The sequence below is a fragment of the Hyaena hyaena genome, unplaced genomic scaffold (genome assembly GCF_003009895.1).
Source record: "Hyaena hyaena isolate Hyena2069 unplaced genomic scaffold, ASM300989v1 scaffold_1563, whole genome shotgun sequence".
Classification (NCBI taxonomy): Eukaryota; Metazoa; Chordata; class Mammalia; order Carnivora; family Hyaenidae; genus Hyaena; species Hyaena hyaena.
Genome location: NW_024082196.1, coordinates 89,764 through 161,852, shown reverse-complemented (window position 1 = coordinate 161,852; position 72,089 = coordinate 89,764). Strand labels below are relative to the sequence as shown.

Sequence of the window (72,089 nt, the reverse complement as noted above, 5' to 3'; positions counted from 1 at the left end):
GTTTCTCTAATAGCGAGCTCACACATTAGACAAGAGATTATAGGGAAAGGAAGGAGAAATACAGTGAGAATGTTGCCCCAAGAAGGATGATGGAGCTTTTTACAGGAGTAAAGGCTTCCAGGAGCCCCAGGTTATGCTCTGGAATAAAGTACTCTGTCCAGAACACAGCCAGTGTCTGGGGCAGGGGACAATAATTGGTTGGTTGAGGGGAAGGGGAGACTAAGTTTTGGGATGAAAGTCATTCCAGAGACCCAGACTATCTTTTCTTGAGTCTCTCCTATTGTAACTTGTGACTAATGCATTAGTCATACCGAGCACGTGGAAACTGCACAATATATACTAGAAAAACATTTTAGTTCTCAAGAATAGCCTCAAAATCAGACAATGCTTGAAGTAATTGAGAGTGGGAAGCACATTGTGATTACTGCTCTCTGACATTTTAAACCACCAATAACTCAATTGTTTCCTGAATTCCCATGGAGTCAGGAATACCAAATACCCTCTTTGTCACTCAACTAAGTAAATGTTAAACTCCTGCTTAAACTTTTTTTCCCCAAAAAAGCATTCTTGGTATGATGCCCAGAAAGAAGCTTAGGCATAGCACCCTTCATATTGTTCATTTTTCGTTCACATATCATGTTTATCTAAAAATTACTTATTCCACACTCATTCTTTTTTTTTTTTTTTTAATGTTTATTTATTTTTGAGAGAGAGACAGAGTGTGCAGGGGAGGGCAGAGAGATAGGGAGACACAGAATCGGAAGCAGGCTCCAGGCTCTGAGCTAGCTGTCAGCACAGAGCCTGATGCAGGGCTCCAACCCACGAACTGTGAGATCATGACCTGAGCCGAAGTCAGACACTCAACCAACTGAGCCACCCAGGCGCCCCTATTCCATACTCATTCTTAAAAGTAGTTTTGCAGCACATGCAATTCTTGGTTATTTTCTCTTATCACGTTGAAGATATTATTTTACCGTTTTCTGGTTTCTGTTTCTGTTGACACCTTTATAGGTGTCTGCTGACAACCTAATTGTTTCTTTGTAGGTGATCTGCCTTTTTTCTGCTTGGTGCCTTCAAGATCTTCTTTTTTGAGTCTAGTATTCTGCAGTTTTATGACAATGTGTCTGAGTATAGGTTTAAAAAAAATTTTTTTAATCCTGCATCCCTATGTTGTGCTCCTCTATCTCTTCATTTTGGACATTCTAATTCATTATCTTTGAATAATGCCTTTCACCTATTCTCTCTAGTCTTTCTGGGACTCTTCTGATCAGCATATTAAATTTCTTATTCCATCTTCTTTCATATTTTCTATCTTCCTGTGTCTCTGTGCTGTATTCTGGGTAATTTCTCCAGGCACATTAGTTAAATCTCTTTTCAACTCTGTCTTATTTACTGTTTATCCAGCCACTGTGTTGTTAATTACGACAATGACATTTTTTACTCATAAATGTTTTACTTGTCTTTTTCTCAACACTGCCTGGTCATTGTCTTACTCTCTTGGTGCTTTTACAACTATGATTCCATCTTGGAATATTTCATATATAGTTTTAAAAACTTCGCATTTGATAATTCCAGTACTAAAGCCCTGGAAGTATAAATGTATTATCTGTTCTTCCTGGTTTCTCTTACATCTTGTGGCTTATTTTCTTGCTGTTTGGTAATGTTTCATTCTGAACTCATTTTGCTTCATCTTGGGAATGCTGAGGGCCTAAATTAGAGTTATTTACTCTAAAACAGGTTTTCATTTGCTTCCTCCAGGACTAGCGGGCTGATCTAGCTCCCATCAAGGGTTAGAGTTTAAAGCAGGACTTGAATTTGGCTTTTGCGCCTCGCAGTGGGCCCAGGACTCAGGGTTCAATTTGGTCCTGTACTTACCACCCTTACTTGGATTTTATCTCACTGCTTATTTCTTTGGACTCTGGAAGATGCCTTTTCTATCTGCAAGCCCAGTATTGTACATTAAAAATGACCCTGTCTTGGGGCAACCTGGGTGGCTCAGTCTGTTGGGCGTCTGACTTCAGTTCAGGTCATGATCTTGTTGTTTTTTGGGTTCAAGTCCCACATTGGGCTCTGTGCTGATGGCTTGGAGCCTGGGGCCTGCGTTGAATTCTGTAGCTCCCTCTCTCTTTACCCTACCCCACTCACACTCTGTCTCCCTCTCTCTCTAAAAAAATATTAAAAATTTTTTTTAAATGACACTGTGTTTGGGACCTAATAGGATTGTAGCAGGAGAGCCTTCAGATGATCGGCTCTGCCATGATACTGGGAATGGATATTATGTGTTCATAATATTCAGGGCGTATGGACACAGCAGCAAGATATACACATGCAGAAGCAAACACAGCCTGTATGTCAACATTTTAAGATGAAATAAATATATGAGAAAGAAAATTTCAAGGCTCTCTGTCACTCTTCATATATATGTGTGTGTGTATACATACATTATATATATATAATACGGTTAGAGAGGAGTGAAGAGCTGATACCCGGAGTAGGTATAATGTTTCCTGTAAGGGACTGAAGCTGGTATTCAGGGTGGAGTAAACAGCATTATCAGAGGCACCAAGAGGGAATAAATAAGGGCTTATCTTTGAGTCTGTTTATAAACCAGGCTTCACCTCACTGTGATTTTATTCCTCTGGCTTCATAATTATAAGACTTAGCTAGTAATTTTTCATATGAATATCCTTTTAAAAGTCCCCTGTAATTTCCTTATTTACAAGAAGGGCATTCATTAGAGTCCTCCTGAGCTTATCAGGTGGCTTACATACGTGTACACCGAATGAATGAACCATGTCATTTACCCTCCTTGATGACTTTGCATTAAGGGTGCTGAAATCAAACAACAGTACCTCAAAGACACACACCTTGTTTCCTACTTCTGTGTGCAAAATGAATGCTTTTTCCTTGCAATAGCCACTTACTGAGGAGAGTTTCTAGAATACTGGTTTCTGTTTTTTAACACTAAAATTCCCTCTGACACAAATATGCCTCCCCCTTGGTATGGAAAGTCTGTTTGGCTCAGCTCCATCCAGATCTTTGGTGCCGTCCTAAACTTTGTCGTTTTCTCTAGTCTTCAAAACAAGACGATCCAAAACAGGACCTACTTCTGGGTTGGAAATTAGTTGTAGAAAATCTGGGCTCTGAACAAAAACCACATTTGAAAGACTGTCTTTTCTTTTATTGGCTTTTGCTCTAAAAAGCAAATGCTGAAAAACAGCTGTTAGCTGTTTATACAGTATTTTTTATTTAAGTGTTAGACAATAGCTGTTTTCTTCTCCACTTAGAATGGCACATTTTTTCTTGGGCCATTTAAGTCCTCTCTCCGTGTGGCCACAAGTATTGGTATGCACCCCCTCCCTCTCCCTAGGTTTCTGGAGGAGATTAAGGAGTATTTCTTTCCTTCTTTCCTTTTCTTTCTTTTTTTCTTTTTCTTTTTCTTTTTCATTTCTTTCCTTCCTTCCTTCCTTCCTTCCTTCCTTCCTTCCTTCCTTCCTTCCTTCCTTCCTTCCGTTTCTGCTTTTTTGGTCTTGAAGTCAAACTTTGGTTTTTCAGAATAGATGGCTGAGTTCCTTACTAGGTCAGAGCTCTGCAGATGACCTTTGGGGCCAATTTGACACAGGTACTCACACAAGACACTCTAGAGGAGGTTTCTATAGGTGCAAAGTGTCTATAGGTTTGTGGCTAGATAATATAAGCCCAATTAGATATGGACTGAGTTATTGTCATTTACTCTCGAGCCCTGAACACTGATGGTTGGTTTCTTCCATTTGGAATTCAGAAGATAATTCTTGGCAATCCTTCCTTCCTCAGACATGCTGTAAGGACACCATCCATTATCATCACCCTCATGGTGCAGCCCAAAGCAGGATCACGGGACTTCTGGAAGCCTCGCAGATGAGTAGAGAGTACTCTCTAACCTGCAAAAGGACCCAGCCAAATCATTTTCTTGGATCCTCATTGTCTGTAAGACAATGGTTACAACACCAAGTTCTATGTTATTTCAGGTTTTCCTGGGATTTTATTTGCCTGCGATCTGCTTCCTTTTAATAAATGTAGCTTCATTCAGGTCATCAACTTGCATTGATTTATATATGGGGGAATAGGCTAGTCTATGACTTTTAGCAAGGGCAGCGTCTTGTACCTCGCTAAGAATAGACAGTTGCTGGGTGTCTCTCTCTGAGATATTAGCCATTTAGATTCTACCCAAAGAACATTGAGCCTCTTCATTTGTCACTTTTTCACATTATGAGCCAGGCTACCTCTAAATCCCTTTTTAGAACTTGGAGATTTCTTACCAGGTGGCATCTGAGAAGCCTTGTTGAAATAAAGATGCAGCTGGGTGAAAAACAATTTTTGTACCTTTCACTAGGACTGTAGGTATTTGCAAATCTGCAATGATAATGTCACCTCCAACTCCTTAGTAACACTCTAGAGGTATTCTTCAATCTTATTTCTTTTTTGTCACACATGAAAAACCATTTTTTGCTGTTATTGAATAAGGAAAAACACATTATCAGTTTTAAATTAAATTAGTTTATTTTTATTGTAATTTCAATATAATTAACATACAGTGTTATATTAGTTTCAGTACAATAGAAGGATCTAACAATTCTGTAGATTACTCAGTACTCATCATGATAAATACACTTTTAATCCCTCTCACCTACTTATTTCATCCATTCCTGTACCCACCTCCTCTCTGGTAACCATCAGTTTATTCTCTGTATTCTCTGGTTTTTTGATTGTCTTTTTTCATTTGTCTTGTAAATTCCACATATGAGTGAAATCATACAGTATTTGTTTTTCTCTGACTTAATTTCACTTAGCATATTACCCTCTAGATCCATCTGTGTCACTGCAAATGGCATGATTCATTGTTTTTCTATGGCTGAAAAATATTCCATTTCATATATATATATATATACCACATCTTCTTTATTCATTCATCTAACATTGGACACTTGGGCTGTTTCCGTAATTTGGCTATTGTAAATAATGCTGCAATAAACATAGGGGTGCATATATCTTTTTGAATTAGTATTTTCATAGTCTTTGAGTAAATGCCCAGTAGTGGAATTACTGGATCATATGGTAATTCCTTTTTCAACTTTTTGAGGAAGCTCCACACTGTTTTCCACAGTGGCTGGGCCAGTTTGCATTCCTACCAGCAGTGCACGAGGTTTTCTTTTTCTCCACATCCTTGCCAACACTGTTGTTTCTTGTGTTTTTGATATTAGGCATTCTGACAGGTGTGAGGTGACATTGTGGTTTTGATTTGCATTTCCCTGATGATGAGTGATGTTGAGCATCTTTTCACTTGTCTGTTGGGTTGGGGCCATCTGTGTGTCTTCTTTGGAGAAATGTCTATTCATGTCTTCTCCCCATTCTTAATTGGATGATTTGCCTTTTTGGTATTGAATTGTAGAAGTTCCTTACAGATTTTGGATACGAGTCCTTTATCGGATATATCATCTGCAGATATCTTTTCCTATTCATTAGGTTGTCTTTTCATTTTCATTGTTGATAGTGGACAACCAAGTAGACAGGGACTTGGGTCACTGTACCACACCACCTGGATGCCAGCTTCCTGAGTGCAGAAGCATCCATCTCAGTCCAGAGATCAGTAATTTACCTTTGAGATCAAATATTTACTTTTGTAAAATACCGTGCCTAGGTTCTGCCTTCTCTCCCTCTGGCATCTGGGTGCAGGGTAGGGGGTGCAGAGGGAAAAGGACATGTCAGACATTACTGACATCTGGCCAGTAATTCTCTTGAGCAGAGAGAGGCCAGTCAGACTTTTCAAAGGAGGGTGATTTCCACTTGCCAATGAAATCCATCTGTGTGTGCATAACTTCTGCCATGCATGCCATAGATTGCACACGGGCCACAGGTTTATTTGGTTACATTCATGCCCATGTCCACTGTACCTTCACACCCTATGCAAGGATTAAATAAAGTTAAGAATGGTTGCATAACAATTACTAGTTTCATAGCTGAGAAAGCTATGCATAACAGTGTTTTTAGCTATTTGGTTACCAATCTGCCCTCAGGAACAAGATGGGGCTGATAAAATGTTTATGGCCTAGTAAATTTTTTCTACTAATTTGCAAGGCTATAATAAAACCCATGAACTTGACGGCCTACAGGAAACATAACATGAACCAGGAATGTACTGTGATTTGGAGCTAGAAAGCCTCTTAAGGCCCTACAGGAAATGACTGCAGGAAAGGAGATGAATCACTATTTTAAACAGAAAAGAATGATGCTAAGTTTGTTCTTAACCAGTTATAGTCTGAGAAAATATTTTCCAAAAGGAAATAGTGGAAATATTTTGCTTTCAATTATTCTTGCTTCAAAGGGTAGAACTAATTCAAGTCTATAAGAACAGGGTTCAAATGAAAACAGTTCCGGAAGCACAGTGTGTCCTGTTGTGTGATACTTTTAGGATTGTCCGTCGTTTCGTGCAATATACACAGTCACGCTGCGCCCTCTTGTGGTCGAACTATTATTATAATCAGAATTTAGAAGATGCCCTGGCCTATTTTATAGCTATTCCTTAGATTTGTTTCGAGGAATGCATATTCAAGGGCAAAGATGGTTTGCAGAAAAGGGTCATTGTTGGTGCACTGACAGCATGTACATTTGGGTGGGATTATCCTTATGCTAAGGGGAGCAGGAACTGGAAGGAATCATGACATTTTCACAAATCCAAAGAAATATCCATTACAGAGAGCTGGCATTTAAATTTTCTGCTTAATGTTAAAATTCACTCATTTAAAATGTTTTATAGTTATCTACATCTATAAATAACAGTAGTTTATATATATTGTCCCATTTTATCTCAGAACTATGGAGTTATATAGGGAACTTGAGGCTCAGAGGTATTAAGTATGTTTGAGTTTAACCAACTAGTGAATGGCAGAGCTTGGATTTGAATTGATCTTCCCCTGATCCCATAAACCTGCATATTATCCATTGTGCAAAGCTGACTCTCTAGCCAAATACTTCTCTTTTTAAATGTTTATTTACTAATTTTGAGTGAGTGAGCAAGCGAGAGAGAGAGAGAGAGAGAGAGGAGAGAGAGGGAGGGGCAGACAGAGAAAGGGAGAGAGAGAATCCCAAGTAGACCCCACACTCAACACCTAGCCCAACGTAGGGCTTGATCTCATGACTCCAAGATCATGACCTGAGCTGAAATCAAGAGTCTGACACTCAACTGACTGAGCCACCCAGGCGCCTTTCTAGCCAAATGTTTGCGTGTTTAATACATGTAAGACACTGCTGCTGGGTGCCTTAAAAGTGTAAGATACTCTCTATTCTTCAGGAACTTATAGCCTAAATAGGGAAATAAAAACATCCATGGATACTCAACAGTGAAAAGATTAAAGCTTTACCTTTAAGATCAGGAACAAGACAAGGATGCCCAACTTTTACCACATTTATTCATATGATATTAGAGGTCCTAGCTGGAGTAATTAGGGAAGAAAAAGAAATAAAAGGCACCCAAATTAGAAAGGAAGAAGTGAAACTGTCACTATCTGCCAGTGACATAATACTATATATAGAAAAGACCTAAACACCCTACCAAGAAAAACTGTTAAAACAAGGAAATGAATTCAGTAAAGTTGCAGGAAATGAAAAATTAATACACAGAAATCTGTTGCATTTTTTTTTAAAGATCTTACTTTTAAGTCATCTCTATACCCAGTGCGGGGCTCGAATTTACAACCCCAAGATCAAGACTCACATGCTCTATCAACTCATCCAGCCAGGCACCCAAAAGAAATCTGTTGCATTTCTATACACTAATAATGAACTATCAGAAAGAGAAATTAAAGGGGCATGTGGGTAGCACAGTTTGTTAAGCATCCGACTCTTGATTTTAGCTCAGGTCATGATCTCACAGTTGTGAGATTGAGTCCCACAAGAGTCTCTGAGCTGGGTGTGGAGCCTGCTTGAAATTCTCTTTCTCCCACTCCCTCTGCTCCTCCCCCGCCTGCACCAGTGCTCTCTCGCTCTCTGTCTTTTCTTTTCTTTTTTTAATGTTTTTTTAAATTTATTTCTGAGAGAGAGAGAGATACAGCGTGAGTAGGGGAGGGTCAGAGAGAGGGGGAGATACAGAATCCAAAGCAGGCTCCAGGCTCTGAGCTAGCTGTCAGCACAGAGCCTGACGCGGGGCTCGAACTCATGAACCATGAGATCATGACCTGAGCCAACTGAGCCACCCAGGCACCCCGCTCTCTCTTTCTTAAAAGAAAACAAAAAGAAAAAGGAAGAGAAATTAATAAAATAATTCCATTAACAATTGCATCAAAAATAATAAAATACCTAGGAATAAATGTAACCAAGGAGATGAAAGACCTGTACTCTAAAAACTATAAGACATTGATAAAAGAAATTGAAGACAACACAAAGAAATGGAGGGATATTCATGTTCATGGATTGGAAGAATACTGTTAAAATGTCCATACTATCCAGAGCAATCTAAATTCAATGCAATCTCTGTCAAAAATTCCAATGACAGTTTTCAGACGAATAGAACAATCTTAACATTTGGATAGAACCATAAAAGACCCTAAGCCGTAACAGTCTGAGAAGAACAAAGCTGAAGGCGTCACTCTCCGTTATTTTCAAACTGTGTTACAAAAGAATAGTAATCAAAACAGGAGGATACTGGCAGGAAAAGAGACACGTAGATCAATGGAACAGAACAGAAACCCGAGAAATAAACCTACGCATCTATGGAACATTAATTTATGGCAGAGGACGCAAGAACATACAATGGAGAAAGAACAATCTCTTCAATGAACGATGTTGCGGAAACCGGACAGCTGCATGCAAAAGAGTGAAACTGGATCACTGCCTTACACTATACACAAAAATTTACTCAAACTGGCTTACAGACTTGAATGAAAGTTTCGAAACCTGAAAACTCCTGGAAGAAAACATAAATGGTAAACTCCTTGACATCAATCTTGGATGATTTTTTAGATTTGACACCAAAAGCAAAGGCAAGAAAAGCAAAACTAAACTGCATGAAACTGAAAAGCATCTGCACAGCAAAGGAAACCAAAAACAAAATGAAAAGGCAACACACTGGGTGGGAGAAAATATTTGCGAGTAGTATATCCAATTAGGGGTTAATATATGAAGAACTCCTATAACTCAATTAGCAAAAAACAAAAATAGCCAATTAAAAAATAAGCAGAGGATCTGAATAGACATTTGTCTAAATATCATATACAGATAGCTAATGAGTACATGAAAAGATGCTCAATGTCACTAACCAGGAGGCAAATCAAAATCATGATGAGATATTACCTCACACCTGTTAGGATGCCTATTACAAAAAGACAAGAGATAACAAATGCTGGTGAGAATGTGGAGAAAAGGGAACCCTTGTGCACTGTTGGTGGGAATGTAAATTGGTGCAACCTCTATGGAAAACAGCACTGACGTTCCTCAAAAAGTTAAAAATCGAGCTATCCCATCTAATGCAGCTATTTCACTTCTGGTATCTATCTAAAGAAAACAAACACACTAACTCAAAAAGATATAATATGTACCACCATGTTCATTGCAGCATTATTTACAATAGTTAAATATGGAAGCAACCTAAGCGTCCACTGACGGATGAAATGGGTTTTAAAAAATGTAAAGGGGGCGTCTGGTGGACTCAGTCTGTAGAATATGCAACTCTTGATCTTGGGATCGTGAGTTCAAGTCCCCCATTGGGTGTGGAGCCTACCTTTAAAAATGTGTGTGTGTGTGTGTGTGTGTGTGTGTGTGTGTGTGTGTGTGTATGTGTATAAAATAGAATATTATTCAATCATAATAGAATGAAATCTAATCATTTGTGACAACACGGATGGACCTGGAAGGCATTATGCTAAGTGAGGTAAATCACACAGTGAAAGACAAATACTGTCTGATCTCGCTTACATGTCTGAAAAAAAAAAAAGAAAACTAAATTCATAGATAGAATGAACAAGCTGGTGTCAGAGGTGGGGGGTGGGGGAGTGGACGAAATGGGTGAAGGCAGTCAAAGGCACAAACTTCCAGTTATCAGATAAATAAGTCAGCATGATAACTATAGTTGATAATACTGTATTGTGTATTTGAAAGTTGCTAAGAGAGTAAATCTTAAAAGTTCTCATCATAAGAAAAAATAATTCAGTAACTATGTGTGGTGACAGATGCTAACTAGAATTATTGTGGTGACCATCTCATAGTATATATAAATATCGAATCATTATGTTGTATGCCTGAAACGAATATAATATTGTATAGTAATTATTCTTCAATAAATGTTTAAAAAAGCATACATGGAAAAGATACCACCATGCAAATCAGTATACAAGGAATAGCTTTGTAAACCGTTTGAGAAAAAATTTATTTATTTTGAGAGAAAGAGAGAGAGAGAGAGAGCAAGTGCATGGGAGCAGGAGGGGGCAGAGAGAGAGGGAGAGAGAGGCCCAAGCAGGCTCCATGGTGTCAGCTCAAAGCCAGATGTGGAGCTCAATCCCGTAACCATGAGATCATGACCTGAGCTGAAATCAGGAGTCGGATGCTTGGCTAACTGAGCCACCCAGCACCCTTGTGGAACTATTGTTTATTTTAAACAAACAAATAAACAAAAGATTTGTATGGTCATGTACATTTTCCCCTTATCAGTGCAGAAAAGTTATATACTTTCTTTGAAGCTATAAGAGTTTTCTAACAGTTCCCATGTTTCCAGAGGATCACTGTGGATGTTGTGTTGTGAAAAGACTGGGGTCAGTGAACAAGAAGGAGAGCAGGGAAATGGGCTGAGAGGCCACTGCACTAGCCCAGAGAAGTGGCAAGGATGGTGGTGATACGTGGCTGGAATGGGGTACGTTTTGGAGGTAGAGGTAACATGATTTGCTGATGCTTAAAGGTAGCCTGTTAGAGGAAAAGAAGAGTTAAAGAGAACCCAGAGTTTGGGGCCTAAACCACTAAGAGATTGAAGGCACCACTCTCTAAGATATAGGACACTGGTGGCTGAACAGCCTTGGGGAGAAGCTCAATTATCATAAATTCTGTTTTGGAAAAAATCTAGGTTCAATGCCCATCAGACTTCCCAGCGGAGATGCCAGGAAATTGGAGTTCAGGGCAAAGCTCAGGGCCGGAGATCTCGATTTGGGACTCACGGGTGTGAAGATGGTATTTAAAACTACGAGACCTGTCAGAGAGTGCAGTCACAGTGAGAGGAGGTCCTTGGACCCTTAGAGCATTCCAACATTAGGAACTGGAAAGAGGAAAAAGACCCAATAAGGGACACTGAGAAGGACCAGCCATCAACAGAGGAGGAAGCCCAGGGCGAGAAGACACTAAGATCAAGATACTGAGATATTTTTGTATGCAGAGAGAGGAATGCGGGGGAGAGAGGAGGTAACTGCATGATTGACGACCTTGAGTAGGAGAGAGGAGATGGGGATGCAGCTCACAAGTTGCAGGGCTGGCCTGAGTTAGAAGAGAGTCAGTCCTTCACAGCAGCGAGAGAGTAGATGTGTAGGCGCATGGGTAGATGTGGTGCTGGGAGTGTGTACACGTCCTTGACTAGTTTTTCTCTACTGTGTCCTTGGTGCAGTTAGAAGTATGTGTCAGCCAAGACTGAGGGGCTGGGTGTTGAAGGCAGTCTCACCAGGGGTGAGTGAGAAGCTTTATCTCTCTGCTGGTCAAAGCTGTCGTAGAACATAAGTGAATTGGTAAGAAAAGACTGTTGTGCCTACTGGCAAGGCTGGCTGGTGAGCTGTCTTAGGAAACCAAGGAAATTGAAAGCCAGCTACACAGGTGAAACCTTTACTGAGCAATTCAGTTACCTTTTGTGTATTGCATTCATTCGACAAACATTGGCCGAGAGCCGCCACCAAGCTAGGAGGTCAAGATGTGATAATGGATGAGATTCCTCCTGGAACATATAACCTATGGATGTGTATTTTCCCGTAAGAATAAGTCTCAACTTAAAACTGAAGTTAAGTGGGAGAAAGGGGAGGATATTCTCAGGTGTCTGCTGAGAGCAGGTGGAGAGAAGGAAGGTTGTGGAAACTGAGGAATAAAGCTGCAGGGGGATGGGAGGCATACATTTCACAAGTTGGAACAAACATTCCTCCTTAAGCTCTACTCTCCTTTTTATCCAAGTAACACAGAGTTAGATACTACCCACTGCGCTACCAGCTGACTGAGGTCTTTGAGAAGTCCCTTAATTTATGTGCCAAGTACATTCCAGATGAGGTGCTCTCTGTGACCCCACCCCACTGTGCTGAGATTCTGCCACGGAACCTACTTTTCCATTATGAGCAGTAACTGCAGAAATTGTTTCATCAAATTGCTGTTAAGAAAATCTATCCCGAATATTAACTGTTTTTGCAAACCTCTCAAATTATCCTTCCCTTTTCTTCTTTCATGGTTCTAGGTAAATCCAAGAAGGTCATCATCAAATAAGCCATAGTTGTAAAAGACACACGAGCTAAAACCTAGGGTGCCTTGCCCCTCTGCTCTTTGTCGGGGAGTAATCACACCATGAACCCCACGGGGTCCCATTCCATCAGATTCTGCGATTCTTGCTTTGGTTCTTTTCTTTCATTATTCCAAACAGACTCACACTGAGCTCCCACACTTTCAAAAGGACCATTCGTTTTCCCGTACTGCAAAAAGCTGCATAGTTTTCTACTCAGGGCTGTTTTCCCACGGCACACTTAGGTCTCAAAGCTACATTAACTAATGCTTGTTTGCATGTTATGATTTCCGCTTGCTTCTTTCCAATGCTTTTACTTAATGGATTTTAAGTAAATATAGTTTTTAGCCAATTAAACTTTCCCCCACTTGTTTTTCATCTTTACACAGATTATTTCTTTATTTCATTGGAAAAGAAAACAGTACTAGGCAATGATTAATTCTAGGCAACCACATCAAAGGAGCCATTTAACCATTTCCCATTAAGAGCTAACTAATAAATACCTGATAAAGGCAATAATAATCTTTTTGTTTTATTGTTTGACCTTACAAATGTGTTTATTCCCCCCGACATCCTTGTGTGGTTTAATCATATTTATTACACAGTGCTAAAAACTAAGTGATTCCAAGTTCCTTCTGCCATTAGAGGGAATTGCTGTGTGATTGCACAAATCATTCTATATTTTACAAGCTGGATTAAATCCTCAAATGCTTTTCTTTGTGGATGGAGATCTATCTATAATTGCATTTTATTCAATCATTATCTTTGTATCATTAGTGTTCTGTGTTGCAAATAACTCAAAATATCTGAGAAAATAAAGAGAAATATTGGCTTACCTAACAGAAAAGTCCAGAGGTACTCAGCTTCAGGTAAGGTTTGATCCAGCAAACACTATCATGGAGGAGAAAAGGATTGTAAAGAATGCCAGAGCATTCAGTAATAACAATATTAGGTAAGTTTTTGAGATTTTTGTGATTTTTTTTGTATTTGTCAGCTTTTTTTTTTTTTTTTTTACAAATAGTTTATTGTCAAATTAGTTTCCACATAACACCCAGTGCTCATCCCCACAAGTGTCCTCCTCCATGCCCATCCCCCCCCCCCCCCACATCCATCAGTCCTCAGTTTTTGTCAGCATTCAAGAGTCTCTCATGGTTTGCCTCTCTCCCTTTCCCCCACCATTTCCCCCCTTCTTCTCCCCCTTGTTCCTCCGTCAAGTTCCTCCTAGTCCTCCTATACGTGCACACATATGATATTTGTCCTTCTCTGCCTGACTTATTTCGCTCAGCATAACACCCTCAAGGTCCATCCATGTAGCTACACATGGCCAGATTTCATTTTTTCTCATTGCCATGTAGTATTCCATGGTATAGATAAACCACATCTTCTTGATCCATTCGTCTGTTGATGGACACTTAGGCTCTTTCCATGTTTTAGCTATTGTGGAGAGTGCTGCTATGAACATTGGGGTACATGTGCTCCTATGCCTCAGCATTTCTGTATCCTTTGGGTAAATTCCTAGCAGTGCTATTGCTGGGTCATAGGGGAGTTCTATTGTTAGTTTCCTGAGGAACCTCCACACTGTTTTCCAGAGGGGCTGCTTTTTGAAATTTTTAATGAAAATTTCTTATTCTAAATATTTTTTTTATCCTCTAGAGTGGTTTCTGCAAATTGCATAAACTTCAGACTTCACAAAACCTGGATCTTTCTCTGCTGAAGAGAGGATGAGAAGGTTGCTCCCAGAAGAAAATATTTTATAAAAAACGAGGGTAAAAGGACATCTAGTGACACAAACAAGACATGACCACTAGGTTTTAAATGTGTTTTGAACTTTTTAGCTTTCATTTCTTCCAAATGGGTCTAATGAATGATTTTTTTGGTGATGAAGCTATTTAAGGCAGGGACTATGGGTTAAACTTTTCTGGTTGTGCCTCCCAGTGATCAGCAAAGTTGTTTGTGTATAAAAACATTGACTTATTAATGCTTTTTTCCAAGAATGTGATTCCAAAATGATTATACTTTGTTTTTATTTGACCATACACAAAAGTCTCATAGAGGAGTCCAAGTTCCACAGAGGAGTTCAGTCACAAACTCAAAGGATCCTATACAGAAATACTTTTACAACAACAGCAAAACATGGTTATAGAACACAGCAATGACCTAAGCCTTGGCCACTGATTCTCTTATTTCAAGTAATTGTCTAGTGGCTATGTCCGTGATATTTGTTGAAACAGAACTTTAAAGTAAAAAATCTTGCCAGAAATAAGCTTGTTATTATGTTAGAAATTACTAAAAGTAACTCAACGTTTCCTAGTATCATTGAAGAGCATGTGTTTATTTTAATTTTTTAAAATTTACCTATTTTTGAAAGACAGAAAGAGAGCACTAGTGGAGGAGGGGCAGAGAGAGAGAGAGAGAGGGAGGGAGACACAGAATCTGAAGCAGGTTCCAGGCTCTGAGCTGTCAACACAGAGCCTAATGTGGGGCTTGAACTCCACAAACTGAGATCATGACCTGAGCTGAAGCGGGACGCATAACCACCTAAGCCGCCCAGGCACCCCAGCATGTGTTTATTTTATACATTTTCATAAAGAGTTACTGTGAAATTACTTGGGAGGAAAGGAGTTGAATTAGACTGTTCACCCTGGCCTTTCCGGGAAAGGTTTGGGATTCATGTTCAGTTTTGTCATGAGCTGAAATTCATTCTCAGTAAGAAAGGTTGTGACAATGAACTTGGTTAGGTTTGTCTAGAGATTGTTGTCATTGGTCTGGAAAGGTGAAGATCTTACCCTCAAAGAATCTTTTGCTTCTACTAGAAAGTCTTCATGTGGCTGTTATGGGCGATGCTTTGGTATATTATTAAGTAACCATAGTTTGGGTCTCTTGGGGTCTATTTGAAGCAACTCCAAACAAACGAGGAGGTACCTTGTTTATACTTTGCTGTTTGCCAAGTGGCCTCTCTCAGCACAGTGTCTTTATTCGTAAAAACCAGAGGTTGTTCCAGAATGATCTCCAAGGTTCAAGCAGCTGTGACAGTCTGTTATTCTAGGATCCTGTGATAGGACATATATTCTAAATACTATATTCTATAGTACTCTATATATTATAATATACAGATAGTCTCAGGCAAATGTTAAAGACTTGATTAACATGAGAAATAGTTCCCTGAAACTCAGGAATCTTCTTCAGCTTATTGTGAATGTACTCACTTTAAATTTTTCTGTGTTTTCCAAGATTTCCTGGAAGCGAGGAGGCTTTTTGTCCCCCTCAGCAGTTAAACCAGCCTGCCTCAGACAATCACCTAGGATTGGGAATATTGATGTAAGTGGGTTTGTAGGCCTCAGAATGGGCGTATCACGCACATTGCTGGGTCCCACTCCCAGAGCTCCTGGCTCAGCTAGTCTGGGGGGGGTGGGTGCCTGAGAACCTGCATTTGTAACAAGTTCCTAGGTGATGCTCCTGCTGTGGGACCGTGCTTAGAGAACTGCTCATTTATTACATTAACTCATTTAGTGGACTCTTCCCTTGAAGGCGGAGGACATTTAAGGTCTGTGGCCATTATGTAGGATTAGGCCTATATATTCTTGTCGCTACTCCTTCCTCCCTTCACACCCTTCCCCAGTCCTGGAAATTCAGAGCTTACTGCAGGAGACAACACAGTCGGGTGGTGGGTGCTCAGTTTCCAGTTTGTGGCATGAAAGATGGGGGGCAGAACTAGAAAATACTTTCTTCTTTAATCAGCGGTTTGTACTGGGAGACTTATCTAGGTTGGCTAGAGCCGATTAGCATGCCTGACCGTTCATCCAGTTAATTCTATAATGGTTTGTGCTTAATCCTGAAATACTGCATTTCATCTGTCTTTTTAGCTATCTGCCCACCCATCCATCTAATTTATAATCACTCCAAGAAAATGGGATATACATATAAATAAAAATTAAAAATATCTAAAATTCATTTAGCTCAAGAAAATCGCCTCCAAACTTTTTCTATAACTAAAGAAACACACATCAATAAGTGGGATCATATTGATCTGAAAGACCCATTGCCATCTGTTGTGAACATCCTTCCATGTTAACAAATATACAACTACATCGTCATTTAATTTTTATTTTAAAATTATATATTATTAATTATAAAAGTAACAATTCCCTAGTGCAAAAACTTGAGACAGTTCAGGAATGTGTAAAAACGGAAAGTCCTGGGGTGGCTGGGTGGCTCAGTTGGTTGAGTGGCTGACTTTTGATTTCAGCTCAGGTTGTGGTTCTTGGGTGGTGGGATCAAGCCCTATGTCAGCTGCATGCTGAGCATAGAGTCTACTTGGGATTCTCTCTCTCTCTCTCTCTCTCTCTCTCTCTCTTTCTCTCTCTCTCTCTCACCCCCTGCCCCTATCCCCTGCCTGCATGTGCTCTTGCTCTAAAACAAAACCAAACCAAACCCTGAAAGTCCTATTTTCCCATATCCAAACATCATTTTCAATAGCTGCACAGCATTTTATTATATAGAAAACACTATAATTTAACCAGTCCCCTATGAATAGTTATCTCTTAAGTTGTCTCCTTTTTTGCTTTCATTATAAATAATACTGTATTGAAATATTTTGCATATAGATATTTGCACATTTCTCTGATTATCTCTTCATTTTAGTGATATTTTAATATCCTTATTGTTATAAGGATAACGAATGCTTACCAAATTTGGAAATAATAAAAATATTTTTTACCTAAGGTGGTTAAGACAAGTAGGTAGCTAACTGAAAAAGTTGGTAAAGTGGAATGCCTGGGTGGCTCAGTTGGTTGAGCATCCATCTTTGGCTCAGGTCATGATCTCTTGGTTCATAGGTTCAAGTCCCTCATCAGGCTTGCTGCTATCAGTGCAGATCCCACTTCATATCCTCTGTCCTCCTCTCTGACTCTGCCCCTCCACTGCTTGTGCTCTCTTTCAAAAATAGGGAAACATTTTTAAAAAGTTGATAAAGCAAGGGATCATGAAAAAGAGGAATTTTATGAAAGACACAGATGACTCTAATGCTATTTAAATTGTTCCAGAGCATAAAGAAATAAAATATCCAAATTATTTTACATGAAGCCATCATTACACTGATAATATGCAATAATGAATACATGAGAAAACCATAGAGCAATCTCACTTATGAATATCAATCCAACAATCCAAGTATTAGCAATCAAACTTCAGTAACACATTAAAAGAATACTAACATTATAGTTAGGAATTCCAGGAATGTAAAGACCATTCAATATTAGGAAATCTTATTTTACGATAGAAAAAAAAAATATTATCTTTCCAACAGGTACAAGGAAGGCATTTGATCAAATTCAATATCTATGCCTGGTAAAGATGCAGTTAGCTTAGCAGTAGTTGAATACTTTCTTAACCTGATTAAATAGATCTATCTTAGTGTAAAAGCCAGAAGTGAGTGTAATGAAGGAATAATATATGTTTCCATTAAAGTCGGAAATGAGGCAAGGATGTCTAGTAACACTACAATTATTTAACATCATTCTGCAGGTATTAGCTAATTCAATTAGGTAAAAGAAAGAAATTAGAGGCATACTGAAAAAAAAAAGAAGAGGTTAACATAACCACTATTACAAATGAGGTAACGTTATATTTAGAATAAGAGAGAGTCACCTGACAAATGATGTTAAACAATACAGGAAGTAATTTGGCTCGGTTAACACACACACACACACACACACACACACACACACACACACAGAGTAAACAGCCTTTGAAATATAAAAATAATAAAAAATAATAATCAATTAGAAGATGTAATGGAAGACTCTATTTACATTGTAACTGAAAAAACAAATTAAAAGAAATATGGAAGTTCTAATTAAAGAAAATTTTAAGATGTAGAACTACATGAAAAGATGCTCAACACCACTAATCATCAGGGAGATGCAAAGTAAAACTACAATGAGATATCACCTCATACTTGTTAGAATGGCTGGTATGAAAAAGATAATAAGTGTTGGTGAGGATGTGAAGAAAACGTAACCTTCATGACCAGATGGTGGGAATGTAAATTGGTGCATCCATTGTGGAAAATAGTATGGAGCTTCCTTAAAAAATTAAAAATAGAAATACCATATGATCCAGCAGTTCCACTAACTGGGAAGCATTAACTTGAAAAGCTATATGGACCCTATGTAGCATTATGTTCTGCAATAGAAGTTTAGGTAAATGGACTATGGTGTATTCATGCAATGGGAAAATATCATGTAGCTATTTAAGAAAGAAATGTAGTCTGGGCACCTGAGTGGCTTAGTCAGTTCATTGTCTGACACTTGATTTCTACTCAGGTGTTGATCCCAGGGTTGTGGGATCGAGCCTGGGGTGGGGCTCCATGCTCGATGTGAAATCTGCTTGGAATTTTCTCTCTCTCTCTCTCTCTGCCCCTCCCCCACTCTCTCTTTCTCTCTCAAAATAAATAAACGTTTTTTAAAAAAGAGAAATATTTGGCTAGAGACTCAGCTTTGCACAAAGGAAAGTATGCAGGCTTATGGAATCAGGGGAAGAACAATTCAAATCCCAGCTCTGCCATTCACTAGTTGGTTAAAGTCAAATATACTTAATATCTCTGAGCCTCAGTTTCCCTATATAACCCCATAGGTTATAATTTTGAGATAGAATTAGATAATATATATAAAGTACTGTTATTTATAGATGTGGTTAACTATAAAGTGTTTAAAATGAGAACCGAACATGTGACATAGGCCAGCCAATCGGATCATTCCCTGCCTGCCACAGGCCAGCCAATCAGAGAATTCCCTACCCTGCCACAGGTGAATCTGTCTGTGCCTTCTAGTCTTCCCCCTCCTCCACACATGGCTTTTGAGAAACTGACTTGTAGATGCGGAAGAGGGTGGTTTTCTCTCATCTGAGATCGAAACGTACACAGAGATTTCAAACCATCATCTCCAGCCTGGATTATGCAACATCCTCCAAATTGGTCTCCATGCTTCCTCCCTTGCCCCACACATCTCCCTAAAATACAATTGTGGCTGCTTTATTGGCGGGAGTGCATATTTTTAAATTGAAAAATAAATAGAAAGTCAAAGTGGAAAAAAAGAGTTTCAAGTGTAAGAAGGAATAGCAAGTGTAAATGTGTGGGGACTGGAGTATGGTTTAGGATGAGCCAAGAGGCTGGAGTGGAAAAGTGGTTAAGGAAAAGGTGGGAGATGAATCAGAGAGGCAGACAGTGCCATGTTAGGATTTTGATTTTATTCTAACAGTGACAGGAAGCTGCCAAGCAAGGAAGTGTCTTACTCTGAATTATATTTTGAGGAGATGTATGGAGCAAGGGAGGAAGCATGGAGACCAATTCGGAGGATGTTGCATAATCCAGGCTGGAGATGATGGTTTGGACAAGAAGGTTAGCAGCGGGAGTAGAGAGAAGTGTTCAGAATTGGGCTCTATCATAAAGGCAGAGCAACTAGAATTTTCTGCTGGAAAAGGACGTGGAGTGTGAAAACAAGAGAGGGATAAAAGAAGATACCAGGGGTTTTGCCTAAGCACCTGGTGAGGTGCCATTTACTGACACAGGAAATGCTAGAGAGGAGTGAGGTTGAAGGTGGCCATGGTAAGTTTGAGGTGGCTTTTAGACATGTGGACAAAGGGTGGAGAAGATGGTGGTATTAACACGTCTGGAGTGCTGGGTTGAGGTCAGCTTGGACCCATAGATCTGGGATCATTCATACATGTTTTGAAAGCCTTGGGAGTAGTAGATCATGGGTTGGCAAGCTTTATCTATAAAGGGCCAGATAGTAAATATTTTAGACTTGGGTCATACATTCTGTCACAGCTACTCAAGTCTGGCATTGCAGTATGAAAGTAACCATAGACAATATAAAAATGAATGAGCATGATTGTGTTCCAATAAAACTTTATTTGATAGAGCAGGTGGCAGACCAGATTTGGCCTGTGGACTGTACTTTGCCAACTCTTGAACTACATTATGCTACTGAGGGAGAATGTAAAAAGTGAAGAGCTCAGAGCCCTGGGGCACTCCAACATTTAGAGAAATGGGGAAAGGAAGAGGATGTAAGAGACTGAGATGATAGCAAACAGAAAGATAAGAGAAAAATCTGGAGACTGGCATAGCACAGAAGCCAAGGAAGATGTTTTAAGAAAGACAAACCAATATTGTGGTATCAATAAGTATCATGAAACACTTGGAGACTGAAAATTTTTTTGAAATACTCTTCATGGTTATCTTCATCTTTCATTATTTTTGAACCATTTTACAACTTTGTAAGTTGTAGAAAACTGATAATAATGCAAATTATTCTTGTCCATAGAAAAGAATTGTGTTTGGTGGAACACACCTGATACATTGGTGGAATTGGTGAAATGTCACTGCCTGGTGGACAGACCAGTTCTGCATCTATTTGTAACTTTGTACTAGCATTCATTATTTCCATATGTGGGGTTCACTAAATTCTTCTTTGAACAGATTGTAACATCTTATTGGTTCCCTCATTAATTAATGAGTGAACTAAAGTTACTGATATTCATTTTATATTTCTACACGAGTCATGATCATACCTTGTAAAATAATGTTTCTTTAACAGTGGACGGTAAGTAAGATAAGAATTGAGAATTGACCATTGGATTTGGCAACATGGGGATCAGTGTGTCTTTGATAAGAGCTATTTTGGAGTAGTAGTAAAAGCATTGACTGGAGCATGCTGTATAAAACTATAATAATAAAGACACATGGGCATAGGGAAAAATAAATAGGTCACTGGAACAGATTTAGAGAGCCCAGAGCAAACCCACACGTAAATAGAAACTTCACAGACGACAGAGGTGGCAGTGCACAGATAGAGTATGCCATAAGTGGTGCTGGACAATTTTTAAAAAATTTTTAAGTGTTTATTTATTTTTGAAGGAGAGAGAGACAGACTGTGGTGGGGGGGAGTGGCAGAAAGCGAGGGGGACACAGAATCTGAAGCAGGCTCCAAACTCTGAGCTGTCAGCACAGAGCTCATGCGGGGCTCAAACCCACAAACCGTGAGATCATGACCTGAGCCAAAGTTGGACACTTAACCAACTGAGCCACCCAGGTGCCCTGGACAATTTTTTATCCATATGACAAAAGCCCCAAATTGGATCTCCATCTTCAACTAAACAACTTCTTCCAGTGGATTTAAGACCTAAATGAGAAAAGCCAAAAGCTAAAGCTTTTAGAAAAATATAATAGAATATTTTTATGACCTCATAGTAAAGCAGAATTAAATTTTTCTTAATGTTTATTCATTTTTGAGAGAGAGAGAGAGAGAGCAGGGGAGGGGCAGAAAGAGAGAGGGAGACACAGAATCTGAAGCAGGCTCCAGACTCTGAGCTGTCAGCACAGAGCCCCACGCAGAACTCAAACCCACCAACCGTGAGATCATGACCTGAGCCCAAGTCGGATGCTTAACTGACTGAGCCACCCAGGTGCCCCAGTAAAGCAGAATTTTTTAAACAAGATACAAAACCACAAATTATAAAGGAAAATATATGAGAATTTGACTTCATTAAAATAAAAAATACCACTTCTGATCGAGAATCACCATAAATAGATGGAAAGTACAGTTTCTCATAACAGTTAACTGACAACGGAAAGGTATCCAGATTATACCAGTAGGTGAGGGAAGTACTTTGGGAGTGAGTTTTTCAAATCCTGCTCAAGTGCAAGTTTCTTGTTGCCACTCTTCTGCTTGTGCCTCTCTCTGCCCAGAGCGTTCCTCTGCCCTTGGGGTGACATAAAAGCTTTAACACGGCCGAGCCAGATCCTGTCACTTTTCGGGGTCATCAGAATCCATTCTTGAGGCTCGGCTCTTGGAGACTCTGTCCTGGCCTCGAACTGTTGGCCTTCTCTGAGACAGCGGTTTTCTCCCAGGCAAGAGAGGAGTCCAGAAACGTTACACAGAAAACCAAGTAAGTACTTGCAGTAGACCCTTCCCACAAGTCTGAGAGCCACGCTTGGGAGGCGTGTCCTTCCAAAGATGTTAGGTTCTTGTGGCCCCAGAACCTAACCTCGGCTCTTTGCATTGCCCCCTTGGGCAGTCCCGGGGCACCGGGACGACCGAGAGAGAGGGGGGAGAGGGAGAGAGAGAGAGGCGACCATGACGACGCGGTGAGTGTCCGACAGGGAGGGCGCGGGCGCGACGGCTGGCGCCGGGGCCCCGGCGAGCTGGGGACGAGGCCACGGCGGCGAGGAGAAGCCGGAGGCTCACGGGCCGGGAGGAGAGACCCTCCGCGGAGGGGGGGAGCGAGCCCGGCCCCCCGCGCGGCCCTCGCCCCTTATCGCGCGGGGGTCACGGCCGGCGGGGCAGGCCCCCCGGGGCGCGGCCGGGGCGGGGCGGGGCGCGGTGCCCGCCGTCCCAGGCGCTCGGCGAGCTCGGAGTGTCCAGCTTGGGCGAGCAGTGCGCGGCGGCAACATGAAGCCCCACAATTTGGAGCTGATTTTTGACCACGTGGGGCACTTCGGCAGGTAGGGAGTTGGCGGTGGGCAGCGGGGAGGACGGCGGAGGGGAGCGGGAGCCACGTGGAGGAGGCGCCGGTCGGGTCTGTTTCTTTCCGTTGCGGTGGGGCTCTCGCGCCGCGATCCCGACACGGAAACCTCTCCCGCTCCTTCTGTGGGGAAGTCGGGAGACCCGCGTCCAGACTCCTGGCCCGGAGCTGGGCTTGTGCTCTCGGACTCTGGCGCCGGGGTCTCCCCGACAGCGAGCGGAGGGGCGCAGGGACTGGCCTCGGGAGCTTGGGTGCGCCCCCCCCCCCCCACCCCGGCCGGCGCGCCTGCTGCGAGCAGGTGGGACCTGGGGCGCGCCCTCTGCGGGAGCCCAAGTCCGAGCCCGGGCCGGAGAGGTCGGCTCACACAAGTAGAGGCGTGCCTGTGCCCCGCGGCGCGGCTCCTCTTTCAGGTCCCAGACGACTGCTGACCGGCTCCGCCCCCGTAGGGTCCCCCTCTGTGCCTGGCAGGCAGGTATCGCCCCAGGAAAACCCGTTAGTCAGATTTTGTTGCCATTTATAGAAACCTAATAGTGTGCCGGGTACGTTGTGTCGGGTACACACAGCGTTTCATTTGATGCCCTTGCAAAGGAGGTGTTTACATCCTTATTTTAATGATGGGGAAACTGAGGCTGATATGGCCAGGGACCCACAAAGGCTACACGCTGGGACCCAGATTTAGCCACTTGGCACCCTCCTTTCATTTGCTAAATTAAGACATTAAAATATTGCATTCATTCATTTATGGAGAAACGCTCCTCTGACCCAGAGCCTTCTGGGAAGAGAGGCTGCTGGGTGAGGGGCCATACAGCGTGATGATCAGAGGTGTGGAGCGGAGTCTGAATCCTGGCCTGCCTCTTATCTCTACTATTCTGGTAATATTGTGCCTCAGTTTCCTATCCACAAACTGGGAATCACAGTAATTCCTGCCTTGCCTCCCGGGCTTGTAGTGAGGAGATGGTGTGGTGCTGTTTTCCAAGTTGGAAAGTTGCACAAATGTTGGTGATGATTCCATGTGGGGGAAGGAGGAAGGCGGTTGAGCAGTCCCAGAAGGGGCAGGAGGCCCCAGATTTCTCCTGCTTCCTTCTTCTTTTTTTTTTTTTAATATTTATTTTTTAGAGAGAAAGAGACAGAGAATGACAGGGGAGGGGAAGAGAGAGGGAGACACAGAATCCGAAGCAGGCTCCAGGCTCTGAGCTGTCAGCACAGAGCCCGACGTGGGGCTTGAACTCACTGACTGCGAGATCATGACCTGAGCTGAAGTCAGACACTTAACTGACTGAGCCACCCAGGGGCCCCTCTCCTGCTTCCTTCTAATACCTGTGTTTCTTTCTTTTATATATATTTATTTATTTATTTCTAGGAGAGAGAGAGAGACAGCGTGAGCAGGGGAGGGTCAGAGAGAGAGGGAGACACAGACTCTGAAATAGGTTCCAGGCTCTGAGCTGGCAGTCAGCACAGAGCCCGACGCGGGGCTCGAACCCACGAACCGCGAGATCATGACCTAAGCGAAAGTTGAACGCTTAACCGACTAAGCCACTCAGGTGCCCCCTAATACCTGTGTTTCTTGAACATTGATCAGCGTGCCTGGCTCTGTCAGAAGCTTTTTGTACATGCTACCTTCTGTAATCTTCTCTACTGCTTCATGAGATTGGTAGTATCACTCTCGTTTTACACCTGAGAAAACTGGGGCTTGTGCCTACATCACAGATCTAGTAATGGCAGGGCGGAATTGGATGTCATTGGAAGTCCATCAGTCTCCATAGCCCATGCTCTCAGCCCTGATGTTCTCCTGAACACAGGTACCAACTCCAGGACTCCATCGGGCTCTTTATATATTATTTCGTTTTATCCTTCTTGAAGCCGACTAGCATGGGGATTACAAGGTCAGCTCTAGGGTCGGATGTCCGAGCTCCAGTCCTGGCCCTACCTCATATTAACTGTGGTCTTGAGCATTTTACTTACTACTTCCTCACCTGTAAAAGGAGGGTAATAATAGTACTCCAAATTTTTATTATAAGGACTCCACATGCAGTCTCTCTGCATGCATGTAAGACTTAAATCCTTACAGTCACCCCATGAGGTAGGAGGTACTAATACCATTCTTTTCCTTTATATTTTAGAGATTAACAAGGTCATTATATCAGTTGGCGTTTGGCTAACAGAGATTCCCTCAGTTGGAAATTTGTCCCTCTCCAGTAACTGTTCAGGGCAGATTCTTCCCATGGGGTCTTCCAGGGACCCACGTGGGTGACGCAGCCCGGCCACCCACAGCATGGGGCTCTCTCTCTGTGCTTGGGGCATCTGTTCCCATTTTCTTCACCTGCATTGGTCAAATATAGCTCTCCTGGGTGGGAAAAAGAGAGAATGGATTTGGGGAGACAACTCTTAGCTGGCTACAGTAATGTGTGCAGAAGTCTTAACATTCAGTACATTCTCAATAAACCATGGCTATTATTGTTTCCCAAGTCCCCATCCTGGTGGGAAGGGTTGGCTTGTGAAAGCAGCATGTAGCGAGGCAAGGGTAACAAACTAATGCTTATAGAAGGTGAAAACAGTGTGACCACGGCACAGGCCCCCGATTTTCTCTGACATTTGCTCTAATTGTGCTTTTTATTGTTTATACATAGAAAGAGAAGTTGTGTTTTATTATTTAACCTTCTTTTAAGGAAACCTTAAAGTGAAAGTGTTAAGTAGGGAGCCCTAATTATCTTTCATTTAGCATTAGTAATTTCTACGGGGAGGAAGCACTATCCTAATCACCTTTAAGAGAGGAAAGCAGGACACCTAAGAATTAAAAACCACTCCTGGTCTTGTCCGGAAGCCGTACTGAAGTCCCATAAACTTCATGGATTAAGGCCCACGTGAGAGGGAATTGAGGAACCATCCTCAGGCATCTGTGCTGGGATCATCTAAGAACCAGGATCCCTGACTTTTCTTGAATTAAGGGGAGAAATGATTTAAAATATTAGAGCTGGAATGTGGAGCCTGTAGCTGATTTACACCTATGGACATAGGTCGTTTTGTTTTGTTTTCTCAATATAGGAACCTGCTTTGGTTCCTCCTTTTTGACTTCACCTGACAAACATCATATAGCCAGCACTTCTGTGCACTAACACTCTGCCACAGTGCTTTACATGAACTCTTCAACAACCCCTCAACAACCCACTCTTCAGATAAGGAAACTGAGGCACAGAAAGCTTAAGGATCTTGCCCATGGTCCCCGGTGGTAAGTAAGAGACACAAGAGTCAAACTTTAGTAATCTGGCTCTGGAGTCCATGCTCTTGTCCGCAGTGGGATACCACCAGTTACATTTCTTTATACAGAATGATATAAATCTAGGACTGAAAGTAATTTTCTTCACCTGTCACCCAGATTGCATGGGTCCATTTTCGGTCATCTTTGCTTTTCCTTGCTGGGCTTTCTGCCTACTGTGTCCGTATGATTCTTTTTCCATTAGAGTGTCTCTCTAGCTGTGAACACGGTGCTGTGTTGTATCTGTAAGTCTTATCCCAGAGGGTCCTTAGGTCGGCACATTGATAACACCTGATGGACAATAATCTCTGTAAGGGAGAGAGTGGTATGTAAGAATGCTAGATACCTAGGGAAGTAGGGTCTTATCATTTCAAGAAGTTATCCTTGCAACAAGGAAAGGGAAATTTGAATTGAAAGGATACTCAGTATCTTTCCATCATGTAGAAAGCATATTTATCTGAACCAACATGGATTGTTTGGAGACTGCTAAGATGTTTTTCTGCCTAAAGTATAAAGTATGAGGGTGAGAGAAGGGAGGTAAGCTCACAATCATCTCTAAGAATGTTTTTATATGGCATGCTAAGGAGTTCAGGTATTAGGAAGGTTGCTTTGCAGAATGGAAGGTGCATTGGGGGGACCGGAGTTTGGGTAGCGCCCAGAGAAGACCTAGGGAAGAGCCCAGGTGGGACATCAGGAGGGTCTGGACCAAGGCAGGGGGTGTGAGAGGGAGGACTGGACAGTTCTTTTTTTTTTTTTTTTTAATGTTTTATTTATTTCGGAGAGGGAGAGAGACAGCGTGAGCAGGGGAGGGTCAGAGAGAGAGGGAGACACAGAATCTGAAACAGGCTCCAGGCTCTGAGCTAGCTGTCAGCACAGAGCCCGACGTGGGGCTCGAACCCATGAACCATGAGATCATGACCTGAGCCGAAGTCGGAGGCTTAACCGACTGAGCCATCCAGGTGCCCCAGGACTGGACAGTTCTGACAGGTGGCATTGTTGGGACCTTCTGGTTATAAAGGAGAAGTGGGCAAGACACTCTCATGACATGCATCATATTTCTGGTTTGTGTAGATGATGGTGTCCTAAACTCAGAAACAGTTACACCCCAGGTGGGGCAGGCTTGGGGCTTGGATCAGTTTGAGAGTCTTGTGGGAATTCCAGGTTGAGACATTTAATAGGCATTTGGATAAACAATGTATTGCTCAGGCAAGATAATGTCCTTGTCAGTATGGGTTGGGTGGCCATTCAGGGCTGAAATCCAGCTGGTAGGCACAATGTGGACAGACTGGGTGTAACTTGGTACCCATTCCAATCTCGCCTCAGCAGGGCCTTGCTGAATACTTTTCTTGCTCTCTGGGTCTTGAAGATATTAAACTTTTAAATTGATATATTACATATATACAGAAAGTATGCACCATAATCTACAACCCAATGAATCATCATAAAGTGAACACAACCATGTTACCACCGCCAGACCACCCCTTCTCGTGCCCTCTCTCAAGCACTATCTCCTCCCCTTCCCTCCCCTCCCCCAGTCACTACTGTCCTCATCTCTACCTCCATGGATTAGTTTTGTCTGATTCTAAACTTTATATATATAAATGGAGTAAAAAATCATGTACTTTTGGTCAGGCTTCCTTTGTTCAACATCATATGGGAGGTTCACCCCATATATGACACGGTAGTTTGTTGATTTTCATTGGTTTAGAGTATGTCATGACCCAAATGTTTCACAGTCCATTCACTTACTGTTAACAGACATTTAGATTGTCTCCAGGTTGGGCTTATCACACATACGTTTTCTCCTCTATGTATTTTAAGGTCCTTGTGTATGCATTTCGTTGGGTATGTACCAGGAGAGGAATCACTCTTGCTGAGTGTGCGTGTAGTCAGCGGCCAGACAGATCGGCAAAGCGGTTGCAACAGATTACATCCTCACAAGCTGTTTATGAGAGTCCCAGTTGCTCCACAACAACTGTTAAATATTTTGCATGTCAAACCTTGTATCAACAGATAGTTCAACCAGAGAATTCGGTTTCTCAGGGTGGTGTTTCTCTTCCATGTCAGAATCTCTTAGGAAGCTTTTTAAGCTTGTATAGAGTCCTGGATCCTACCTCAGACCTCCTGAACCACAGTCACTAGGGGTGGGTCAGAGAAGACAAATCCTAGTTTCAGAGGGTGCGATGGTAGGTGCTCTGTTGGTGTGTGTGTGTGTGTGTGTGTGTGTGTGTGTGTGTGTGTGTGTAAGTAGTTCTAGGGTTGACTGTGGGGTTCAGGCTGGCTGGGGAAGGAAGTGAAGCCAGGGAGGTGGCAATAAACTTAAGAAGCTGGTGGGATCCAAAGACTGGGCTCCTGCATGGGGCTGCGGCTGGGGTCAGCGAGAAGGACCGGGGGATGGGGGAGGGTGGGAGGTTACCATCAGCAGAATGTGACCTTTTCAACAGTGGAGCCATTCCAAGGGAAGAAACTACTTAGGTACCAACCCAGATGCTAAAGTGCATGATCCAACATACAGTGTTAGTAGAATAGGCACAGTGGGGCCGAGACAATGCCGAATAAGGTGCCATGTACAGCATAAGCAACAGGTGTAACCTGGGCGAGGGAAATGGGGAGTCCCTGCTGTGCAAGAACAGGCCTGTCTAGAATCTGCCTGACACAAGCAGAGCCGCTCGGATGGAGTTGTCTCACAGCGCCCTTCTAGCCATCCTTCATCACCCTCGCAGGATGGGAAGTGCTTCGTGAGGAACTACCGGCCAGGGGAGAAGCACTTCCTGAATCCACAAGCCTGTTCCCTGGGGCAGGCGACCCTCCAGCCAAGCCAGGTGCTCACAAGTAGCATAGTGTGTGCAGGCCAAGGGCAGAGCCTGACCCTGTGGCTCCACAGTGATATCTAGCAGCCCGGGCATGGAGGCTAGTGACCTGCGGCAGTGAGGGTCAGGCACCACCGTTTCAAGTGTGATCTTAGCTTCTCAGGTTCTTTTGAGTCACAGCAACTTAGGCTTGTCTTCCCAGCCTGCTGTTCCTACCCAGCCCCTCGGTATGGGATAGACTGAGGCCGATTTCTGATAGCTGTTCTTCGGGCAGGGTTGCCTTGTCTAGAAAAACAGAGCTGGCTCCTTTTAGCTGCAAGGACTCAGGCTTTAGTGCTCTAGGCTCTTCTCTCGGCCACCCACCCCGGAGACACTGAGAATAGTATGTGTGTGTTCTCCCTCCATTTCTGTTGCTAGAAGAAAGCCACTCGTTGCTCGCTTGCCTTTTGCGTCGTGTTTTTCTTTTTGAACTGGCTGCTGGGGCCAGTGCCAGATACAGAGTTCAACTCTGAAACCGTGGCCAGCTCCAGTGTGTGGCATCTGGATGGCCACAATATGTTAAATTGGTTCCATTTTACTTCTCTGTCTCCGTGGGGTTCTAGAAGCGAGGGACCGTGGCCGCGTGCCAGCTTGGCAGTCATCCCTGGGCACTGGGGGAGGTTGCCAGCTTGATAACTTCACAGCACCGCTTCTGTGACTTTGCTTAGCATTGCCACCTTGTCAGAGTCTCCAGCGTGGGGTGTGTTCACCCCTCTGGTGGACAAAGATGATTCTTTGGAGTACCATGAGCACACCTATTTTACATATGAGGGTATGTACATGTATATGAATTTATATTACAATATGCATAATATGTTAATTCAGTATGTAAATACGTGTATCCAGATATGCTCATTTTATACATCTGTGCACACACACACATCGTTTTTTTTTTTTTTTGGCTGAAGGAGAATCCAGTCAAAAATTTTTATACACCGACCTCTTATTTATTTATTTATTTATTTATTTATTTATTCATTTAGAGCATGAGCAGGGGAATGGCAGAGAGAGAGGAAGAGAGAATCCCTAGCAGGCTCTATGCTCTCAGCATGGAGCCTGACACAGGGCTCAAACTCATGAACTGTGAGATCGTGACCTGAGCTGAAATCAAGAGTCGATGCTTAACTGACTGAGCCACCCAGGTGCCCCTATGCACTGGCCTCTTGAACCTCTCCTTACCAGAGGTACTGAGTATGCAATAATCTCAGCACTGCTCCTTTTACCCTGAGGGATTCCATGACATTCTACATACACTGCACTACACACCGTGCTAGGTGCCACAGAGATACTAACGTGATTGAAGTACCATTTCTACCTTTATGGGACTATCATTCAGCCTTTTGTGGGAATTTTTTTGTTGCTGTTGATTTGGTAGAGAAATAGAAAGCATTCACCTGATGTTCTTTAACAAACACAGGTGTATAACAGAATGGTACTTCAGCTGTATACTGTGGTCAGAGAGGGGAGAGAAAGAAATGGGAGAGAAAATGAGCAAAGGTGAGATGGCAGAGCAGGGGAAGCAAATAGAAAGGGTGGACCCGAGAGAAGCAGGCAGTGGGGATGGGTAAAGAGGGGCTGGATGGAGGCATTTAGCGTGGAGAGACCAGAGGAGTGGAGGGGAGGTGCTGCGGCAGGAATGGCCGAGGCCTGCTGTTCGCACAGCGTGACCTGCACATCTCTGGGTCTGCAAGGCCCCAGCTGCTGTTGTTTACTCTCATTCTCTCAGGAAGGCACAGTGGGGTTTTCCTGAGGCTAGCCGACATGTAATAATGCATCAGATGGAATGCAGACACTGATATGAAAAACCAGCTGTCTTCCATTAATCTAAATTAAAATTTGTTTAGGGGTGCCTGAGTGGCCCAGTCGGTTGAACGTCCAACTTTGGCTCAGGTCATGATCTAGTGGTTTGTGGGTTCGAGCCCCACATCAGGCTCTGTACTGACAGCCCAGAGCCTGGAGCCTGCTTTGGATTCCATGTCTCCCTCACTGTCTGCCCCTCCCCCACTCATGCTCTTACTCTCTCTCTCTCTCAAAAATAAATAAACACTAGAAAAATGTAAAAAAAACCACATTAAAATTTGTTTAAGGTTAATTTATTTTGGGGGGGAGGGGAAGAGAGAGAGGGAGACACAGAATCCGAAGCAGGCTCCAGGCTCTGAGCTGTCAGCACAGAGCCCCCCATGGGGCTTTAACCCACAAACTGTGAGATCATGACCCGAGCCAAAGTCGGAAATTTGACTGAGCCACCCAGGCACCCCATTAATCTAAATGTTAAATGTAAAACAATGCCATCCTGCCCACTAACTTTGTTTCATTTTGTTTTGAAAATGATATCTATATGTTCTTTAATGCAGTAGGCTTATTCCTGTTATGTTCAAATGGACGAATAAATACTAAAAATTTTCTCCTTTTTAATTCCTAATACATAACTGACAACTCACATAAAGAAAAGGCCCTTGGGATTCTCAACATTTGTAAGAATGTAAAGGTTCCTGAGAAAAAAAGTTTGAGAATGAGTGAGCTACAGGAGGGTCAGAAGCACCTTCCAGAGAGAAGGCGCACCAGGCCCAGGTGGGTGGACAGCTCCGAAAAGTAGGGAGATGAAGATCGCATGTATCAACAGTGCAGTTTGGCTCAGTGTGATCTGACAGGGCCTATTTTCTACTACCCGTTATAACGGTTTTACGGTAATGTTCCTCGTTGTTCGAGCTGTTCACTTTAAAATTGAATATTGAAACCACCTGCCCAAAGGGGGCTGTTCTATCTTGATTCCAGGGCTTTGAAATTAATGGGGAAATCTAAATTTTATATACTTTACCCTGCCTTCCTGGCACAGTTGTCCTTGTGAGACAACTTTTATTTCGGAAACTATGTCACTGTTTGTTGGCTTGAGTCTGTAAATTTGGAGACTCTACATTTATTTTTAAAGTTTGAATAAAGTTCTAATTTTTGGATCATTTTAGATTTACAGAAAAGTTGCAAAGATACTTCCTGCATGTCCCTCACCCAGTTTGCCTTCCCATTGTCAATGTCTACCTTACTGTGGCGTATTTGCCAAACTAAGAAGCTGACGTGACTGTATTACTATTAACTAAACCCCAGGCTTTCACCAGTTTTTCCACTAACGTTCTCTTCCTGTTGCAGGATCTAATTCAGGGTATAACACTGCATTTAGTTGTGTTATCCTGGTCTCCTGTGGTCTGTGGTAGTTTCTCAGTCTCTCATTTTTTGCTTGGTTTTGTTTTGTTTCTTTATGACCTTGGGGATCTTTAGGCATATTGGCCTGGCAACTGTAGAATGTCCTACAGTTTGGGATTATTTGTTATTTTTCTCCTGAAGAGACTGGGGTTATGGCTTTTGGAAGATGTCACCAAGGTGTGAAGTACTTGATGATCATATCATAGGAGCACATGATATCCACATAACATCATTGGAGGTATTAACCTTCAACGTTTGGTTAAGATAGGATTTGCTTGATTTCTCCCACTGTAAAATTACTCTTCTTTCCTTTTTCATTCTTTGTTTTGTTTTGTTTTGAGAGAGAGAGTGTGTGTGCATGAGAAGGGGAGAGGGGCACGGAGAGAGAGAGAGAGAGAGAGAGAGAGACAGAGACAGAGAGAATCCTAAGCAGACGCTATGGCTCCATGCTCAGCTCGGAGCTCCACAACGGGCTCAATCCTATGACCACAGGATCATGACCTGAGCTGAAATCAAGAGACCCACGCTCAACTGACTGAACCATCAAGGCACCCCCCCACTTTTTTTCCCTACCGTATTTGGAAAAGAGTCACTGTGTCTTAGCCTGCCCTCCAGGAATAAAGGGTGGGAATGAAGCTCCATCTCCTGTAGAGGGGGAATATCTGCAGATAGTTGGAATTCTACTAGAAGAAAGATTTGTCTCATCTGTCCTTTGTACCTGTTTGTTCAACCATTTATTTATACCAAGTGGTATATTTTTCAGGATTCTCCAGAAAAACAAAATTGATAGGATATATAAGTCGATGGACATAGATGTAGGGAAGAGGAGATTTATTACAGGAATTGGTTCACACAATTGTAGAAGTGAGAAGTCCCGCAATGTACTGTGTGCAAGCCAGAGACCTGGGAAAGCCAGTGCTATAATTCAGTCCCAGTCCCAAGATCTGGGAACCACAGGGCTGATGGTGTACGGCCCTGGCAGAGTCTGAACCAGGAGCACGGGGGCATGAAATGTCTGAGGGCATGATAACATGGATGTCTCAGCCAAGCAAAGAAAGTGAATTATTACTTCCTTGGCTTTTTTGTTCTCTTCAGGTTCTTAATGTATTGGGTGGTGCCCACCCACATTGGTGAAGATGATGTTTACTCAGTTTACAGATTCAAATGCCAATCTCTTCTGGAGATTCCTCACAGACACACCCAGATATAATGTTTTACCAACTGTCTGGGCATCCTTTGGCCCAGTCAAGTTGATTTATAAAATTAACCATCACAGGTTCACCCCTTGTCAACTTGCAACCCATATGGATCTCTTTACACCAAACTTGATCTCTAAATAAAGACAATAACAAGGTCTTAATTCCACTCAGTGTGACACAACTATCCAACATACAATCCAAAATAAGCTAATCTCTTTCCCAGAAGGAGACATAAAGTCCTTGGATGGTGTTTACTCTTTATTTGATAGTCTATAACTTAAATATTATGGTGTAAAGCTATTTAAATACTGATATGGCAATACATCTTATGTTATATGAGGACAGAATAAGGAATAAAACAAAGATATTTGCTTAATATATGTCTCTATACACACAAGCATTCATAATAAAGAAGAAATACCCCCTGTGCCTGGGTGGCTCAGTCAGTTAACCATCAGACTCTTGATATTGGCTTGGGTTGTGGTCTTGCGGTCATGGGTTTGAGTCCCACTTTGGGCCCTGTGCTGACAATGCAGAGCTTACATGGGATTCTCTTTCTCCTTTTCTCTATGCCCTTCCCCCACTCACTTCCACACTGTCTCTCTGTCTCAAAAAATAAACTTTTTTTTAAAAGTTGGAATACTGATGACACTGTCCAATGCTGATATTTTGTGTGTTCCTATAAACAGTTCACACCATGGAATATCAGTGTTCTCTTTACTGCTGGGAATAGCCAATAGTATATTTAAATCTAATCAAATCAGACATTTTCAGAAACCCCAGTACCAATTCAGAAAACTCATTCTTAAATTTTGTTCCTTTAGAACTAATTTCAGTACCAAAATCTGTATCCATCTAGATCCCCTCAAAAAACAGAGCAAATAGGACATAGATAGAGATGTAGATAAGAGATTTATTGTAAGAATTGGCTCACACAGTGATGGAGGCAGTCAAGTCCCACCATGTGCTACCTGTAGGCTGGAGACCCAGGAAAGCTGGTGGTGTATTTGTGTGGTCTAAGTCTGAAGGCCTGAAAATTGGCGGGCTGATGATGTGAGTCCTGGTCCAGATGCTGGCAGGCTTGGTTCGAGGACCCAGAAGGGGTCCCACAGGATCAGCCAAGAAGGTTCTTGTTTGTGCCTGGGATAGAAATTAAACTCAGGCCACAGGAGGTGAAAGCATAGTTTATTGAAAGTATAGAGAGACTGCCCATACAGACAGAGCTTCTGGAAGACTCAGAAAGGAAAGGAGGAAGTCTTATGTTTGTTCGGGGTCTGGGGGTTTTTACTGAGGATCATGACCTGGTGTCTGTGGCCTCTCAAGCATCTAGGAATTAGAAAAGAGACCAGGGCCCAGGTACTATTCCTTGGAGCCAGAAGGCCTTGGCGTCAAGATGTCTAGTGCGGGTGGTCTGGAATGTGCATATGACAGCTTCATTGGTCATTCTCATCTGGTCCTTCATTAGATGTTGTCCGTTCTGAAGAAATCATTAACTCCTTGTTCCTTACAAGGAGGATGTACACTGTTTGCATTCTGAGGCATGTGTAAAGTGGGGGTGCAGGCCCTAGCAAGAATGAAGCAGGAAAAGGAGCAAAAAGCAGCTTTTTATGAAGTCTTCAGTTTCCCTATATCAGCCTGAGTCCAAAAGTCTGAGAACCAAGGATGCCAATGTCTAAGGGTAGGAGAAGAGGGATCAGATTTGCCCTTCCTCTGTCCTTTGTTCTAGTCAAGTCCATAGTGGATTGCTTGATGCCCACCCACTTATGAGGGTGATCTCCACTCAGTTGCCCAATTCAAATGCTAATCTCATCCAGAGACAACCTCATAGACATGTGCAGAAATAATATTTACCAGCTACCTGGGCATTCCTTAGCCCAGTCATGTTGACATATAAAATTAAACATCACAGTCTAGACTCATAGGTTTATTTTATACTTTGGAATCTACCATGCTATTTATTTTGTTGCTCAAATTGTTTCAGACTTGCCCATTGGGAAGTATTTCAGATTGGTTCCTGTGTCCCTTTAACATGCCCCCATCATTTTGTATTTTGAGCTCTTCCTTACTTTCTGATACCACAAGATGCTTTAGACATATTTTTCATTTTCCCTGTCCTGGTCTTAAATCAGCCATTTTTCCTGGTTTCTTTTATTGGAGGATGGTATTTAGAAAACAAGATCTGGGCACTGGGTGTGCTTGTTGCTATTGAGATGTTGATGCAGGCTGGCTGGGTTTGAGGACCAGCCAAGAGGGTTGTTGGCTTCATGCAGAATATAAACCAAACGTAAGCCAAGAGGAAGTGAGGACAGAGTTTATTGAAGACATAAAGAAAGCATATATCGACAGAGCATCTGGGAAAGGAAAGGAGAGTGAGTTCCATCTTTGCTTGGAGTCTGGGGTTTTTACTGGGGACAGTGGTCTGGTGCACGTGTCTTCTTAAGCATCCAGGAACAAAGATGAGTGTTTAGGTGTTCTCCATAGTTCACATATGACCTGGAGCCAGGGGTCTTGATGAGTTAGTGGTCTTGACCCTACCTGGTCACTCCTTAGATGCTATCTACTGTGCTGGAAGATTCTAAGAAAGCATTAACTCCTTGGCTTTTACAAGGAGGACATACATTATCTGTTCTCTAAGGCATGTGTAAGGTGGGGGTGTAGGTCCTAACAAGAATAGAAGCAGGAAAAGGAGCAAAAAAAGCAATTTCTCAGGGGGTCCCTTTAGTTTCCCTGTCTCAATGTCATTGCTTCTAGGCCCTCCTACCAGACAGAGTTATGTATGTATACTAACATGTTATGTATATGTATATATTTCATATCTATAATTATTTCCGTATTTATTCATTTGTATATATGTTAAGCTAACCATGATGAACACCCTTCATATTTGCTTATAGTCTTTTTTAGCCCATAAGGCAGATATAATAACTTGCTTTTCTTCTCTTTGCAGATTTCAGATATTCATCTATTTTATATGTGCTTTCCAGAACATCTCTTGTGGTATCCACTACTTGGCCTCTGTGTTCATGACAGTGTCCCCCTACCATACCTGTAGGCCCCCAGGCAACGTGAGTCGGGTCCTTTTCCACAATATCTCTAGTTGGAGGTTGGAGGACATCTGGATCCTGTTTATCACAGGCCACGAAGATCACATTATAGTGCAGCTACAGAACGGTGAGGTCTGGGAGCTCACAAGTTGTCACAGTTTCCGGAGGGATGACAAGTCTGGTTTGAACTATGATTACAGTGGCCGTAAAAGTGGCTTTCCCTGCGTGGATGGCTATGTCTATGACAAAAGCAAGTGGGACAGTACCGTGGTGACTCAGTGGGATCTGGTCTGTAACCGAGAATGGTTCGCAAAGGTGATCCAGCCTGCATTTATGGTGGGAGTTCTGCTGGGAGCGATGATTTTTGGCTACCTTTCTGACAGGTAAAATGAAATCTTTAAGTTTGTTGCATCAGTGTTGGGTTCATTTTCCTATCTGGTTTTCTTAAAGATCAAGGAATTATGTTCAAAACTCTAGTTATTTTGATACCTCCTCTCTAAATACCTACCTCTTTGCTGCTTTGTCATTTAGGGGCACACACACACACACAAAACCATAGTGTTAGAGGATGTGTTTTGAAGACAGTCTACCTGGGTTCAGATCCTGGTTCTACCCCTTATTAGCCATGAGCTTTAGGCAAATTGCATAACCTGTGCTTCAGAAAGTAGTCTGTAAGCTGGTGATGAAAATAATAGCACTAACTTCAAAGGGTTATTGAAAAAATACTAAAGAAAGTACTTTGGGCATATAACCACTCAATAAATACTGGTTACTATTTGAATATGAACATTATCTATCTATCTATCTATCTATCTATCTATCTATCTATCTAATCTTTTTAAAAATAAACTTGCTTTTTAAGAAGTGTAGCCTGGGGGCGCCTGGGTGGCTTAGTCGGTTAAGCGTCCGACTTTCGCTTAGGTCATGATCTCGCGGTTCGTGGGTTCGAGCCCCTCGTCGGGCTCTGTGCTGACTGCCAGCTCAGAGCCTGGAGCCTGTTTCAGAGTCTGTGACTCCCTCTCTCTCTGACCCTCCCCTGCTCACGCTGTCTCTCTCTCTCTCTCTCTCTCCTAGAAATAAATAAAAAAAAAAACACAAAAAAAAAAGAAGTGTAGTCTGGTTCTATGCAATAATATTTATGAAATTGTGGGTTTGATACACCAGCCGTATTTTCTTTAAAAAACACACATTAAAATGAATACATAGCCCTTAAACAAGGCAAAGTGCATCTCTCTGTGGACATGGACTACACTTTAAGTACCTGTGCTAAAGCACAGAAGTGAATGTATGGTCCCCATAGTTGTAAGTTTTGCAGCCATATGCTGGGCCCTGGAAACCTGAAAACAATAGCGTAGGTCCAAGTCTCGCCCATGTCCAAACATGTCCAAAATAAAATTGTAGGGTTTTATTGTGGCCAGGGCCATAGTAGCAATGAGGCAAAATCTATGGAAGCCTAAAGGGAGGAGTGCCTAGGTCTTCCCACCCCTAATCCCCATCCCAGGAGGTGGCATTTGAATAATGAAATTAAAGCAGAATTGGAGTCTAGTTATTATTTGGTGGATGAAGTTATGTTTCTATGTTTAAGAATCTTTTATTCCAGGGGCACCTGGGTGGCTCAGTTGGTTAAGCATCTGACTTCAGCTCAGGTCATGACCTCGTAGTTTGCGAGTTCGAGCCGCATAGGGTTCTCTGTTGATAGCACAGAGCCTGGTTCAGATCCTCTGTCCCCTTCTCTCTCTGCCCCTCCCCTGCTGGTTCTCTCTCTTTCTCTCTCTCTCAAAAAAAAAAAAACTTTTAAAAAGCATTAAAAAAGAATCTTCTGTTCCATAACCATCTTCCTGGAGTGTGGAAATTAGGTCAGTCAAAGCCAAAATCATGATTGAAAGGCACCATGAGTGAGAGTCAGCAGAAGCAATAGGCCCCCAAAGCAGACCTTCTGCACAAAGAAGAATTAAAGTACTGGAAATTGTATTTTATTTTTTAAATATTTATTTATTTAGAGAGCACGCATGCATGAGTGGGGAAGGAGCAGTGAGAGAGAGGAGAGAGAGAATCTTAAGTGGGCTCCACACTGTCACCGTAGAGCTTGACATGGGCTCTGTATTATATTTATTTGTTTACTTACTTACTAACTTATTTATTTAAAGTAAACTCTCAGCCCAACACGGATCTAGAACTCACGATGCCAAGATCAAGAGTTGCATATTCCACTGCATGAGCTAACCAGGTGTCCCTAGAAATTGTGTTTTACAATGACATAAAATTGAAGAATAACTACCTAGAACATCTAGAAAAAAAATAATAAGTTCCTGACAAATTCCTGGGAAGTTTTAACAACCTATTATATATAACTAGAGAGAGAATGAGTAAAATGGATGAAAGCTCAGAAAAAATTATCAATAATAAACATCAGAGAGACAGATGGAAAATATGAAAAATTAAAATTCATGAAGGCTGAGGGATAAAGTCTAAAATATACTTAATATTAGAAACTAATCAGAGATGCCTGGGTAGCTTAGTTGGTTAAGCGTCCAATTCTTGATTTCCACTCATGTCATGATCTCATGGTTTGTGTGATCAAGCCCTGTGTCCTGCTTGAGCTTCTCTCTCTCCCTCTCTCTCTGCCCCTCCCCTGCTTTCATGCTCTCTCACTGTTTCTCTCTCGTAAATAAACATTAAAAAAAATAATCAGTGGAATTTACCACATTAATAGATTAGAGGACAAAATTTCATATTATCGACTCAGGAAAAACATTTGATAAATTTCAAAATACATTCAGGTATCTACAAAGGGATCTACCATGAGCATCTTAACTGTGAAACGTTAAAAGCTTTTCCTTTGAAATGAGGAGTACATAAGGATGTGTGAAACACTGCTTCTGCTTAGTATTATACTGGATTCCTATAAAGCAAAACAGAGAAATGAAAGAGAGAGGGAAAAGCAGAGGGAGGGAGGAAAGCATAAGTGGAAAGAAAAAAGAAAAAAGTCATTATTTTTAGCCATTACAATTCTGTATGAAAAATATCCAGCAGAAGATTTATTGGAATTAATGAGCATTTAATGAGATTGCTGGATATGTTATTAATACATATAAATTAATTATGTTTCTATCTACTAGTAATATACAAAACTTTAAAAATGCCATTGCAAAGGCCAGAAATAAAATCAGACTTTATGGTCAATTAATCTATAACAAAAGGAGGCAAGAATATCAAATGGGTAAAAGACAATCTGTTCAATAAATAGTGCTGGGAAAACTGGACGGCTACATGCAAAAGAATGGAATTGGACCACTTTCTTACATCATACACAAAAATAAACTCAAAATGGATTAAAAACCTGAATATGAGACCTAAAATCATAAAACTCATAGAAGAACACATTGACAGTAATCTCATTGACATTAGCCTACACAGTGTTTTTCTAGAAATGTTTCCTCAGACAAGGGAAACAAAAGCAAAAATAAACTATTAGGACTACGCCAAAACAAAAAGCTTTTGTGTAACAAAGGAAACCCTCGACAAAATGAAAAGGCAACCTACTAAAAAGGAGAAGATATTTGCTAATGATATATCCAGTGAGGGATAATATCCAAAGGGTGTAAAGAACTTATTCAACTCAACACCAAAAAAACCCAATCTGATTAAAAAATGAACAGAAGATGTGAATAAATGTTTTCCCAAAGAAGATAGGCAGATGGCCAACAGATGCATGAAGGTGCTCAACATCACTAAATGCAAATCAAAACCACAATGGTTGAGGATCTGACTGTTGATTTGGCTCAGGTCATGATCCTGGGGTTGTGGGATCTAGGTCTGCCTTGGGCTCTGTGCTGAGTATGGAGCCTGCTTGGGATTTTCTCTGTCCTTCTGTACCTCCCCTGCTCTCTCTCTCTCTCTCTCTCCCCCCCTCTCTCTCTGTAAAATAAAATTTAAAAAATCTCTCTCTGTAAAATAAAATAAAAAAAACAACAACTCACTTTTATGGACCATTTACTATGAGCTACATACCATTTTATTTAATTTATTTTTTTAATGTTTTATTTATTTTTGAGAGAGAGAGAGAGAGAGAGAGACAGAGTATGAGCAGTGGAGGGGCAGAGAGAGAGGAAACACAGAATCCAAAGCAGGCTCCAGGCTCTGAGCTAGCTGCCAGCACAGAGCCTGACATGGGGCTCGAACTCATGAACTGTGAGATCACGACCTGAGCCGAAGCTGGACGCCCAACTGACTGAGTCACCCAGGCACCCCATACTATTTTAAATGTCTTGTGTATTATCTCATGTAATTACTTAAAGAAGTCTATGTGGTAAGCATTACTGGCCCTATTTTAAATACCACTGTAGAAAAGAAAGCACAGAAAATTAACCTGGAAAGTAAGCAGTGAAGCTGGGATTTGAATCCAGTCCCAGGCACCTAACTACATACCATTGTGTTGTCCTTCACTTCTGCCATGAGACCCCAGAGGATGGTCAGAAAAGGCTGCACATTTGACCTGGGTTTTAAATGCTCAATAGGGAAGGCTTTCTAAGGGGGAAGGAACAACTTCATGTCATGAGAGAGCCTAAGTCAGTCTGGCAGAAGTGAAGGATGCATAAAGGAAGTGATGCTAAGCCATACCTGGGATTGTTTTATTTCTGGGCACTGTGGGGAGTACACTGGTGCCATGTTGGGAGGAGGAGCAGAGAGGGAAAGATGGATACATTTTGAGGAGGTATTTATTTGTTTGTTTGTTTGTTTAGAGAAAGAGAGTGCAAGTGAGCCATGGGCAGAGATAGAGAAAGAAGCCCAGGAGGGGAGAGAGAGAGAGAGAGAGAGAGAGAAGCAGGGCTCACCCAAAGCAGGGGATGAGCTCACCCAATGTGGGACTGAATCTCACGAGATCATAATCTAAGCTGAAGTCAGATGCTTAATGATCTTGCCACCCTAGGGCCTGAAAGGCATTTTGAAACTGACATAATTTGGTGGACTTCAGGAAATGCCAGCATGGAGACAGGTAGGCCACCAGGGTGATATGAGGCAAAGCTGGAGAGTGGCTTCTGTAGCTGATGGAGAGCTGGCCCTCAGGAGTGGACATGGCCAGTGGCACTAGAGAAGACAGGCAAATAAGGACTGAGAGAGGCAACATGGAGGTCCCTGGTGACGGGAGAGCAATCTCAGTAAAGCCAGTTGCAACCTGGTGTCATGGCTTAGGAAACATAGGAGTTGAAGAAGTAGATACTCCTTTCTGATAAGCCTTCCGTGGAGGAAATGCAAGGAGCATTGGGACTGAAGGAGTGATGGGGTCCAGAGGTTCTTGTCTTGGGTTGGAAAAGACTTAACTTGAAAAGAAAGAGTCAGAGAAGAGAGAAAGATAGAGGGGGGGAAAAAGTCATTGTTGGAATAAGTTCTCAGAGGAGGTGGGAAGAGGCATGATCCAATACAAAGATCGCAAAATGGTATTTGGAAAGAAAAGAGTTTATGTCTCTGGAGAGGAGAGAAGAAGAGAAAGCTGAATGCAGATTCAGGTTGTGTTGGCGAGTGGGTAGAACAAGAAGTTGTGGGGCTTTCTCTTTGACGGTGTCTGTTTTCTGCAGGAGTTGGGTGGTGGAGACATTGTGGCTGGTAGAGGAGGTTGACTGGGGACGGCTAAAAAGTTTGAAACGGCATTCAGGGCTCAGATGAGATTGGAGAACATGCATGTGTAGGACCAACCATCCCTACTAGTGTGTGTGGGAGCAGAGAAGGCTGAGGGTGTGCAGATGACAGTTTTTTATTTGCTTGCATATCCTCTGTTCTACCGGGCAAACGTGTTGGTTGGAATCTCAGGACTATATTCTTTTACCTTAAAATTATCTGTCAGGGAGAAAATATTTGTAAATTACATATCTAATAAGAGTCCAGTATCCCAAAGACATAAAGAACTCTTACAACTCAACAATAAAAGACAAATGACCCAGTTTTAAAATGGGCAAAGGATTTAGGTAGATGTTTCTTTAAAGGATATATGCAAATGGCCAATAAGCACATATAAAAATACTCAACACCATTAATCATTAAGGAAAATGTAAAACAAAACCACAGTGCGATACCCTTGTACACTCATTAGGATGGCTGTGATCAAAAAGACAGACAATGGGGCACCTGGGTGTCTCAGTCAGTTGAGTGTCCGACTCTTGATTTTAGCTCAGGTCATGATCCCGGGGGTCATGGGATCAAGTCCTGAATCAGGCTCTACCTTGCTTATGATTTTTCTTTCTCTCTCACTAAAAAAAAAAAAAAAAAAAAAAAAAAAAAGACAATAATAGACAAGTGTTGTCAAGGATGTGGGGAAATTGGTCTCCTCTCCTCATTCATTGTTGGTGAGATTGTAAAAATAGGGCAGCCACTTTGGAAAGCAGGTTGGCAGTTCCTCAAATGTTAAACAAAGAGTTATCATATGACCCAGAAACTCCATTCCTAAGTATATACCCAAGAGAATTGAAAACAAATTCACACAAAATCTTGATCACAAATGTTCATGGCAGTATTATTCCCAACAGCCAAAAAGTGGACACAGTCCAACTGTCCATCAGCTGATGAATAGATAAACAAAATGTGATATAGCCATACAATGAAGGGTCACTTAGACACAAAAAGGACCGGAGTACTGATACAGGCTACCTCACAGATGAAACTTGAAGACACCATGCTAAGTGAGAGTGGCGAGACACTGCAGGTCACATATTGTATGACACTGTTAACATAAAATTCCAGAAAAAGCAACTCTGTAGGGAAAGAAAGTAGGTTAGTGGTTGTCAGGGACTGGAGGGAGCAGAGAGGGCAGAATGGTGGCTCCTGGGTACAGAATTTCTTTTTGGAGTGATGAAAATGTCCTGGAGTCAGTAATGAGAGTTGCACAGCTTTTTGAATACACTAAAAGCCACTGAATTGTATACTTTAAAAGGTTGAACTTTATGTGAATTATATCTTAAATTTTAAAAACCTGTCAGGAATATGATTTGTTTGCTTTTTAGACAGAGCAATGTCCCTCCCAATGATGAAAATATAGGGCAAGTAAGCGCCTTATTCTTATGAGCAGAATGTGGTAAGACCTCTGGTTTTAGAGGGGTTTGGCAAGAGCTGACTTACCCCTGTGGGTAGAGCCAGGCTGACAGGGAAGATGATCCAACAGGTCCTAGAGCAGAAGTCCTCTGAGCGGAAGGACAGATTCCCTCCCCTCTCCCTTGCCAGTCCTGGGTTAGGAGGTGCTCTGGGGATCACCCGGGGTGATCATGTATGTTTATGAGGGCCTAGGGTAGGGGCGTCTCCTCTGAAGACTGGCATCTTAAAGAAATCACGTGTTAACTCATCACTTCCCCCAAATAAATGAATGAATGACAACAATCAATACAGAAGCTATTAAATACATAGGTCACATTCATCTTTCATGAACTGGAGTGGATGTTTAAACTCTGATAACCACACCTTGCTTCTCTCTGTGTGCTTCTTATTTTTCAGGATAGGGAGACGATTTGTCTTGTGGTCCACAAGCACTGGCATATTTTTATTTGGCCTCGCAGTGGCGTTCTCATTTGATTATTACAGCTTCATGATCGCACGCTTTCTTCTTGCTATGGTGAGTCATGGGGGCGCTTTTCTGAAACCTCTAATTCTACTACGGTATTTTCATATTAAACCTCACTCTCTCTTAGTGTGGGTCGTTTAGTATGTGGTGAGAGAGATCAGGGACTGATTCTTTGTTCATTCGACTGAGAAGTCTTTCTGCAGAATGGTAGTGCCCTGTGTTTGAATGAAACTCATTAAAATGAAAAATCGTTGCTTACTAGGCAGAACCTTTTTGTTTGTCTCCATGCCTGGCACATGGTCCACATTCCATGATTACTAAGGCATTATTTTATTTCTAAGCAATTATATTGGCCTGGTCAGGGCCTGCACACATGGGCCAAACAGACATTCAAGGCGTAAACAAAGTCATTTGTGTAGGAATGAAAACCAGACGCATTCAGCTTTTCTGTTATTAGGAACAGGGACATATCATTTGAATACCAGCTTTGCCTTAATTTGGGCAAACACGTTGTCCTCTTTGAGCCGTAGTTTCAAATCTGTAAACTGTAGACAATAACCCCTGCTTCACTGGTATTGATAACTGGGTGTTATCAGAATTCAATGAGATTAAAGAAAACGTCCACAGTACAGCACCTGTCACGACATAGGCCTTCCTTCCGGCAGTGACTGTTATCGGAAGTGAGCCAGCCAGTGAGGAAGCGTCCCCACACTTGGTGAAGCTTCCAGACAGGTTCCAAGCTGCCAGACAACAGCAGAGATTCTATTTGGAGGTCACTGGTCAAGGATAATGGTGTGATGTTTCTATCTGTGGGAGGAGCTTGTGACCTTGCTGAACACAGAGATGGGCATGCACCCCCTCTCACCAGGTGGCAGGAGCCAAGGGTCCAGCGAGAAGCCAAGGAAGTAGATCTCAGAAGAGGTCCCTGCAGCCCCTCACAGAGCAAGGTGGTGTGTTCAGTTTTGAAATCTTCCCTGATGGCTGGAAAGAGTTCCTAGGAAACCACACAGATGGCCAAGGATAGGGACGATGCATCAAAAGAGAAACACTTAGGAGGATGGGAGGTGTAGCACCTTTTAAAAAGTAATTATATATATATAGGAATGTAAAGAGTTTTTAATGCAAAGGGTAACAACCAGCAGTCTGTCCCCACTGAGGACAGAGTAAGAGAAAATGGCTCTGTAACTGCAGAGTGAGATTTGGTGAGAGCTCTTCTGGGGGTAATGATGGTTCTAGAAGCACAGGTATGGAGATAGGGTGAAGGTCCTCTTCTGGGAGGCTTACGAGGATACATTCTGAAAAGAGCTGTTTCAGTCTTGCAAATAAAGTGTTTATCCCCAGAGCTAAGAAAATGAGACAGCCACTCATTGAATACATTTGTAAAATGTGGCTTTAATTTTCTGTGGCTCTCATCTTTGATTTTCATGTGAAATGTTGTTGTGGTTGAATTCTGAGTAGGGAAGATGCAGACAGACTAATTTACTCAACACATTTATTGATCTGCCCACAGAATGTAATGCTAAGTAAGCAGACCAGGCCATTTCAGTAACCCTACAGTGTAGTGGGAAGGCGAAACACTGATGGGCCATCTTCAAAAATACAGTGTTGACAAGAGGCACGACAATGGGGAGGGGCCTTAAGTTGTGTGGGGGGTGCAGGGGGAGTGGCGGAGAGTCAAGGCTTTTTAGTTCTGAGGGGCGTGTAAGAGAAGAAAGTTCCAGGCAGAGGCAGCAAGTGAGAAGGCCCTTCGATGAGAAGGAATTGAAGGTCCAGATATCTGGAGAGTAGAGAGGAGGTGAAATACCTTGATGAGGCTGAAGGGGAGGGAGATAATTAGGCAAGGCCTTAGAGGATGATCAAGAGTTTGTTTGACTTCCGAAAGGCTATGAGAATCTCCTGAAGGGGTTCAGGTGTGGTCAAGTGACCATTCTGGCTGCTCTGTGGGGGTGGGGTCAGGGTAGATGTGAAGAACAGAGTGTTATCAGGGGAGGTGACAGGTGTGAATGGATCCAAGGAGTCTTTTGGAATAATATAGGCAGTTGTGTACGGATTGTCTGAACCCAGTGTCAGAAGTAACCAGTAGGAAGTGGGAGTGGACTCAATTAATATGGAAGAAAAATTTGATGTTACTACTTAACTTAATGGAGAAATTTACAGTATTTCACAGTTATCACAATCTTTGTTCGAGTGCTGTACCTGCACCAAACATTTACCAAACAACTCAATTCTTGGATGTGGGAGTCCGCTCATTATCAGGGTTCATTGTCTAAGTGTTGCAATTACAAGGCTGTATGGAGAAATGAAAGCTCTTGTCACAAAAATATTAAACTGAACAATAATGGGGAGGGCTCCACTAAGCACAGCCCTGTTTACTACTAGTGTCATCCTCTCTGTCACAGGAAATTGCCTGTAGGTTAGCCTCTTTGTGACTCTCTGATGCAAGGTGAAATTGCAGGTCTTACAAAGGATGTTTGATTACAAAATGTCTTTGAAAACAATGGGGGAAAACTGAATCCTATCCGTATCCCTTGACCAATTGGGATGTGGCCGAGATAAGTTAATTTATGAAGAAATTGACATCCACATGGATAATGACATGATGAACCTTCAAAAGAGTGTGATTTGAATATCAAAGGATTAAGAGAGGCCTTTGGCTTTCAGATAATATTGCAAAAATTAACTTTATGATTTGTGTTATAAAATTCAAATGTGAAATAATCCTGTAGGAAAAATCCTAATCCTTTCTTCATCCCCCACAAAAAAATCTATCATTTGATTCATTCTTTGTTTATTCCAAGAGTGATCACATATTATTATTATTATTATAGTGAATTTTTGATAAAGATAGGTTTAATTTCAAAATAATTTCCCCCAATTTTAAAAATTGTAGTGAAATACACATAAAATTTACCATTTTAATCATTTTTAGGTATACCGTTAGGGCGATATTAAGTATATTCTTGTTGTGGCACAATCACAACCACTACCCATCTCCAGAACTCTTTTCATTTTGCAAAACTGAAACTCTTATACCCATTAAACAGTAACTCATTGCCTCTTCCACCCAGCCCCTGGTGACTGCCATTCTACATCCTATGTCTGTGATTTTGACTATACTGGGTACCTTACATAAGTGGAATCATACAGTATTTTATCTTTTTGTGATTGGCTTATTTCACTTAATATAATGTCCTTAAAGTTCTGCATGTTGCAGCCTGTGTCACAATTTCCATCCTTTTAGAGGCTGAATATTCTACTCTATGTATATACCACATTTTGCTTATCTGTTTATCTGTCGATGGTTGCTTGGCTTGCTTTTACATTTTAGCCTTTGTGAATAATGCTGTTACGAACATGGGTGTACAAATATTTCTTTGAGACCTCACTTCCAATTATTTTGAGCATGTATCCAAAGTAGGGCTGCTGGGTCATATGGTAATCTATTTTTAATTTTGGGGGGGGAACCCCCATGCTGTTTCCCACAGCAGCTGTATCCTTTTACATTCCCACCAACAGTGCTCAGGGGTTCCAATTTCTCCATATCTTTGTCAACACTTGTTATTTTCTGTTTTTTTAAAAATATATTAGCCATCCTAATGGCTATGGAGTGGTATCTCATTGTGATTTTGATTTGCGTTTCCCTAACAGTTAGTGATGTTGAGCATCTTTTCATGAGCTTATTGGCCATCTGTATATCTTTTTGGAAAAATACAAATCCTTTGCTCATTTTGAATTGGATTATTTGTTTTGTTGTTGAGTTTTAGGAGTCTTCTATATATTCTGGATATTAATTTCTTATCAGATATATAATTTGCAAATGTGTCACTCCATAAATTGCCTTTTCGCTCTGCTGGTAGTGTCCTTTGATGCACAGATGTTTCTAACTTTCATGAAGTCCAATTTGTTTAACCTTTTCTTTTGTTGCCTGTTAAAATAAAGTTTCAATCAAATCTTTTCCTTCCCATCGGTTGCCATAATTTTTTGTCCCAATTTAACAATTTCGGATTTAAGAATAAGGGCCCTTTGTGTATAGATAAATTGGTATGTATATTCACAGTTACATTAACTGAGAAGTTCACGCTGTAGAGGAATACTTACATGAAACAAAGGTCTAACATGTATCATATATATCCTCTCGTTTATATCATACATAACCTCTCACATTTGGCTATTTGGGGCGGCAAGGGTGGGGGGAAAAGACGGATGGGTTGGATGAAACACCATTTGATAGATGTGGTATGGCTCTCAGAAGACAATTTTTGTCATTTTCTTTCTTGCCTATGTGTGATTTGCAGAGAGATCAGACCCCTTAGTAGTTATAAATATGACCTTAAATCTGGACCACCCTCCCCGCTTTGTTTTTCAGTCTGGAAGTGGCTATCTCGTGGTGGTGTTTGTCTATGTGACGGAATTTATTGGCATGAAGTCTCGGACGTGGGCATGCATCCAGATGCATTCCTTTTTTGCAATTGGAACAATGGTGGTGGCTTTGACAGGCTACTTTGTCAGGACCTGGTGGATCTATCAGATAGTCCTCTCCACTGTGACTGTCCCCTTTGTCCTGTGCTGTTGGATACTCCCAGAGACACCTTTTTGGCTTCTCTCAGAGGGAAGATGTGAAGAAGCACAAAAAGTAGTTGATACAATTGCCAAGTGGAATAGGGCACGCTCCTGTAAACTGTCAGAACTGTTGTCACTGGATCTAAATGGTCCTGTTGGTAATGAACCCTTTGAAGTTAAGAAGCACAACCTGGTAGATCTGTTTTATGACTGGAATGTTGGAACAAGGACACTTACTATTTGGCTGATTTGGTTCACTGGGTGTTTGGGATTCTACTTCTTCTCCTTGAATTCTGTTAACTTAGGAGGCAATGAATACTTAAACCTCTTCCTCATGGGTAAGTAGTTAAATTATATTTAAGTGTAGCAATGAAGTGACATTTCTACCATGGTTTTAGTGTGTTTTTATTGTCTGTTATCTACCAAGAACAATACTGACAACCTTATTATTATGGTCTCTTTTAGTGTTTATACGCTGGGACACAAATATATATTTTCTTTTAAAATAATGCAAACAGAAGAATTTAGTCCCTTCTTCTTTTTCTGCCTCTCTTCCTTATTTGCTTCCTTCCTGTAACCCATCCCCACCTCAAAACACTCTTTGAGAGGTAACATCTATTACATCTGGCTTGTACTCTCTTAGATCTCTTTCTGTGCATTTCCAGACATTTGTGCAAATAAAGAGACCATTCCCTGCTTATTCTTCTTTGTAAGTCTTTTTCCTTTTAAAATTTCATATCTCTTGGAGATCTTCTGGTGTCTTTCTACCTTCAAAATCCTTAGTTTAGGAATTTCGGGAAGTAAAATCACTTAAACACAAGTATAATTTCAGTGTCATGCTTCTTTCATTTTAGTATAGCGGGTTAAAATGGCTCCAGATTTTGCTGTGACATCTTGAGGCATGACTCCTAGGGTCGATCAAATCCATACCAAACATGAAAGAAATATGAGAAACCTCTATTTGTCCATCTAGTCTTAGCTCCTGGTTATTTTCACATGGGCTGCCTGCACTTGATATTATCCTCAGAAAACCTTGCTTTTACATTTTCCCACATAGATATCATCCCTTCTTATTAAAGTGTTCTGATGACATGTCATGTTGTTTATCAGAGCTCAGCAGGAATTATGAGAGAAGTCATTTGAAGGGGGAAAAACCCCCTTATAGTCTCTTTTTGGGCAAGCCAACAGGTTTGCGGAGTCCAGCTTGATTTCATACCCACTCTGAATGCCGGTTTGAGAAATGACTCCATATTCCTAGGACAGAGAAGCGAATGGCAGAAGAACCAAGTGGGGCGCGGTGTGACATGGGGACGCTTTGGCAAGCTGGAGTTTTAGATCTTTATGATATAGTTTCATAATTTTAATGAAGATATAAATTCTCAAGAAACTGGGACATCTCATAAATGTAAAAATGTCTCCAAGATAAATATACATGGTTTCATATTCTCTACCATCTTGGATTTTTTGTGTCATCACCCTTCCCAGAAGTCCTCTTGCTGACAGGTGTTCTAGTTGAAATTCCTACGCTGTGAAATTTTTGAACGCGTTTTTATCTCCGGAGATGGGCCGGGGCTGGTGGGCATTTGAGCTCAAGTTTGTGTCCCTTGCAGGTGATAAATGGTTCAGTACCTTGGGGTCATGTGGGGATAGGAGCAGAATTGGGCCTGAGTGATTAGAGAGATAATATATTATACAGCGAGGAAAGTAATGGCAGATTGTCCTGAACCTGGGACACTTGGGCCTCACGGCTTGCGCCATTTATATCCCAGGCACTGTCAAAATTAGATGTAGTATCAGTATCCTGAAGCGACAGCTCAAGAAAAACCAGTGTGGGGTACTGTTTTTCACAGTTGCTGCCCAGCTTTGCTAGGAGGGAGGCACTGGGGGAGGGAGGCTGCAGGAGAGGAGTCTAGGCTCCTGAAGTATTTGCTTCCGGTCCCTGAGCTGTCACTTACTCATTCGGCTCAAAGTAGTTACTCTCCACTGTCAACTGGGGACACTAATCCAGGGCTACCCCCATGCGGCTCTTTTGTGGATCATTGTCTCTTATTTGACCTTGAAAAGTGCTTGATAACGTCTTAAGAAAAAAAAAAGAGTAGAGTAACAGATGTACACACTGATCTGGCCTGAGAGCATGGACTTTACAACAGGGTCCAAGGTCTGTGGAAAGGAGGCATTTCCTCCAGAGGTGTCTGTTCTCCGTTTCACTGAAACGGAGAGACCAGCTCTCAAAGGCAGCTTATTTTTTTTGCCTTTGCCTGAGCCACTGGTTTTGAGCAGCAGCAACTGAGTTTAGTCTCTAATGTACTGCTAAGACTGTTTACTCCGAAAATATGTTCTCTACCCTTGTGATGAGCTTAGAAGCTGTGGGAGACGTACAGACCTGCCTCTCCAGGTGCTTGCACCATTCTGGAGTTGCAAGGATAAGTCGGGTTGCTCCTAAGAGGTGGTGGCTGGTCGTGTCCCGAGCTTAGGGGAGCTGCAGTGGGAGGAAAGAACTTGAAGACTGGATGACCTGGAAGATCTGGGCTGTTACAGGATGGCAGTTTCCTAAAGGAGATTGTGGAGTTTGCTCAGTTTGGTCGAGAGATCTCCTTGCTTGCCCCCTGTTTCACTGTGGCTGGTTGATACACAGCTATTTTGCTCTGGATCTCAGATTCAAACTTTGGTTTTGTAAGAGAAGAGCTTTTAAGTCAGTTATCAACTAAATCCATCTCTTTATTTTTGCTGTGGGGCACTAAGAAGAGGCCCGAAGCAGTTTCTGTTCTAGAGGGGATTTTTTTTTTAAGTTTATTTATTTGTTTTGAGAGAGAGCACGAGCAGGTAAGAGGCAGAGAGAGAATCCCAAGCAGGATTCAGCGCACAGCCCCACATAGGGTTCGATACCATGAACCATGTGATCATGACCTGAGCTGAAATCAAGAGCTGGATGCATAACCGACTCAGCCACCCAGGTCCCTTGTGTTAGATTAAAAAAACTTTAATGTTTTATTTTTTATTTGAGAGAGAGAGAGAGAGAGACAGGAGTGCAAGCAGGGGAGGGGCAGAGAGTCGGAGACAGAATCAGAAGCAGGCTCCAGGTTCCGAGCTGCCAGCACAGAGCCCAACACGGGGGTCTATCCCATGAACCCTGAGATCATGATGTGAGCTGAAATCAAGAGTAAGAGGCTTAACCAACTACCACCCTAGAGCCCCCTGTGTTAGATTTTTAAATGTTTACTTTTATGTTTAAAATCCATCACATATTTTCATTAGTTTGTGTACCTAGCCAACACTGAATTTCTACTTGTTCTTAAGCTTGAAGTTACAAATATAGAATTTTTCCTAGTTCTGCCAAGCATGAGAAGCCAAAGAGCAGAAATGATCAATGTCATCTATGAATTTACTTATTTATTCTTCCAACAGGCCTGTCCTCTGGACACCATACTGTGTACTGGGGAGCTGACAGCCCGGTGGGGGGCAAGATCCCTGGGGCAGGTGATAAATGCCAGGTGGATTGTGTGAGCCTCAGTGCCCTTCACAGGAAACATCCTTCTCACTCCAGGAGGTTTAAAAGGGGTTGGGCTTGCCGCCTCTCAGGCAGTCATTGGGTAGTTCTTAGGGGCCCCTGGAGGTGGGGAAAGGGCCAGTATAGGAGAGGTCCCCTGTCCAGTTGGTTACCATGACTTATAGAGAGCCCTTTTGCTCAATGACAGGTGCAGTGGAAATTCCTGCCTACATCTTCATATGCTTGGGGATGGACAGTATAGGGAGAAGAAAAGTTCTGGTGTTCTCCCTTATCTCAGGTGCACTGCTCTGTGGTGTGATTATGGTGATCCCCAAGGTGAGTTATTTTTCGTTTTATTTAGGGCATGGTTAGTTATATTATGACAGTAAGTATGAAGATCCATTCAGACATATGGACAGTGAATATACATAATATTTTGAAATGTTTTCTTAAAAAACCCATTCTTTCTCTGTTATATAAGTAGTACATACTCATTGTAAAAAAATTAAGGAAAAATATGTTTTAAAAAAAAGCTCATAATCTCACTTCCCAGAGATTGCCAGTGTTATATTTGTAAACACAATGATCCTGAATGAGGAAAGTAGATCACACCTTCCAGTGATTATCATTATCTTAAACATTCATTCATTTAACAAATATATATCCTGCATCTACTATATGCTAGGAGTTCTTTTAGGTGCTAGAGAACCACAGTTAATCAAATTTGTAGAAGGCTGAAGAAAAACAATACATTATTAGCGATAGTGTGTGTGTGTGTGTGTGTGTGTGTGTGTGTGAGTGACATGTGTACTATTTTATTTTATCCAGGGTGATTGGGGATGGTGTGCTTCTCAGAGAAGGTGACAGTTGATTAGAAAACTGAAGGAGGGAGGAAGCCATAGAGACATCTGAAGAATAGAATGAGTTTTATATTCAGGACTGTTTTAATTTGAATATCTTGTTTTTCATTGCAGTACATTAGTAGTTTCCAATTTCTAGTATGCCTGAAACCTTCAAGGAGCTTGTTCCTAAAGATGCAGTTTCTCACTGAGAAACTCAAACTACACAAACTTTCCCATTCCTATATTTGGGCAAACTCCTTCCCCCTAGAATAACTCTTGCATCGAGAAGGACCCCTCCGCTTCCCCCCCAAAATGTTATCAGAACCTGTTTTCATTCTTGATTTGGAAAATATGGTCACTGTAACAATACTTTAAAGTACTTTCTATCATTGTCTCTAGTGATTATATAATTATACAGCAACAGTACCTCAACATTTAGAGCAAGGCATTTTAAGTTTTGCATATTGTTTGAAATTTACGTTATGTTACCCAGTGACTTCCTTTTATAGTAACAACTTCATTTAATTATCAAGATTGTCAAATCAGATTTTTTATGCACCTGAAGTTTCCGAGTGATTGATACACACTAATATGAATGCAGTAAAACCACTCAGGACCATGAGGTCTCTGATGATTTGAGGGGACTTCATCCATAGTGTTTCTGGTTTGTTTTTAAAAAAATATTTTTGAAGTGTATTTATTTATTTATTTATTTAATTTAATGAATCGTGAGATCATGACTGAAATCAAGAGTTGACGCTTAACCGACTGAGCCACCCAGGTGCCCCTAGTTTGTCTTTTAAAGTAATTTGCAGCTATACTAGTTGCGTTGATGGCAGTTGCATTTGAGCTGGTGAAGATTTAGGGGAGCCCCAGGACCTTTGAATTCTATAGTGGTTAAGCCCCAGTGATAATGGGAAAGACAGGAAAGTAGATAATGGGGATTTCTAGAAACAGGGCACTAACACTTACCTACAAATTTCTCCCCTTCTAATAAAATCTCTCCCCAAATGGTAGTGTCAACAGACTTCAATTTTTTCAAGTTACATTAATTCATTCAACAAATACTGTCTACAGCAGGTACTGTAAAATAAATTCATTCAATAAACACATAGTTTATAGGGTGACAGTATGACATTAGTTGCTTTATTAGAGGCATCATCAAATCTCAGGGACTTCACATAATAGATATTCATTTCTTGGTCATAGAAAGTTTGATGTGGGTGCACCTGGTTGTTGGTGGGAGTGTTTGGCTTCCTGGAGGCATTCAGGGGTTCAGGTAGACAGAGGTGCTGCCATTCTCAATATACGGACTCCAGGGTCACCTGAGTCTCAACATCCAGCTGGCAGATGGGGGAGGAGAGAAAAGATGGAATGTGGGAGGTCTCTGTGAGCCACAGCTGGAAGTGGAGCACACCAGGAACAGCAGAAACAGCTCCAGGCACTGAGAGCTTTCGCTGTTGAGGAATGTTATCAGCCAAAAGAAAGAGAAAAAAAAGAATGTTTTAATAGCTCAGTTATCACTTTCAAATTATTTTCTGAAGCTAATTTATAAACTAGAGGATTCCTGTCACAAAGGGCACAATTTGTTTTTATGGCTCTTTGAGTCACTCTGCTGGATCAATTCCAGAAGGAGTGGGTCAGTTACTTGCGGGGCCAGGACCGTCTGGGCATGTCTCATTCCAAAGGAGTCTTTGCAAACGGCTTTTCTAATTTGACAATTTAAAAGTCTCCAAGGCTGGGGGGAGGCACACGTAAGTGTTTCTCTTACGTTTCATAAATACGGAAAGTTTTTCCAGACCAGGAGTAGAGATTACAAAATAAATTCAGAGAAATAAAAACTTTTCATTCTCCTGAAAAAATGCGGGAGAGTTAGAACATTTTAAATAAAATTTTAAAGATTTTATCATTTCACTTCAAAAATATTACTTATGATGGTCTACTTTGCTAATGCGTGTTTTTTCAGAATTACTTTATTTGGACTGTGGTGGTGACCATGGCTGGAAAATTTGCCATTGGGGCAGCATTTGGCCTCATTTATCTTTATACAGCAGAGCTGTATCCAACCATGGTAAGGTAAGAGTTGCTTATTTTTCTTTTGTTTCCTTGTTATCTTTTACTGACATGTCATTTCGATATATTTGGCCTTTGAGTATAAATGCTTTCTTCCGGTAGCAGTTACTGGAGTGCTGAGATAATAGGAAAGTTCCAGGATGAAGCTAATTTTGAATCTGAGGCTTTGTCTGCACTTCATTAACAAGGAGATTAAAGAAAATCTAGGGGAACCTGGGTGTCTCAGTTAGTTAAGTGTCTGACTTCGCCTCAGGTCATGATCTCACAGTTCATGGGTCTGATATCTGTGTCAGGCTCTGTGCTGACCGCTCAGAGCCTGGAGCCTACTTTAGATTCTGTCTCCCTCTCTCTCTGCCCCTCCCCTGCTCACACTCGTCTCTCTCAAAAATAAACATTAAAAAACTAAAAAAAAAAACTAAGAAAAAAAAGAAATTGTGAAATCACACTCTAGAATTCTAAAACCATTTTAAATCTCAAATGCAGTTGACTTACACTGACTCTCCATAGGATTCAAGGCTAATTTTCTCAAGACGTTGTCTCTTGCTGTTCTGATGTCACTTGTCTTAATATTTATGGCTGCCATAACAAAACACCCAAGTTTGGTTCAAATAGCAGAAATCTATTTTCTCTATTTTATAGAGGCTAGAAGTCCAAGATCAAGGTGTTGACAGATTTGGTTTCTCCTAGAGCCTCTCTCCTTGGCTTTATCAGAAATACTTATATCAAAAGTACATTTTCCCCTTTTTACATATCCTATACGACTTCCTTAAGTAACTTTTGATGAAAAACACAGTAAGATATTGGCTGGGGCGCCTGGGTGGCTCAGTCAGTTAAGCCTCCTCTTGGTTTTGACTCAGGTCATGATCTCCCTATTTCATGAGATCAAGCCCCAAGCAGTGACAGCGGGGTGCCTGCTGGGGATTCTCTCTCCCCGCCCCCGTCTCTCGGCCCCTCCCCTGCTCACTCTGTCTCTGTCTCTCTCAAAATAAATAAACTTAAAAAAAAAAAAAAGATACTGCTTGACTTTAAGAAATCGAAATAGAATGTTCCACAGATACAAATCTTTCGTTCTCTCCAAATTCCCATTCCCTACCCCAAAGTGCTGCTCTAGAAGACTGTGGTTTTTCTCAATGTTAGACCGAATGAATACACAGAAGGGCCTCATCTGAGTAGCAAAGGAAGAATGGTTATTTATTTATTTATTGGTCTGGAATTATCTGTATGCTTGTATACACCACTGTTGCCCAGAACGTGGTTATACATTGCAAGTGATTCTTGCAACATTGGTGTAAAATTACTTTCAAGTATATCAGCCCGAGCTTAAGTGTTCTTAGGTCTATTCCGTGCCGGGCGCGTGGACAGGGGCTGCCTCTGGGCCCACTGGGCTTCTGTTCTGCCTGCCGTCTCAATGCTCCTCCCGTTTGCAGGTCGCTGGCCGTGGGAAGCGGCAGCATGGTGAGCCGCGTGGGAAGCATCATGGCCCCGTTCTGCGTTTACCTGTCCAGCGTCTGGAACTTCCTACCACAGGTGTTCATCGCTTTATAGCCCCTCACTGGGACAGCAGAGAGGCAGAGCAGCTCACTGCCTTCTATCTTTTGCTCATTGGAAGCCAATTTGTAATTCAGTGCTGGACGTTTCTAGAAACGTGATTAACAGCTCACCAGTCGGTAAGTAGAGTGGTGGCCGCCGGTATCTTGGTGGCGGATCCCTTCTGCCACTGGTGAGCTGTTAACTGCCATCGTGCCTGCTGTGGAAGGACCCTCTCCCCTCCCATCTCATGCAGCTGCGTGGGGAGAGCTCTGGTGTCCGTCCTCCCTCTGGGTTCCCGCCATGTGCCTGCGGGTCAGGGTCAATTCCAGGGGCTGCCTGCCGCTCGGAGGATTCTGTGGTGCCTGGTGGAGAGGTTTAGGGATCTGGTTTTCAGTTTACCTGAAACTCGATGGGCAGTTTGTGGTGAGGAGGAAGAAGATGGGGGGCAGGCAGGGTGGGGGGTTATGGAGGCAGGAAGGGATGGGGGGGTGAGGGTGGCCCAAGGTGCTCTGAGACTAGGGGGAGAGCCCTGGGTCTGTGGCCCACTCCCCCTTCCTTCAGGTGCCCTCCCCTGAATTTCTTTGCCATAGCTCTGTCCAGGCTGTCCCCTGTCTGTCTTCCAGGCTCCTCATTCTTTTTCTGATTTCCCCTTAACTAGACTCAGGGTCCGGGAGCCGTCCTGGCCAGCCTCCCCAGTCCCTGCGCGGTTAACCTCTTCTCAGTTCTGCCTTCCCTTCCAAGCTGCAAACCCCCTCTTCCACTGGTCTCATGGATTTCCTCCCGGGGTGTCGCACAAACAGTCAGCTTTTCTCAGACAGAACGGGTCAGTGCCTTAAAGCCCTTCTCCTCTGCCTCCTACTTTGGGTTAGGAGTCCGTGGCCTCCAGCCTGATGCTTGAGCATCAGCGTTTTATTTGCCCTGTTCTTCTGTCCCCCTCTCCTCCCAATCCATGACCCCAAATCCTCCCCTTCTTTGTTGAAACCACCCTGGCTTGCCCGCTCCTAGTTCAATTGCCTCCCAGATCCTCTCCCTGAACTCACCCCCACCCCATCAGAAGAGTTTGCCAGACCACAGCTCGGACCCCGCTGCCCCACCACCTTCTGAATAAACTCCAAGCTCTGCCAAATATTGGCAGATGGACCCTTCCAGATGCACCCCCTGCAGATCACCCCCGTCCCGTTTTGTTTCCTCACCCACTTCCCCTCCTCTGCATCCTTCTCTCCTTTTCTGCCTCATCTCCTCTGCAGAGAAGCCTCCTCCCATCTCCCCTTGCTAAACTTCCATGTACCCTTTAAGATGCAGAGCAAACCCCACTTCTCTAAGAAAGACCCGGATCTCATGACCCCACCTCTCCCTTCCTCGGTCTGCGAAGCATTTCACATGTGCCCCTTTCACAGCCCACAGCCACAGTCTGGCTTTATGAGCTGCATGCATGTCTTTGTCCCCCTCATTAAACTGTTGGACTCTTGCAAGACAGGGCACTTTGTATCCCCACAACTGTGTCCAGCAGAGCATTTCCCTCACTCCGTGTGCCACTCATGTTATAATTTAATTGATATTTTAAATCAAAGAGACTGGCTTTTTAACTTATCGTTGTCTTCAACACTATTATCAGAGAAATTATGGGCATTTTGCTAGTTATAGGTTTTTCAAAATACAGTAACAAAATCTCACAATAGGACAAAGTGTGTGGTGCTACCTAAAAAAAAAAAAAAAACACCTTGCACACACAGGTGCGCCTGTTCCTTGGGAACCATTGGGAATCTCACGTCCCAGCAACAGGCACTCAGTCAAGTTTCTTAATTGGGGTGTTGGGATGCCAGCATCTTTCGTAGACTGACTCTGAGATTGAGAAATGGTACGTGCTGTCTAGCCTGTGCAGGGAGGTGTTTTTGGCGAGTCCACCATCCTTTTTAGGGCCTGGGCTTTTCTAGAAGCATCCCCTTTAGGCTAGCACTTTGTGTTCCTCATTAAATAAATAGAAGCTAAAAATGGGAAAGGCGTTTGTTGAAACCAGTAAGCTGAAACACACAGAAGATAGCTAAATCTGTAAAAGCAAGCTACTATAAAAATACTAAAACCTATTAACAATTTAAAAAAAAAGACTGTCATAAGAGTCAATTGGGGCTATGTAGTCAAAAGGGATTTTAAATTTTATTTCGACAGATACTTAAATAGCACTTGCTATGCAAAACTACAAAAATTGGTTTCGTAGAATGCAGATACTATTCGTTGCTATCCCCATTTTACAGATGAGGAAACTGACAATTGAAAGTAATTGTTAGCCCAAGGCCACACACCCTCTAGGTGAGAGAGCTTGGATACAAACCCAAATGCCACATCTTTCACAGAGGTTAAACAGTACAAAAGGGAATGCAAAAAAATAAGCTCCTCCTCCACCCTGACCCTGAACTGCCTTTGTCCCCTTTCCCAAGACAACCTCTGTCAGCAGGATCTTGTATATATTTGCAGAAATATTCCGTGAATATGCTCCCTTTGGATGCAACAGATGTTGCTTGTTGTTTTTAATGAGTAAAAACAATAAATGATTAAATTTCTCATTAAGCTTATTTATGGGAGTCAACTTGCCTAAGGAGCCAATATTTTCATTTGGAGGAATGGAAATGCTAATCTAGAAGATATGTTTGGATTTCTCTTTTGAAAAGAAGCACATGAAAAATCACTCATTCTGATGCTTCTCTTCTCAACCATTGTTTTCTGGTAATCTAAAAAACAAGTGGACAACTATCAGTTTTGTATTCATCATGTAGTTTGGCAAAGATTTAATGAGTGTTGATTTTGTTTAAAATTTTTCTCTATGTTTTATTTATTTCTGAGAGAGAGAGAGAGAGAGAGAGAGAGAATGAGAGAGAGACAGCATGAACAGGGGAGGGTTAGAGAGAGACAGAGATACAGAATCCAAAGACAGGCTCCCGGCTCTGAGCTAGCTGTCAGCACAGAGCCCGACGCAGGGCTTGAACCCAGGAGTCTGGGGCTTGGGCGGAGCGCCTCCTGTGGATGGAAGGAGAGGGAGAGCGGACAGCGGGAAGTAGTGGCCCGGGGCAGAGGTTGAGCTAGCAGCCTGAGTGGTGTGGGCCCGGACTGAGGGCCTCTCTGGCTTCTTTGAATGATAGAATCACATTTATTGATGGCTTACCATGGGCAGGCACTGTTCTAAGTGCCTTAAATGTGTCCTTTAATTTAACGCTTTCAACCATCCTTTGAGGGAGGTACTATTGGTCTTTCCATTTTAAAGATAAGGAAACTGAGGAGCTGGACGTTTAAGTAGCTTGCCCAAGTTCACACAGGTAGCAAGAACAAGTTCTCAGGCAGAGTGGGTACAGAGATTATAAGAGGCTCGAGAACTGTTGTCTTTACTGAAGAAAGATAACCAGTGGAAAGGAAAAGTTCAAAAACATTTGAGAAGGAGGGAAGTCTATTGATAGAGGAGCCCCCACCTGCCACCCTCTGAGTCAGAGGCGAGAGGCACTGGGGTCTGGAGAGGATGAAGGGGGAGCGAGAGGTGGGGGATGAGGGGTAGGGGCTTGAGACGAGGCTTGAGGGGTTGGAGGGAGCTGGCCAGGGGGGCTGGAGACCAGGTCTTCTGCTGATAGAGAGGAGGGGGTGGAGGGTTATGGGTTTGTGTACTGTGTGACTCTTCTTGCTGTGAGGCCAAAAACGAAAAACCCAGTCCTGTCTTGGATCTTCCACTGATTCTATTTCTTGTTTGGACTTATTCAGTGGGTGTACCTGCTACGTCTGGAGGCACCCAAAGACGCCTTTCAGCGTCACTTTAAATTCTGCTACTGCTTCCAGGCTTGCTCATGTCTTTCTAAGAAACAGGTTATAAGCGTCCCACAAAAACAACACCACACCCTGTCTTCCGGGGTCACTCGTGTTGTTGACGGGGCCCCACACCACATCATGGCTGCTCTGTGTGCTTTGTGTTTTTCATTCTCAGAGGCTGTAAAAGCACCAAGTATGTGGGTTTATCAGGAAAACCATGTCTTAATCTAATTTATGGGCTCTTCCCTGGCAGTACTTTTGGCTGGACACGTTTAAATTATGTAAGGATGGGACACATTTTTACAGACTGTGTGGAGGTTTAGTTCTAGAATCCACCCAGCAAGCATCTCATAAGGATCAACAGAGAATAGATACACAGATTTGCATTTTAAAAACTGAGGTAAAATTGGTATAATGTGATTTGCGTTTTTAAAGGCACACACCTCGGTGCTAATCTAAAAGGTTGCCCTTTGTGTGTCAAAATTTGGAAAGTAAAGGAATACTGAATTTTTTTTTAAAGGAAATCAGATGCATCCTTGCCCCCCAACGTAGCAATTAGTTTTCATTTCCCTTTGTTTGGTTTCTCCCTAAATTCTGTAAGGTTTGGTTCATTGAAACATTCATTTGTGCATTCATTCATTCATTCATTCATTCTGTGTCATTTATTGAACACTAATAGTGTACCAATTTTGGGGGCAAGGACAGGGTTGACCAAGGCAGTCTCTGACCATTAAGTCCCAAGCCAAGGCTCAACTGCTGGGTTTCTCTATAAGACTCTGGGGTCTGGGAAAATGAGACAAGGACTTTTTTCTATGCATCTCCCAGAACAGTGCCTGCAAGGGTAGCACTCTGCGCACTAACTGGGATTTATTGAGTAGGTCAGTGAATTGATGAGTGACCGTTGTGCTGGAATGCATAAGTAACCAAAGCCTATTTCTACATAAACAACCAAAGATTTCACCCGGGAATCAAAATGACAACTGTTACATCAAATTTAATTCTGTTGCCTCTGAAAAAGGCTCAGAAATTATTATTCTGAAGGGTACATTGCTTTCTTGATATGTCACTCATTATTGTTTTTTTAATCCCTTCTAGTTGCTTGTTGCGATTTTGGCCTTCATAAGTGGAGTGCTGTCACTAATGCTTCCAGAAACCATGGGGAGGCCTCTGGCAACGACTTGGGAGGAAGCTGCTAAACAGGACACAGAAAAAGACAATTCAGGCAAATCGTTTCCCACAACCAATACTACTGCGTTGGAAAAAATGGAAGTGATTGACTCAAGGGTTTCTGGTCTTAGTGAATAAACGTGCCATATGTGCTGTCCAGCACCTGAAATATTATTTACTTTAATGACTTTGTATTAGAGGAATATTATTCTCATCTCCCGAATGTCATTTGTATGTGTCTTTTAAAATTTTTTTGTAAGAAAGCCTTAAAGTGATTATTTTGTAAACGTAAAAGAAATAAAACCAAGATGAGAATTTTCAGTTTTTACACTGCCTTCTTATTGCCACAAAATATTTCTTCATATTTGTTCATATATGTCATTGATTCTCAACCTGCCTCCTGCCCCCTGCCATGCCCGCCCGAGGGAATCCCCCACACTCTCTTCAGGACCGGGGTCCCCTTTTCCCCTGGGGACTGTGGACCGGGAAGAGTGGGCATGGGAGCTTTTGACAAAGCCCCTTGAAGATTCTATTTCTGATAATTTCTTCCCCTCTTATGAGAATCATAGCTCTAAATTCAAGTTTTATTCAGAAATGCTCTGTCAAAAAATGTTTGTTTTCCTAATTTAACCATAAAAACAACAGCTACAGAAAAATGGATCTTGCTTTTCAGCACCTGAGGCAAGAGAGCTTGAATAAGCAGACAGATGTGTTTGTATCAGGTCACAGCGAGGCGTGAGTTTTCTAGTCTGACATTCTTATTTCTCCTAAATTTGCCAAATTCTCTCCCTAAGTCTCCTTCACAATACAGAGAAACTGTGCTTTTTGGTGCATTGCAGAATTTTTGTTTGCATATCATCCAAGAAATTGACTCTGAGTACCATTTGAATCTGTTACCATTGTAAAAAATTCTTAAATATTCTTTCCTAGAGAATTTGTTTTTTTACAGGAAGATTTTACTGTTTTCTTTTTCAAGTACTAAATTTTGTTTCCTCAACTTCATCTAAAACTGTATTCTGCAAATGTGTTCAGCTTAACATCCTAAACATTTCAGTAGCAAAATTTTGGCATAACTTTTACCTGTTAGAAGAATACATTTCAGACAAGTTTGCTATAGGTTTTGGATTTTTTCTTTCCTATGGTTTCATCAGAAGCTCATTATGTTTTTTCTTGGCTCTTGAAATTGAGCTGTTGGATATACTTTATTGGAATTGGTGAAGTATTGAGGCACCTGGGTGGCTCAGTTAGTTATGCATCCAACTCTTGACTTCAGCTCAGGTTATGATCTCACAGTTGATGAATTTGAAACCCACATCTGGCTCTGTGCTGACAATGTGGATCCTGCTTGGGATTCTCTCTCTCTCTCTCTCTCTCTCTCTCCCTCTCTCTCCCCCCACCCCTCCTGCCCCTCTCCCAGGCTCAAAAAGAAAAAAAAAATTGGTGAAGTATTAGTGTTAGTGACAGAGGCAAGTAAAAGTAGGATTAGACAACTTTATAGATACTATTGTTTAAAAAGCATTGATAAGGGGGAAAAAGGGATTTGCCTTGAATTACTCAGGCTTTTTATATTAATTCAGTTCCCTGGATAATCCGTCAATTCTTCACTTGGCCTTTCCACTGGGAAAATAAAATGTAACCCCCTAAACCCCTCTCCCTTTGTAAGAGAAAACAAAATAGTAGGAGAATATTAGAGGGAGATAATTCTTTATCCTTCATCTCACCTCTGATTGTGTCTTTTTCTTTTTTTTTTCTTCAACCTCAGCTTGTTTTTTTTTTTTTCTGTTATTCAGGTTTTTTTCTCTTAGTTAATCTTTGGTATTTTCTTGACTTTCTTTTTATGATCTGTATTAGTTTGCTAAGGCTGCCATAGCAGAATACAGACTGGGAGGCTTCCACAACAGAAATTATTTCTAACAGTTCTAGAGGCTGGAAGTCCAGGATCAGAATGCCTGCAAAGTAGCTTTCATTTTGAGGCCTCTTCTCTTGGCTTGTGGGCAAGCCAAGGTCTTACCATGTGCTCACATGACCTCTCTTATGTGCCTCTGCAAGGAGAGAGGGAGAGGGAGAAAGAGAGAGCGAGTGAGCTCTGGTGTCTCAAAAGGGCACTAATCTCCTCACTAGAGCCCCACTCTTTTTACGCCTTTGAACCTCATCAACATTTGGTCTGTAACACCCATGTATGTGTTCTGTATTTATAAATGTCCAGTCAGCAAAACAGAAATGCTCTGAGCTATTTCAGGCATAGAATTTAATACAGGGAATAAGTTACAAAAGTGAGGGAAAGACTGGTGCAACAAAATGGAGAAGGAAAAGTTACCCAAGGCCTGGAAGCTGCTACCCCCACTGGGCTAGGGGTTCCCATGTCTATACTCTCTGCTTCCACTGCTCATGCAGAAATCACATTTCTCTTGCTGACCAGAAACCCTGAAACCCAGGAGCCCACACTCCCACTGATGCTACTGAAACTGCCTGGCATGGTTTCAACTTGAGTTGAAGTTTTACATTAATTTAGGGGAAATTTACCATGTTTCTGGTATTGACTCTTCTATCATGGGTTATGCCTTCATTTACTTGGGTTATTTTAATGCCTTTTAGTGAAGTACAATTTTCTCCACAAATCATGCACATTTCTTGTTATACTTATTCCTGGGGATATACATTTATTACTAGAAGTGCTGAGTTTCTAATATATTTTTTATTGCTTATTGCTGGCATTCAAGAAGGTGATTGATTTTTGTATGTAGTTGTTATATCCAACAACCTTGATAAATAGTGTTTTGAAATCAGTAGGAAATGAAAACTTTCTTAGGAGAAAAATTGAGTTTTTCATCATGACAATAAAAATATTAGTCATTTGGGAAGCCAAATATACTTTGTTCCTCCAGCACTTCTTAATATGCACAACTTTCTGATTTTATACTTGCAAAATAGTGATATATATCTTTAACAGTTAGAACCTTGTCATATCACATCAGGTGTGTCTCTACCTGTAAATATTTCAAGGAGTATGTTACCATGGCACCGGAAAGCTCAGAGAACAACCCACACACAAGGAGGGGAACTTCAGGCAGGTGACCTTGTTACCAGTTCTGTTTATCTGAGGTATATGCATCAATCGGATGATGAAATACTATATCTACATCATTTATCACCTTGCACAGCTCTGATACCATACAACACTATTTCTCCCTGCCCCATGTACTATTCTACCACTCGATCAGGGATCAGGGACCACTCCAGTCTGGTGTTGGCCAGTGGGCACGTGGGGCCCATTCTGTCAGTACTACAGTATGCTGTCACTGTCATGAGGCTGATTATGTCCTCCAACATATGTTGTTTCTCTCTTGAGGACTCTGCAATTCAAACTGTTCTGGTGATTAGCTTTGGTCCATGATAGCTGCAGGGAAGACTTCCCATGAAGGCAACAAAGCATGAACTTCAGGTTCGATTCCCACCCTTGCACAGGCTCTCCTGAGAAGCCTTAACAATGGGTTCATTTGGTGATAAGTTTTTGTGAAATCTTGTAAATTTTGCAAAAGTAAGATATAGTCACTGCAATCAGTTAAGAACACTGTCTCTTACCACTCTATTTTCCTTCTGTCACATTTGCCTTCTGTCACATGATATCAAAGTGACAACAGGCACTTTTTCTTCCATGATTTTGTATATATTTTTTCCCTAAAGGGGGCTTTGAAAACTGTATAAACTTCAGACCCCACAAAATCTGTCCTTCGTCCCATCACTGTGTTGTTAGGGAAGTTCATATTGAAAATATACTCTGTATTCAATTGAATGATCAGTTCTGAAGGGCTTGCCTCTCTCTCACACCTATCAAATATTTACTGACAACATGCTAAACACAAAGGGTTCATTCTATAATATGACACATCCAAGGGAGTACTTAATAAATTCTTGTAGATGGTGAAGAGGAATCTTTTCTTATTTAAGATCATTTAAGCTGACCATGGAAGCCAAAGTCCATTGATAACTTCCTCCAACAGAGATGAATTATCTGAATTTGGAGAAGTCAGTAGCAACTGCTCACTTTATCTCTAAAGTCCGCGTTGCACCAGTATTTTCTGACAACTGTTAGTTCCCTAAGTAAATTCATTTTTCCCATATTTCCTGCTCCTCCCTAGGCTCACCTACTTGGGTGATCTTTATTTATTTATTTATTTATTTATTATTTATTTTTTATTTTTATTTTTTTAATGTTTTATTTATTTCTAGGAGAGAGAGAGACAGCGTGAGCAGGGGAGGGTCAGAGAGAGAGGGAGTCACAGACTGAAACAGGCTCCAGGCTCTGAGCTGGCAGTCAGCACAGAGCCCGACGCGGGGCTCGAACCCACGAACCGCGAGATCATGACCTAAGCGAAAGTCGGACGCTTAACCGACTAAGCCACCCAGGCGCCCTACTTGGGTGATCTTTAATGTCTTTCCAGTGTCCATCAGGAGATTTTCATGGATGATCCAGTAAGTAAATCTTGAAAGTCAGATTATTTTACAAAGAAGAAAACGTTCAGTCATAGAGTTTGCGCTACTTCTGTATCTCAAGTCAGGGCTAGCCAATGTATCAGAGAGTTAAGTCACCCTGAGCTCACGCCTCCCCCATTTTCCTGCCCCCACCTGTGGCCTACATGACCGAGTCCGGGTCCCACAAGCCTTGCTTCCTTAACAGCTTTCTAAAAAATTCAAGATCTGTTGGCTTGAGGCTCTCTATTTACTTGCAGACTCACGCCAGCAAGGCTAACACATCACAAGCCATTGACAGCCATGGAGAGCAGAGCAGGAGGGGCTGGCCAGCCAGGGAGGCCTCCAACACCCTCCATAAGGGTGGCTCTCTGGACCCCCAGAGCCCACGGTAAAATGTCTCTGAAAAATTGTTGAGAAGGAATGTGATGCTGAGTTCACCTGCATTCTCAGGGGGATCACTTCAACTTTTTGGCCCTCAGCGACTTGCCTATAAAATCATAACACAAAACCCCGCTAGATGGTCCCCACTGCCCTTTTTAAATTCCCTCCCTCAATGACACCTAAATCAGTTTTCTTAACAGTTTTCCAAATAACCCTTCTTTTGAGTCACATTGCTATAAGTCTGTAAAGCAAAAAATAAAAGACCTATTAGCTGTTTACACACATAGCTTGCATTCTTGGCTTCATTTCTAAATGTTTCCTCTTCTTGCTTTCATAGGAAAGTAGAGTCCTGACCCAGGTAGCGAGAAGGAGCCCTCTTAGGTATCTTCCATGGCTCCCATTACTTTTCAAATGCTGTCCTCCATCCTGGCCAGATTCCACATCCTGCTCTCATCCAAACCTCCCCATGGAGCCACACCCTGTTTCTCCAGCATTCTTGAAGCTTCCTGCCTCCGTGGCTTTGCTCACACTCTCCTTCCTCCCTGTATTTCTCTCCCTTCTCCTCCTTGTCCATTCACATCCCATTAATTCTTTGAAACCTTCCTCATTTCCCATCTTCTCTCCTGGACTGGCTACTCGGGTCCACTACGCTCCCTTCTCTCAGAGCTCCCACAGCACCTATAGTTAGTGCTACATATTAGAGCACTGTCTCTTCTGCTTTATTTCCTTTCTTGAGGGAGAAAACATTACTTCACAAATCCTTACATCTCTGATAGTCCCTGTAGCATTCTTGGGACAGGGCAAGTGCTCCATAAATGTTGGATGATTTTTATAGTAGGTGCCCAATAAAATACAAACAGTTTTATATATTTTAACTCAGCAGATGCTCACAACAACTTGTAAGAAATTAGCTCACTCCCAATTTTCAAAAGGGGAAACTTAAATGCAGAAGCTAAGTGACTTACTCAAGGTAAAACAGACAGGTCGCTTGATGCCAAAGTGTGTGCTTTGGTTAAGGCCTTGAGCCTTGGGGTCTGGCACTCAGACTGGGCTTTGCTGCTTAGGAGACCTTGGCTCTTCCTTATTCTCTTGGAGCCTCAATTTACCTGCCTATAGAATAATAATAATAATAATAATAATAATAATAATAATAGTAGTACCTCACCACTTCAGAGGGTGGTTGTGTTATATGGTGTCCTACATGCATGTAGCACATGGTTAATGCTAAATACATAGTAGTTACAATATTATTATTATTTTGGTTCATCAGACTGCTTCCCCTTCAACAACTCGTTGATTGTCAAGTGTCTACCACACAGTGGACAATCAGCAAATATTTGAATATGCGGGCTAAAGAATCATTTCATTTTTATCCTCAATTATCTCCTGAATAATTTTCCCAACTGCAAGCAGGTCATCTTCTTAGTGATCAACAACGTTATTCTGCCCTTACCCAACCCCCCCTCCGCCCCCCCTCCACCCCCCTGCTGACCCAGAAGAGCCAAATGAGGAAACCGGTGCTGCCCCTAGCCAGAACTTGCTGGAAATTGGACGAATTCACCTGTTATTTACTGTGCCTGCAAGTCAGCTGGAGAAATCCCAGACTGGTGGCAAGACAGAGGGTTTGTAAACTAGAAGAGCTGCTGAGGGCGGACCGGCTCCCTGGGGTTCGGCAGAGCCACAGCTCCATGAAGCTTACAAAACGAAGTTAATCCCTCCTTTCTCCGGGGAAATAAGTTACAGGGACACGGGGGTATGGGCCAATGGAGAGTAAGTTTAGAGGGAATGTCCTTAATAAATGCCCCAATGGGAAGCAGTTTTACTCTCTCTCTGTCTCTCTGGGCATTAGACCAACCACTCACTGGGAAAACAAGTGTTGGTGCCAGAGCCTTCTGTGTGTTCCAAGACTGCTTTTTCAGAGACAGGTACTTGATTCCTTCTGCTTGCACCTCAGGGGTCATTCTGCGTGTACTCTGGGAGATTTGAGGCTGTCTTAATGGGATCAGGTGACGGTGATTCACAGGTCATTGGGCCAGGATGTACCCACCTTGCTGGCTCACTTTTCTCCTCCCTGGCAGCTCGTTATTCTCAGCCACAGATTACTTTCCCTCTCAATGTATTAGAGCTATTTTGAGAATGTTGGTAGGCAGGGGTGCCTGGGAAATGGGAAAGCCACCAAGGGAGAGGTGAGTGCCTTCTACCTCCAGGGGACATGTGTGAGACTATGCTCTTCCAGCTCACCCCCACTCTGCTGGTCTCTTCCCTTGCTGAGACCCTTCCCTCTGCCCTGGCAATCTTGTTCCTTCTCAGCTAGCCAGCCCATTGGGGAGCAAGCACATTAACTAATGGCTGAAGAAATGCATAGACTGCTTGAGACATGAAATAACACACATTAAACCTCATTGGAATGACTTTAAATTATCATGGAGCTGGAGACTGTCAGGGCCAGAAGCTGATCCCCACCATGTTTGCCCTGCTCACGGCACAACTGCCCCACCCCCTCCAGGGGAAAGGTAAATTTTACGGGCAGGCAGCCATGATCTGAACCACAGGACCTGATGTCCTGTATTGCTGACTGGACGGGAAAGAACAACTGTGCCAAGAGCACATTTACAGGCTGACTTAGCCCAATGAGCTGACCTGGTGCTAGAACTTCAATAAGGGTGACAGCGACTGACTAGAATAATGGCATTTTCAACCTGAGACCTACAGAGAGACTTTGAGAGTGGGAACCCAAGTGGAAAGACAAGCAGGAAAGCAACAGGGGTCAGGGAAGCTGACAGAGGAGCAAGGCTCGGTGGGTTCCTGCTGCTCAGCGGTGAGGAAGAGAGAAGGGGTTGGGTCCTCCTCAACCCCCTAGTTCCCACGCTGGGTGCCAGTCTCAGGCTTCTGGAGGTCTGCCTCCTGCATTTCCATACCAACCCTAGAAGGAGCCACTTTTGTGAGACAAAGAATCCACATAACCTTTACAGATGAAGGAGCTGAGGCTAGGAGCCCATGGGCGGCCCCCCAGTTTACAGAATCAGCACCTGAGTCTGTGAAGGAATCCAGTTCCTTTATTTGGGAAGTCTGCTTTCAGAGGGTGTGGTTTCAGGCACAGGGGTGAAGCGGGGCGAGGGGCAGGGAGTGGGATGGGGGCATGGGGTAGGGAAGGCAGTGACAGAGTCAGGGAAGGGGAGAGGAGAGCTGGTTTCCGGTTAGAGTGAGAGGGGACGTGGGGTTCAGTCGCTCCAACTTTTGGTCTTGTTGTTTTAACTAAAATCCAGCTTGTAAACGGTAAGAGCTGAGTTCTAAATTTGCCCATGGGTCATGGTCTCTCAGGAAGTTTCTGGGAGCAGAGACGGCATCTCTTCTGTTCTCGTCTACCTTCCTAGCCTGTGTGTGCCCAAAGGAAAAGTGGTTTAGGAAGGGGGTGGAATGATAACAACTCCCCCCCCAGACCAAATCTATTTACCTGTAGTGTGCTCTAAAGGCAACTCCAGGCTGGTTTCGTGCTAATGTCTAAAACTCCGTGTTGCCCATCCCCCGACATTCAGCAGACACAGAGCCTCCGGGGAGCTCTTTGTCCCATGAGAAATGCTGACGGGAAAGGTCTTATTTTGAGAGGCTGTGGACCTAAGAAGAGAACCCGCAGGGCCGGACTTTGCACGGGGTGCAGTGATCCTTAAACAAGGTCTCTAGCTCACACTTCTCCTCCCTCGCAGGCCCATGGATCCGGTACGCATTGCGGTAGTGGGGGCAGGCGTGGTGGGGCTCTCCACCGCCCTGTGCGTTTCCGAACTGGTCCCGCGATGCTCCGTTACTGTCATTTCCGACAAGTTTACTCCTGAAACCACAAGTGACGTGGCAGCTGGAATGCTTATTCCTCACGTTTATCCAGGTAAGAGAGGGATTATAGCGCCTCTGTCAGGTATGATAGATGTTAGAATGCTATTAGTGGAATTCTGTTGACAAAGACAGCTGGATATGCATGTAACTTAATGTTCACTTTTTAGAAAAAAAATTGTATTTAATGTTTATTTTTGAGAGAGGCAGAGCACAAGTGGGGGAGGGGCAGAGAGAGCCAGAGGTACAGAATCCAAAGCAGGCTCCAGGCTCCAGGCTCCAGGCTCCCAGCTGTCAGCACAGAGCCTGACACAGGGCTCAAACTCACAAACTGTGAGATCATGACCTGAGCCGAAATTGGATGCTTAACTGACTGAGCCACCCAGGTGCCCCTTAATGTTCACTTCTTTTTTTTTTTTTTTTAATGTTTTTAAAATTTATTTCTGAGAGAGAGAGGGAAAGCATGAGCAGGGGAGGGTCAGAGAGAGAGGGAGACACAGAATGTGAAACAGGCTCCAGGCTCTGAGCTGTCAGCACAGAGCTCGACGTGCTGTCGAACCCACAAATCATGACCAGAGCTGAAGTCGGATGCTCAACTGACGGAGCCACCCAGGTGCCCCTTAACGTTCACTTCTTAACATCATACTGGTTCATCTGTTAGGAAAGGCTCAGTTATGCTGTAGGACAAACAAGCTCCAAATCCTAGCAGCTTAAAAAACAAAGGTTCGTTTCTTGCTGGGACTACATGTCCACTGAGCATCAACAAGGGCTCTGCTCATCATATGTGATGGCGCCACTGTCTTGAATGTCATCAGTACCTGTACCTGGGGGGAAAGTAGCTCTGGGGAAGGCTCACCTCAGCTGGCTCTGGCCAGGAAGCAACTTTCATTACTTCTGATGCCCGGTCATTGGCCAACACTAGTCACATGCTTCCGCCCCTCAGAAAGTGGCCAAGAAGTGCAATTCTATAAGGCTCCCAGAAGACAGACAGTCAGAAGTATTTGGGAAATGGCTCCCCTGACTACCACAGCTGGTAACTCTAAGTCTTTCCACTGATACCAGTAATGATCACGTAACCAGACTAAAACTATTCACACTTCTAAGCCAGCATACAAGCAGTCAGTATGTATTTGGGCCTAAAGATGCACTGATTTTTTAAAATATTTATTTAATTTTTAGAGAGAGAGAGAGAATGCAAGCAAGTGAGGGAGGGACAGAGAGGGGGACAGAGGGTCTACAGTGGGCTCTGTGAGCTGGATGCAGGGCTCAAACTCATGAACCACAAGATCATGACCTGCACGGAAGTGGAACCTTCAACCGACGGAGGCACCCACTCACCCCTGCATTGAGTTTTTAAAATATGTTCACACATCCTTTCCAGTCTATATTCTTCTCGTGAAATAGAAGGAGAAGGGAAACAGCATTAAATAAAAACCCAAATCACTTGGCAGCCAATGAGGTTTATACTCACTGTCTCCACTTTCTCGTTCCCATGCTTTTATTCTCCTTTAATCTTAGCTTTTTTCCCCCCATCTAAATTATACATGCACAAGATTAAGCACAGGAGCTTGGTGTGTTTGCAGAATGCTAGTGCACACTTTCTGGGCACCTTTCTTGTGACCAGAGTTCATACATCCATTGTCCGGGAGCCCCTTTGCTTGCATCAGGCCTGGGTGAGCAGTCAGAAGGCTGCATGATAGTCATGGAATCATCTTCAAAGAAAGAGGCTCATCTAAGAGTTCATTCAAGCCATTGAGGCCCAAGCTCACCCTTTGCCTAGGTGGTGGGACCCCTGGATCAGACAGTGTTACTCTCTGGTGCTTCCAGATAAGGACTTTAGTCTTCTCTTTGGGCTTGTTTCAGACCAGCCCCAG

At 42.5% G+C, this 72,089-nt stretch overlaps 2 protein-coding genes across 3 annotated transcripts in view; both read left to right on the top strand.

Moving 5' to 3' along the window:
- The first annotated feature begins 33,105 nt into the window (after positions 1–33,105).
- On the top strand, positions 33,106–61,623 carry SLC22A16 (solute carrier family 22 member 16). Its single transcript, XM_039224220.1, has 8 exons — positions 33,106–33,269; positions 36,449–36,928; positions 44,025–44,142; positions 48,458–48,989; positions 52,347–52,474; positions 54,947–55,051; positions 56,481–56,580; positions 61,465–61,623. The coding sequence occupies exons 1-8, from the start codon at positions 33,106–33,108 to the stop codon at positions 61,563–61,565; spliced, it is 1,728 nt and encodes a 575-aa protein (XP_039080151.1). The 3' UTR covers positions 61,566–61,623.
- An 8,471-nt stretch (positions 61,624–70,094) lies between these two features.
- DDO (D-aspartate oxidase) overlaps positions 70,095–72,089 on the top strand; it is a 21,394-nt gene continuing 19,399 nt past the window's right edge. The window contains exon 1 of one of the 2 annotated variants that reach the window (XM_039224222.1): positions 70,095–70,270. In XM_039224222.1, coding sequence (XP_039080153.1) covers positions 70,099–70,270 — 172 coding nt within the window. In that variant the 5' untranslated portion in view covers positions 70,095–70,098. The remainder of the gene's footprint in view (positions 70,271–72,089) is intronic. The other variant, XM_039224221.1, reaches the window with a different exon arrangement.

Excerpts from the sequence above, each read along its gene's own strand:
- SLC22A16 (XM_039224220.1), top strand. The coding sequence starts at position 33,106 with ATGGACATAGATGTAGGGAAGAGGAGATTTATTACAGGAATTGGTTCA. Across the intron at positions 36,929-44,024 it reads TTTGGCTACCTTTCTGACAG|GATAGGGAGACGATTTGTCT; the intron begins GTAAAATGAAAT and ends CTTATTTTTCAG. Across the intron at positions 44,143-48,457 it reads CACGCTTTCTTCTTGCTATG|TCTGGAAGTGGCTATCTCGT; the intron begins GTGAGTCATGGG and ends TTTGTTTTTCAG.